The sequence below is a fragment of the Mesocricetus auratus genome, unplaced genomic scaffold, assembly GCF_017639785.1.
Source record: "Mesocricetus auratus isolate SY011 unplaced genomic scaffold, BCM_Maur_2.0 Super-Scaffold_100013, whole genome shotgun sequence".
NCBI classification, from domain to species: Eukaryota; Metazoa; Chordata; class Mammalia; order Rodentia; family Cricetidae; genus Mesocricetus; species Mesocricetus auratus.
This window is the reverse complement of record NW_024429196.1, coordinates 22571507-22633630: the sequence shown is the minus strand read 5'-3', so window position 1 is coordinate 22633630 and position 62124 is coordinate 22571507. Positions and strand designations below refer to the sequence as shown.

The following is a 62124-nucleotide window of genomic DNA, read 5'->3' as shown; positions in this document are numbered from 1 at the left end:
GATAAGCATGACAGACATCTTAAGGTGGCATCATGCAAGTGGCCTATGGGATGACCCATCTTCTAGTGTTACATTGAGTGGTTAAAAGCAGAAGAGACTGACAAGCATGTTAATCCATTAATTGAGATATATGATGCTTAAGGCCTAGCCTAGGTAGTGACCATAAGAAGAGATGAATCTAATACACTTTATGTAAATAGATACTATTTGCATAAAGATGTTTACTGCAGAATAATTTATAATAGCAAAAGTTTTCAGTTACCTAAATATTCAATAGTGAGGGGAGTAATTTAAATAAAGTCTACTTAATGAAATATATAACTAAATAAACCACTTCGGAGGCTATGAATCATAACAAGAAAGAGCATATTAATAATTATTATTCTTCAAAGTAAGATACAGAGTATATGTGCAGTTGTTAAAAAGTCTAAAAATGTATTAGAAAATTATGTATAAATTGTACCAAGTAGTAACAGTGCTTGCCTGATAGAGACTGAACTATGTGTGATTCATTTCTTTATTTTGTAATGTCCTATAGTACGGTTATAATAGTTTGCATTACAAAGTCATGACCAAAATTCACAGGGGAACAACTAAGAGGAGGAAGGATTTGTTTTGTCTCACAGTTTCATGGGGCTCATTCCATGTCCTGTTGACCCCATGTTCATGGACAGAACCTTATGAAGGACAGGAGTCACATATAGGAGTCAGGAACAATATATCCCCAAGGACCAAGGACCACCTTCATCCAGCTAGACCCCTATTCCTAAAGTTTCATTTTGGTAATATAGCTCCCTTTCCTGAAAAGAGTTGAGACTTAGACATTTTGAGAAACCATCACTTAATCTTCAAAAGGAGGTTTGGTCCTTAGGGGAAAAAATTTAAAGCAACAGCAAACTAATCTTATTTTTAGGTCATCTCACATTAGTTACTTTTCTATTGCTATGATAAAACAACATGACCAAAGTGACTTATGGAAGGGTTTATTTTAGCTTACAGAAGGTGAGAGTCCATCATGGCGGTGAGGTGTGGGAGTCCACATCTCAACCCCAAGTAGGAAACAAAGAGATCAAACTGAAAGTAAGGCAAGACTATTGATATATTATTTACAATTTAGTAAAGCTTGCCTGAAGGTATAGAAAGCAAAGCTAGCCACAAGCCATAGAGGTCAGGCAATGGTGCTACACATCTTTAATCCCAGCACTCATATTATCAAGCTATCACAGGCAGTGGTGGCACACACCTTTAATCCCAGGACTCAGGAGACAGGCAGATGAATCTCTCTAAATTTAAGGCCACCCTGGGCTACACAAGAGTAAAGAGTAACAGAGCTCGTGCCTTTGATCCCAGCACTTGGGATCACACACCTTTAATCCCAGCACTAGGGAGATGGAGACAAGAGTGATATGGCTGGGCAGAGAAATGAACATAAGGCAGGAGGAGACAGGAACCAGGGCGTTTACCTCTGAGGATTTGCGGAGACAGGATTGCCTTTCAAAACCATGACATACTTCCTCCAGCAAATTCACACTTCCTAAGCCTCTCCAACTAGCGCCATCCACTGAGGACCAAGTGTTCAAATGCTTGTGCCTATGGGAACCATTTCTCATTCAAACCACCACACACCCTAAAGGGGATCTGAATACTGAAAATGTACCATAGCCTTATATTGATTCTTATCAATATAAAATCCTTGCCCCTTTCAGACCACCATGTATTCTTAATTTGTACTCGTATTCTCCTTTTATGTTGGCTGTAATGGGAGTTAATGTTAAAATCAACAAGCTTCAACTATTATCTAGTGGACATGACAATTTTTGTCCCCTAACACTGTTCTTTGTCTGTGCTTTGAGGTAGTATTGACTTACTTAATAAAAATCATCGCTATGGAAAAAGATTGACCAGAGTTCAAATTCTGGGTCCTCTGTCCTTACCTGTGTGTCTAGGCAAGTTACTTAATTACCATGTTGTAAAGAGAAGCCTTTTCCTTGCCAGCAGCTTTGGTTTATCCCCCGCCAGTCGCCTGGGCTCTGCTGTGCTGTAGTCCCCAAATAACACACAAGACACGGTATTAATTATGAAGCTGTTGGCCTTGCTTGTTTCTTACTGGCTAGCTCTGACTTAAGTATTTACCCCATAATTGTTAATCTAAGTATTTCTCTTACCGGAGAAATTTCCAGGCTTCCTACCCCATGGCGGTTACATCTCGACTCCTGTGTTTCTCCTTCCCAGAGTCCTCCTGGATTCCTAGTCCCACCTATCTTGATTCCCTATTGGCCAACAGTACTTTATTGACATATACACAGGACTTCCCCCATCACCATGTCTCTGCTGGCTCAGGGGGTGAAGTTACTTACTTCGTGGTATTATCAGCTGGTTGTAACAAGACCAAGGAAGACGTGTTGATAGATTGTTTTTCTCCTGTAACTTCAAAGAGAAGTCAAGAAGGATAGAGAAAGGTGTTGGTCTCTGAGTGGATTCTGCACCCCTCCTTCAAGAAGGACAGAGCCAGGTTGTGCAAAAAAAAAAAAGTGTTTTTCCTAACCACTCAGCCTGATCTGAAATGCTGCCTTCATGACTGGCTTTTCTACAACAGTTTGGAAGTCATTGTTACCCAGAATGTAGATACTCTATAACAGGATTTTCTTAAAAGAAGGCAGATGACAAAGATGAGATGGTAAGTAATGCAGAAATGAGCACTGTATTTACGTGTATTAGCTCTCTGAATTCATCTCTCCAGACTATTTTGCAGTCTTGATGGCTTGTCTTTAAATTTTGTAGTCTTGGTAGCTTTTCTGTCACATCTTCTCAAGAACATCTAAAATTTCTATGATCACAGCTATTGTCCAAGAATATGTAGGAGCTCAGGTTTCCCAGGATCATCTTCAGGATTCCCTCTGGCAACATAAGAGACATTGTAAAGCAAGGTCATGGTCAGTACAAGCAAGGTGAGAAGCATCTCATTGGAGGCCCGCTAACTCTCTCTCTCTCTCTCTCTCTCTCTCTCTCTCTCTCTCTCTCTCTCTCTCTCTCTCTCTCGTTTTGCAGCTGTCTGTGCTAGAGTCTAAGCTAAAAAGTTCACAGTTCTTATGTCTTAGGGTTGGTTTTCTAGACATGCTATTCTACCGCCAAATTTTAGCAACTGTCTTCTATCACACAGTTAAGGGCTCACTCCAGCAATCTCAAGTGTGTCTTCAAGTAAATGAGTCAAGCTGATATTGTTCACAATCACCAGGCCAAGTCTAGTACGGTAGGAGAAACATAGACAGGATATGCTCTTAGGATAATTCACATACTCCTTGGAGAGTAACTCCACCTCCTGATAAGAAAATCCAGATGGGGAACTGGACTTATCCTGTCTGATGGAAAGAACATATTGAAGAACCTGACCCCATATCTCTATTTACTCCTAGTACATGTGTTCACACACATGGCCATTTACTCCTAGTGCATATGTTCAAAGCTCATTGTAAATGGACTCTTCCACTGATATTTTTGTCCACCTGCAATATAAAATGTTTATTTCGTGATATCACTTTGTCTTATGAAAGGATTTCTGGTGCTGTTGGCTTTGGATCCTTGACCTCGTTCCCATGGCTCTGGGCTTACTTCATCCTTCCAGTTGCCATCCTTTAGGCACAGACTCTGACTCTGTTCACAGCATCCTGTATTTGCCCTTCTGGTTACCTCTTGCTCTACTTTCTGAGTCATTAGCACCCCATCCCTTGCAAAATCTGGCATTACCTTCACTCTGTCCACATTAATAAACACCACATACAAAGCAATGATTTGTAAGTCTGCTGTGCCATAAGGACTGTAGCACCACAGCAAGTTTAGCTCTTTTCCCACACAGAGTCCTGATCCAGTGACATTCACGCAAAAGGTCTCTTACAAAGCAGATTAAGAAAATAGACATGAACATTTAAAGGTAAACAGGGATTGGCTTTTTAGTTCAGTGATACATGTTTGCCTAGCGTGTGTAAGTCTCTGGGTTTAATTCCCTAGTACCTGAAAAAATATGCAGCCCCCACCAAACAAAACAAAACAAACAGATCAAAAACAAACAAATGAACAAACCAAAAGTGGTGTGGCATGCTGATAAAACTAGGTAGATATAATAATTCATATGCCTGTGTCACTCGTAGACCTGATCGCTGTGTTTTGTTACCTGTGTTTCTCTTCATCTTTCCTTGACTCTAACCTATTTCTTCTTGGATAGATCCAGGAACTTATGGTTATCCTTTTTGACTTAACTTTTCTACTTGGTGTTTTGACAGTGGCTCTTAGTATCGTTAATATATTAACCTGCTACTCTGTTTGCTATTGTGGGACAATTAAGTCATCTTCCCACAAGTGATCCGGATCTCCTGACACTGGCCAGAAACTATGCTTCTTAGCACTCTGTCCTTCATGGGTGCAGTGTGTTGAATGAGAAATGTCCCCATAGGGTCAGGTATTGAACACTTGGTACCCAGCTGGTGGCAATGTTTGGGGAAAGCAGTGCATTCTTACTGGAGGTAGCACATCACTGGGCTCAGGCTTTATGAAGATAACAGCCTCACCCCAGTTCCAGTTTGTGCTTTCTGCTTCCTGTTTGCGGCAGAAGATATGACATTTCAGTTTCTGCTCCAGCAGCCTGCCCTCATACCCCATTTGCATTATACACCATCTTTCCGGAACTGTAAGCAGAAATAAGTTTTTTCTTTCCATAAGTCGGTTTTGGTAATGGTGGTATAACAGCCATAACAAACTTGAATGGTGAACAACAGAATCCTTTCTACTCCCAACTATGGGAATTTAGAAGAAAAATGATGAGATGACAGGATGAGGAGAGAAAGTGGGAGAGGGTGGACATTCAGGGATGAATCGAGAAGAAGAACTGGGAAGTTTCTCAAGCTTTATTTGGGGGAACAGAGCCCTAGAAACAATGAGGGTAAATGGGAAATGGAGTTCCACAAAGAGAAGGAAGTGTTTGGGTGAGCTATGAGAAAAAGGAGAAAGAATAGATACGATATTCACAAGGAGATGTATACCGCATGTGAAGGTAGGAAAGGTGAGGGACAGGGTCATCCCAAGATCAAATTGTAAGGGTGCAGTTAAAGCAGTAACAAATGATTGTCACTAGAGGCTGCCCAAGTAGGCTTTTTTTTGCATCTGAGAAAGAAATATTCTTTTAAAAAGTACTAATGCCTATGTCTAGATCTGTGTGCATGCATGGGCATGTGTGTGTCCCGCAGAGGCTAGAAAAGGATGTCTGATCCCTTAGAGCTAGATTTAGAAGCATTTGTGAGCAGTTTGACCGTGGATGCTAACTCTGGTCCTCATAATTGAACAACAGCAAGTGCTCTTAACTGCTGAACAATCTCTCTGGCCCCCAGAAAGGTACATTTTTAAAGACAGCTTAAATAGGCATGGTGTCCCAAACCTGGAATTCCTGGACTAAGGAGGATAAAGGAGAATCTCAAGGCTGAGACTAGCTACATAGCAAGACCAAATTTCAAAAATTAAACACCCAAACAAACAAAAATAGCTATAAAACAAGCTACTCTGTTTACCACAGAAAGAAAAGTACAAATAAGAAAGCTGCACTCAGAGGACAGCATGACATTTGACATTTAGTACCGTGTGTTACATGGAGCAGGCACTCAGCCACGGTGGGACAGAAGCTCAGTTTATGCAGTACACTGAGTACCTGTGTGATGTTCAACATGACCAACCTTGGATGACCCCTCCCCCTTCCCAGGAAGCTTTTGAAACTACTCATGGCTGGGTTTTCCCTTCAGAGGTTGGGAGTTAGGCCTGGGAATTTGTAGTTTTCAGATACTTCCAGTTAACTTAATGCTTAGAGTGTGTTTATGCATTTTTTGTCATATTTTTGTTTCGTATGGTTCTTACAGAATTGCTATCTTAAATGTACATTTTGCAAATTTTGAGACTTGCTCCTTCATAAGTGACAAACAAAGTCACCTTGTATTTTTCTTCTATTCAGTCTTTTGTATTTTTCTAGATCACTGTTGGCAGGCCAAAATTTGGTATATTATATAAGTCACTGTTATTTCTTCGATGTAAATGGTTAAGTCTCTGGCCCTACTTTGAACTCGTTGCTTAACTGGAATGCTTTGGACAAAAAATAAAACAGGGAAGAGGGTAAGTTAATAGTGAATGAAGGGTTGACACTGGCCATCTCTAAGGGAATTAAAGAGATACAGACAGAACTACTAAATAAATGCTTGTTGAAAGAATACAAGAATGGATAGTTGAACAGGAAAATAGTTGTCCCGATAAGCAAAATTGTAGGGTGGTTAGTGCATGCCCAGTCCTGTTTTGTCCTTTTAAATGCAGAATTATTTTCGTTGTGGTTTTGGTTTTTGTATTTCAAGACAGGGTCTCGCTATGTAGCTCTGGCTGTCCTGGAACTCTCTCTGTAGACCAGGCTGGCCTTGAACTCACAAACATCTGCTTGCCTCTGCCTCCCAAGTGTTGGGAATAAAGGCATGTGCCACGATGCCTGGCTTGCAGTATCTCTTAAATCAGCACACTCATTCTATCTCACGGGATTATGGTTTCCCATTGTATGGATGAAGGAACTGAAATACAGAAAAATGAAGTCATTTCAGGGTAAAGCCCTGCCTACTGGTGGCACTGTAGCCAGTTCTGCATTTCATAATAGCACTGCTGCAAATCACCTAATTTCAAGCCCTAGTCAATCAGCCATACTTCCTGCACCAGCCAAGGGCAAGGCCACATCCATGCCAGCTCTGGTTTTGGTGCCACCTGCTGGTCATAGGACCTGCTTTTTATCCTACCACTCTTGTGGATCTGCCTGTTTATAACTGTGCTTCCTCAGATTCAACTAAAGGTAACAGGCGGCTCCTGCCTGGATTGGAGGTCTCCAGACTCAGTCTGAACTCATTTCTGGGGACAAGTCAAAGCAGATCCTACACAATCCCCTACCCAATGTGCAGCTGACCGAGTTTATGTGTAAGTTCATGAGATGTTGATCTGCAGTTTTCTTTTCTGTACTGCCTTTGTTTGCTTTGTGTCAGGGGAATGTTCACCTCAAAAAATGAGTTGGGAAGTGTCCCTTCTTCAGCTTTCCTAGAAGGAGCTGTGCAAAACCAGTATCAATGGTCCTGTGAACGTTTGGTAGCTTTTCAGTGAGACTCACAGGGCCTGGAGATTTCTCTTTTCATTCTGCAGGGTTTATACATTATTTCCAGATTTGTCCAGTTTGAAGTGATCCCTCTCCTCTGCCTCCCTTTGCCCTCTCTCCTTCCCTCCCTCCCTTCTTTCCAGTTTTCCTACTTTTGAATGCAGAATCTGGCTGTGCAACTCAGATGTACCCTGAACGTGAGATCCTCCTGCCTCAACCTCACCTCCAAGAGCTGGGACTGTACTTGGATCTTTTTTTGACTCTCTGGGATTTTTAGAGGACTATTGCTTAAATTTCCAAATATTTGGGTGTTTTTACAGATATCTTTCTGTGACTTGTATATTAATGTCACTGTTGTTAGGGAACAGATGTGGAGTGATTTTAACTATTCAGATTTGGTAATATTTTTACTGTCCCTTAAAAAATTCCTTTGTGCATGTTCCTGAGATACAGAAGGGACATTCTGGTGATGAAAATGTATACAAACCAAAAGGATCGAGTTGTCCTCCTTGGCAGCGGTACTTCTCTTGCTGGTCTGGTACTTCCTGACTTCCAGGATACTCATGCCATCTTTTACCCTTCCAAAGAACACAGTCTTGGCAATGAGATGAAAAACTGGGGACAATTTCTGTTTTGTCTTGTATTTGCCACAGAAAAGACGCCAAGACCTGTGGATGCTTCGGATGAAGTTCTCATCAGATTTCTCCCATAGATGGACTTGCTGCTAGTGCTGTTATGGCATGTGAAGTCACCACCCTGACACATGAATCCTGGAATAATTCTATGAAAGCAGAAATCCTTGTAACCGAATCCTTTCTGTCTCTGGTACTCACAGCATAAAAATTTTCCATTGTGTTTGGATGTTTGTCTGCAAACAGCTCAGAGGAGATGCAGCTCAGGGGCTGATCAATAGTGTTGTTAGAGAAAATGGCAAGGTTGCCTGTGACTGACAGCACACTGTGACAGGGGACAGAGGCATTTGCCACTTTGTCTGATTTTAATATAGCCATTCTAAGTTTGCGTTCATGGCTTCATAAGGAGTATTTTGCCCTCAACTTGGACATTATTTACCTATCCTTTTACCTTTGATTTATGATAATTTTTTTGTATTCTAGATGGAGTTCTTATAGACTTGTATTGGATAGCTCTCCTTTTTAAATTCAGTCTGATGCTCTGTTTAGGCAATTTGCATTTTGAGCAGGCTTTATTTATTTATTTATTTATTTATTTATTTATTTATTTATTTATACCAGGCTGAACTCAAGATCCTCCTTGCTTCTGCATGCAGGGTTTGTAGGATTTCACCACAGTGCTTTTCTGGAAATGTCCATTCAACACAATTATTGGTGTGTGTAGCAAATTAACTGCTAAAGAAATAAAACAAATGTGAAGCCTTATTTCTATTTACTTGTATCTTTAGCATTTTTTGTGCTCTTACTTTTCATAATTTGTCTTCTGTTCAAAGCACAGTCCTTAACATTTCTTCCAGTGCAGGTTTGATGGTAATGAATTCCTTCAACTTTTGTCTGAAAAAAAAAAGAGAACTCTTTGGTTCACCTTCCTTTTGATAGAGACTTTGCTGAGAATAGAAATCCAGGATGACAAGGTTTTTTTCTTTAACACTTTAACAATGACACCCCTTTGTCTTGTGTCTGGCATACTGAGAGGAAGTCCACAGTCATTCTTTGTTCCTGTTTATATGATGACATTTAGAAGACATCATTTAATGTTCTCTTCATCACTGCTTCTCAGTAAGTTAATTATGATGTGCCTTAATGAAGTTTCCTATTGGGGTTCATAGGTTTCCTGTACCCATGTTTCTTCTAATTTTCATCACATTTAGGAAAAACTGGCCATATTTCTTAAAGTATCCCACTACCTATGCCCGTAATGGGGCTCCTATTACAGATAAGTTAGACACTTGATCCTGTCCAACTGGTCAATGAAGCTCTCATATTTAGTGTTTGAGGTCTTTTTTTTTTTCTATTTCTTGTTTGGGGATATTTGATTGCACTGTGAAACTCCAAGACTGTTTTAATAAAATTAACCTTGGATCAGGGGGCGGAGCCAACAGCTAGTTGACAAGAATTAGCCGTAGAGAGCACAGAGGAACTGGGAAGACAGGAGAGACTCAGAGGGAGGACTAGGGAGGGACTTAGAGATTCATGGGCCTTTTTGGTCTGGGATGAATGAAGAGATGCTCTCTTGCTGGGTCTCTGGTCAAAAAGGAAGGTCATCTGGTTGCTTCTCAGGTTCTCTGATCTAGAAGGTTTTCACCCCAAAATCTGACTCCCGAGTCTTTATTGGTAAATAGAACAACTTAGGTAAAAACAACAATTTCTTGTTTAAGATCATTTGTACCACTCTGTCTTCAAATTCAGTAGTATTTTCTTCTGTTATGTTTTATGTGCTGCTAATAGCATATCCAGGGTCATTTTCACCTCATATATGATATCTTAAAATCTGTGTTACATTTGGTTCTTTTTCATTTTTCTACTTGTCATGGTTTTGAAGATTCTTTTTAATATTTCAAAGAATTTTAATTGAAATATAATAACTGGACACTTTTTGGAGTCTTTCCCCATTATGCCTATGTTTATTCATATTAAGCATACATGACATTTATGTTTAGTACCCGTTACATAGAGAATGCATCCTTTACATTCTAGAGCAGAGATTAGCCTGTGGGTTTCAATCCCTTTGGGGAAATGCTGTGAAATAATCTTTTTGTACACTGTAAAGATGCATCACTCAGGTTTAATAAAAAGCTAAATGGCCAATAGATTGGCATGATTTTCAGGGCAGAGAAAGCAGGGATACCATGAGCCAAAGAACAAGCAAGACATGCGGGAGGAGAGGTAACAGCCACAAGCCACATGGCAGCGCGTAGAAGAATAGAAATGGATTAATTTAAGTTATAAGAACTAGTGAGGAACTAGCCTGAGCTATGGGCTAAGCTTTCATAATTCATAAGAAGTCTGTGTCATTATTGGGGAGCCAATGGTCCTGACAAAAAAATCCACCTACAAAGAGTGTCAAGCATGTATTTCCACTTGAGACCTGATAAAGCTTAAAAAAAAAAAAGGTTTCAAACATACAAAAATGGAGCCAAACATGGCTTCCTAGTCCCACAGTCTCTCATGTGGCTGCAGTGCAGAGATGCATCTCCCTGCTGTTGCCTGTGGGCTTGAGCCACCAGTATGCCATGAGCTAAACTGCATTATGGTTTTAAGATTTTGCTCATGCAAAGGTTACAGATATGCAGTAAAGCAGGTTCAGATGAAAAAAAATGCCAAACAGGTTACAGTATGTTTAACAATGTGTGAAGGCTTAAGAAAAAGAAAAGAAGAAGGAAGCTGGGCAGTGATGGTGCACACCTTTAATCTCAGCACTTAGAAGGCAGAGATAGTCAGATCTCAGTGAGTTTGAGGCCAGCCTGGTCTACAGAGTGAGTGCCAGGACAGTCAGGGATGTTACACAGAGAAATCCTGTCTTGAAAGACAATAAAAAGATACAGACAGCCATTAAAATATCTTGAAAGTAATTTATAAAAGAAAAAATGAAGTCACCTAGAGATCGGAATTACACAGGGAGTCTGGATCCTGTATGGTGTTCCATTGGCTTTAATTTTTTTGATTGCTGATGAGAAAGCAAGTACTGCTGAGAGACACTGGATTGTAAAAACTACTAAATTAAACCAACCTGTTCTAAAAATGTCTTAACTTCAAAATGGAAGTAAAAAAATATGTCGCACTGGGGAAGACTCGTGAAAATCCTGGCTACAGACATAAAGAAATAAATCTCGAAAAACTACAAGACAGAGCAAGGTACCAAACACCAATGAAAACGTATAACCCAGGTGATCCAGTCTCTCAGAGTGTCTCTGATGCAGTTTCCTTAGAGTTCTGCATCCAGAACATCTTCAAGACTGCTGGCTGTGATGGTACAGCCTCACAGGATACTCCAGTCAGGACTTCAGAGGCAACCTGTGCTTTCCTCTTACGCTGACACTGGACCACAAATGATATAGCTATCCCAATTTCTCAGGGTCCCTTAAAGATCTGTTACCCACCCAGACAACAGGAAGTACTTTTAGGAACACAACACCCACATTCCCAAGAGGTGGGGTGGGTGTTTTGTTTTGGTTTTGTTTGTTTGTTTGTTTGTTTTTTCGAGACAGGGTTTCTCTGTGGCTTTGGAGGCTGTACTGGAACTCGCTTGGTAGTCCAGGCTGGTCTCGAACTCACAGAGATCCGCCTGCCTCTGCCTCCCGAGTGCTGGGATTAAAGGCATGCACCACCAACGCCCGGCTTGGGGTGGGTGGTTTTTGGATGGATGTTTATCATCGCTTGGGGGGTTGCTCACAAGTTGTTACTGGTCATAATCAGGGAAGAAACTAAGCAAGGAAATTATATTCAGGGATCTCATTCTGAAAAGGAAAAGGGGAATATAGAAATGATAGGATAAAAGGGTAGATTATTGTATCTATTTTAAAATATAAAAAAGCAACTATTATTCCCAAATATTTTCATTGGTGTGGATTTTTGTATACTGATACAAATTTGACATTTTTGTTATATATAATAGAATATATTGTTTTGTTGTATTATATGTTTCTATCTCTTGTTTAAGTTATTGTACCTATGCAGCTCATTTAAAAACATAAAGTTCTAGTCCTTAAAAACTATTTACAATCATATATAAATACAGATTAGTAGTTAGTCATCAATAACAATCAAATTTATAGTCATGTTAGGCATATTTTCAAGGTCAATCAGAGGCATATTTTAAATAGATGGTCTTCAAACACTTCAAAGACCTACAGAGTATAGCATTTTAATGTGTGATAACATAGGGCTTTTCATGAGAGTGAGACACTTCTGTCCCTGGCAGTACTAATGTGCTTCATAAAAGGATGATAGGCATCAAAGAACCTCTTTATGGACTTTATTACTTTCTTTATTGCAAAAGCTAGCCATTTGAGCAAGAAACTGCCCTTGCCTCGACTGCTGACAGTATGTTGTCCAAACTGGACAAGCAGGACACAAAAGGAAGTGGCTGCCAAACTTTTCCAAGACAAGATAGGACAGTCCTTCAAAAATTCCTGCTTCAAGGTAAAGTCTGTCAGATATTCTAGGCCTGTAGGCTGAAGATGGATGCCCCAATGCTACAGAGGAACCTTGGGTGACTGCCTAGACAACCGGCAGTTTCTGTCATTTCTTAGTTTTGGAAGTTGTTTGTTCTCACTTCCTGTTTACTCAGGTAATATCGTGTCCTTCTCTGATCGTTGATGGAGTTGAAGACTACATAGTTATAGTTTTCCTTAGTTATGACAGAAGGTAGATTAGGCATAAAACTTTGGAATCACAAAGATTAGATAAATAGTAAAATATTTTCTCTAATTTTCTCAATCACAAATAGCCTGGATATTGTAACTATAATTCTTGCTTAATAACTGTTCTGTTATATGCAGTTTTACTGTGTTAAAAAAAACCCTTCCTCTTAAATTAGACAAAAAGGGGGAAATGCTGTGGAAGAGTCCTCTGTACACTGTGAAGATGCATTTTTCTCATTGTTAATAAAACCTGACAGGCCAGTAGCCAGACAGGAAATATAGGTGGAATTGCCAGACACAGAAAGAATCTTAGAATAACTTAAATGAAAGTATCTAGAAAGTATGGGTAAAGATTTATAAGAGGCTGATGGAAGACAGAGAATAAGACTCAGAAAAAGAATGTAATGATACTTTGATCTCATCTTTTCCAATACTGCTCCTAGGAATGGTGGAGGAGATAGTTTATTGTAGATAAAAGGGAGAGCATAGTTAGAGACAGGGACATTGGGTGAAAGACCCCTACCCAGGGCCTCCTAGGAAAAGAAAAACAAGGCCAGGCCGTTGCCTAATGAAAAAACCCAGACCAGGTGCCTCACCCAGCTGGCAGGATGTCAAACAGGATCTGTGGTCACCAGAGCAGTCATGGGACCCGGATAATAATTGCTGAAGCATGCCAGGGTCTTTTATGTGGCAATACCAGAACACCTAGTCCTTGGCAACTATCCCTGCCCCCAGTTGTGTCTATGATCACCATAGTAGTCATGGGACCAGGATAATAATTGCTGAAGCGTGCCGGGGTCTTTCATAAGGTAATACCAGGAAACTTAGTCCATGGGAACTACCCCTGCCCCCAAGAAGAGCCAATGAAATGCCTGTTGCTATGCTGATACTTATGTAACCATTAAAACTCTATAAATATTGTGCTCCCTGCAAGCCCGGTATGCTCTGCACCCGAGTTGCAGTAGCATCCGCAGGCGCCTGTGTACTCAATAAATCACCTCTTGCATTTGCATCCGGTGGTCTGGCCCCAGTTCTTGGGCAGAGGGTTCGGTTCAGTACCCGGTGCTTTGATGCCGAGGTCTTTCATGGGGAAGAGTCCAGAGTGGACATGTCCCTAAGCTCTGTGAGGAGGGGGGAGGGGAAGGAAGAGGGGAGAAAGAGGAATCCGGTGCAGCAGCCAGGAGGCCCAAAATACAAAGAGAGAGGGTAACCAAACTGGTGGGATTATATTGGGAAGAAGCAGCCCAGCCTCCTGGGCTGGAGAGTTCAGAGTAGGGAGTGGGGTATGCCAGTCAGGAGGGCCCTGTAACAGTAGGGATGGAGGGATGGAGGGAGAACCTGGGGGCCAGCATCTGTGTTGATATATTAAATAGGGACCTCAGCCACTTGTCCCAGGTTTGAGACCTAATGTCCTAACTTTTTGTTGATAATCAGTGACATGGATTCATGTGTAATCTTCTCTATGATTACCTCCTGTTGACACTGGGTTGTCATTGTTGGGGATGGGGGTTGTCAAGGCAGCTAGAATGCTGGCCATGTCAGAGAAGAGCAGGCTGTTTCTCTTGCTGCTCAGGCTCTGCAGGACCCTTTGAGACTAGGAAAGCACAGGCTGCATTTTTGGAGCAACTATAAGGCTCGGCCACCGTGACTACGTCAGGTGGCCTATTTGAACCCTCAGGGAGGCAGATCTTGAGGGAGCATCTGGAACTGATACTGGATCAGTCTGAATTGACTTGACGTCTGCTGGGACAGACAGACTAGGGAGAGGAGGTACAGTTAAGGAATTTAGGGGAAATTTTTTATCTTGGATCTACATTTGAAACTCTAGACACAAACTCCTGGCAGTTGGGTGAGGAGAGACCCAAGACCAGTGAAAGGGGGAGAGATCCCACCCTCAGGAATTGGCAGTAGGCAGGAAAGCTTAGACTGTTGGTTTACAGGAGTGCTTATCCAAAATCCGTTTGACCTGCCAACACTATTTTTTACATATATTATTTTTTGAGAATTTTATACATAAATACTGTATTTATATAATCTCCCCTCCATACTTCCTTCTCCAACTGCTCCCATACGCCCCTCCACTTCAACTTCATCACCTCTTTCTTTTAATTATTACTGTCACATACCTACCTGGAGATAATATATATATATGTATATATATTATGTATACATAATTTATATATATATCTCCTGCTGAGTCCATTTAGTCCATTAGTGTTGCTTATACATATATGTGTTTAGGTTTAAGGCTGGCCACTTGCAATTGGATAACTTTTCAGGGGTTCATCCCAAGAGAAGACCAACTCTTCATTCTTCGCAACAAATAATCGCCTATTCCTATTCATTTTGGGATAACAACTGTATCATTGTGCAGGTCTTGTTTAGGTGGCCATATTGTTAGTATTGCATGCACACAGCTCCCCGCCATATACAGAAGACTACCTTGTAGCAGATGTCCTGGTCTGCAGGTTCTTACAATAACTCTGCCCCATTTCCACAGTGTTCCTTGAGCATTGGGCGTCATTTGCTTTGTTTTTTACATACAACATCAAAAAAGTCGAATTATGACAATGATGATGTGTATCTTAGCATCTGAATATTTCACCACCTACAATTGTGCTGCTGTTAAATCTTTATCATGCTGACATGATTTATTTATATTACTCTATTTATTTTACTTTACCCTTCTATTTATTGTACTCTGAGATTTTATTAACAATGACCACTAAATTATATTAGATGTCTTCTCAGGGTTTTAAAAATAGGTAATGACTTGTTATTTCTCTTTTCATTTGTTGATGCAATTCATTTTTAGGTAGATATCCCATAATCCTATTTGTTGTGTTTTTATATACTGCTAAATTTTCTTTGCTAATATTTTAAAAAATGCTTTCTAATCTACATCCATAAATGCAATCATGGTGCATCGTTTTTTCTTGATCACATATCAAGTTTCAGTGTTAAGTTTATGATTGTTCCATAAAGTGCAGCAGAGAGCTTTCCAAAAATAAAAACTGTTTATATTCGGGAAGATTTCTCAGATCAGCGATTTTCAAAGTGTGGCCGATGTAGAGGTGGCTGAAGTCAAGGCTGGTTTTACAATAATGGACACCGTTTGCCCTTTTCACTCTGTTTGCCACTTTCACACTGGAGGCACCAGAGCAACTGCTGCACACAGCTCTCCCAAAACTCTCACTCTCCACTGCCATGCGCACAAAGGAAGTTAAAATTCTAGTTGCACTTAAAAAGCTTTAGTAAAGCAGTAAGATTTATTCATCTCATTAAATCTTGACACTTGAGTAGGCATCTTTTTTGATATTCTGAATGATCAAACACAGCATGATGAATTCCCGGAGGGGAAGCATCATGAGACTCAGTTGCATGCCAAATAGCCTCTTTTCTCACGGAAAGAAGAACCGTTAGAGAACTATAGCTCTCAAACTTGGATATTTGGCAAATGTTTTCTCGCAAAAGAACAAAATGGCCCTGTCACGTACGCATTCACCAATATTTGTGACAGGTCATAAAATGTGAGCCATGTGTGAGATGAGCATTTTGGAAAGGTTTATCAGCCTCTACGAGCTTGATGTCTTCCTACTCTTTAAAAAGTTTCTGGGTCTGGGGATGTGGCTCAGTTGCTAGAGTATTTCTCTAGCACGCACAAAGCCCTGGGTTCCATCTCCAGCAATGTGTAAACCTGGGCATGGTCGTGCACACCTGTGACCCCAGCATTTGGGAGGTGGAAGCCGGATGCTCAGAAGTTCCAGTTCATACTTATGTACATAGTGAGTTCACCTCCGGCCTGGGACACACGACACTATATGGGGGGGGGTGTTCTGATGAGAAATGGTGATATTAATGAATGTGGTTTTAAAGTATATAATAAAAGTGGCAATGTTTTCCAAATGACCAATGTATGATGTCACAATATCCTGAATGAGAAAAAAATTCCATTCAAAGCTAAGATAAACCAGTAGGTTTTTAATGTAGCAGAGTGAATAGTTCAATTCCCTGTGTAGATGTGTGTATGTGTGTGCATGTACCTGTGTGCATGTGTGTATTCCTCTGTGTGTGTGTGTGTGTGGTATGTGCATGTGGAGACCAGCAGATAACTTTGAGTGTCATTCTTTTTTTTTTTTTTTTTTTTTTTTTGGTTTTATGAGACAGGGTTTCTCTGTATTGTTTTGGAGGCTGTCGGTCCAGCCCAGCCTCGAACTCACAGAGATCCGCCTGCCTCTGCCTCCCGAGTGCTGGGATTAAAGGCATGTGCCACCACCGCCCGGCTTGAGTGTTATTCTTTAAGTGCCATTCATGTTTCTTTTTGAGTTCATCTCTTGCTTACCTGTGAACTACCAAGAAAACTAGGCTGGCTAGCCAATGAGACCCAGGGATCTACCTATCTGCTTTTCCAGCACTGGAATTACAGTATGCACTACCATGCCCAGCTTTAAAAAGAGTGTGTGTCGGGGAGGGGTACTCTGGGGTTTGAATTCAGGTCTTCTTGCTTGTATGCCAAGCACTTTATAGACTGAGCTATCTCTGCAGTCCTGCAATTGACATTTGAAAAACTATTGCTGCTTAATCAGGGGAGTGTTATCAGAAAGAGTAGCCACAAGGATCTACTTAAGATACTCTTCCTTTTCCAAATTCCTTCTTTCTTTGAGGTCAGATTTTTTTTAGATAGTTAGCCAAAATAAGATATTACACTTAATTGAATTCAGAAGTAGAAATGAAATGCTATTTTTTCTACTAGACATTAACCAGGTGTTAAACAACATGAAACAGGGCCACTCTGCTCACTGAGCTTTTGAAAATGTAATTATTTCTAAAAAAATGCTTACACATTGTACACTTTATATATTTATACTCTAATATATAATATGTTTGCTGTATTTCCAAATGAAGTAATATTTAATTTATCTTTTGACTGATACCTCTACTCACATAAACAAAGCCTTTGTCAATGTTTTTAAGACCAGAAAGAATGAAGGACACTAGAAAGTCAAAAAACAAAGGGTTTATATAATGTTAAAGTTACCTATTGAAGATCATGTCAATCTCAATAGTGAAAAATAGGGATGGGGCAACTTTTTAAAATGGGGTCCCAATCACCACTCTTTCTTTTGCTTTTGTAATTGTTTGGTCAGTTCCATAACTTACATTTTCGGCAGGAAATTACCTGCTCTGAGATTTTCAAGTTTGTGATCAGGGGGCTACAGGAGATTCCCTTCACTTTAGAAGCCCTGGTCATTGCCCTGTCTTCTTCCTGATCTTGACGTTTTCTCTCTGGAACCCCCTATTTAACTGATGGCCGACAAGCTGCTAGGACAACATTGTAAAAGCTTTTGATGAAGAGAACAGGAGACAGGAGTAGACAAGAACGGTCTAGAAACAAGCGTGGGCAGTGGTCTATAGATTGCCCCTCATCTGATAATTTTGAATATTCAAGAAAACACTGGGCCAATCAGCAGGTGTCTCAGTGTGGGCTTAGCAAGGAAGACTGGTATCTGTAGATTCTCCAGCCCTGTCCTGCCCAAGATCTGCTTCTTGCCTTCTAGCATTCTTAAAGATTCTTAAATTCAATCTTGTTACCAGCCTTGGCTCTAGGATAGGTCTGACTAACAATCTTCACAGACATGCCCGATCTAAAAACTGCAAGGACAGTTTTTTAATTTCCTGTGTCTCTTGGTCAAAGCATTTCTTCACTTTAAATGGCTGTCGTTTCTTAGGCAGCGCCCTTGGAGTACCTCACAGAGGAAATGAGGAAGGCAGGGTTTGGCAGAGGAGTGAGGTTGTGATCCTTTGAGAAAACTTTACACAGAACTAGAAAGATGTGTTAGATTTTCTCAAGTTGAAGCAGTGAGGTGAGGCCTTTACATTTCCACATTAGCTATTGATTGGGATGGGTTGCATGACCAGATGGGTGCCTGAGGGCTGGGGCAAACTTGTGAAGAATGCTGCTTGTGCCTTCAGCAAGCCCTATTCCCAGAAGGTGGAAGAGGGACGTTTTGATCTGAAGAGAGAATCAGGGCAAAATACCACAATACTCACAACAAACACATCGGTTGTAGGATGCTTCCTGGTTTCAGAAACACTACAGCATGAAGACTTAGTTGTGGTTTTGGAAAACCAATGCAAGCCATAGACTAGGAAGATCAGAGTGGAAAACCAACAACCCAGAGGCCCCAGGGTTTGTTTTTCACTGCCTGCTATTCAAGTTTCTTCTTGTAAACCCATCTTACTCTTCTTTTGCGACATTTCAACTTTGTTTTAACAAAACTGTTTCCAATTTTCTAGTAACTACACCATTAAGAAAGAAAGATAATGCCTAGTGTTGTGCTGGAAAATCTTTAATATTTGTTCTCTGTGCAGAAGTGTGCACATAAATACATACACTATTTTGCTGATGCAAAGTGTGTGGAGGACACAATTTATAAATAACAATAAAACACGCGGTACTCTTTACTGTAAATTCCACACATCTGTTTGTTTCCATTTGATTTTCACAGAAGTCTTGTGTCCCGAGCTACCATATGGTTGTAACTGATGAACAAGCCCAACTCTTACATGAATGCTGGCTGATATTTTTATTTAGACTAATGAATAAGACAAAAGTGAAACAATGAAGACGTCTGTCAGAACCACACTTGTCAATGTCGTGGGAGACTAAGGCATCAGACAGTGGTCTTCACATACTCAGAAGAATGTTTTCTGTTTGTGCCTTGTTTGTATGCAATGACCACAAACTGGCTTTTAACTTATTTTGTATCGATGGTCAGCCACTACAGAGAGATGAGATTAGCTCCTCAGGCAATGCTCAGCAGGGGCAGGACATGTCTGTTTGTCACAGCTAGAGAGTGGGATGCCACTTACTGATCGATTCTCTGAGCACGGACCAGAGACTTCCCTCCCACAATGAAGAGTTGCCAAGGTTGAGAAATCCTAACCTCTATTATTAATTCTATATCCATTTTTTGCATATGTGAGTGCGAAGGGGCATCCTGTGTGTGGAGACTAGAGGTCAATGTTGGGTATTTCTGTCTATCACTCTCCACCTTATTTTTTGAGACATATTCACAATTTTTTAAAATTTACACCAGCAACAAAATGTTAGATTAAGCATTGACTTGTACTATTTCCCAATTTCTCCCTCTGTGGTTAGTGTTCTGTGTCAACTTGCCTGGCCTATGAGATGCCCAAATAGCCTATAAACCATTATTTGTAGATATGTCACAAGCATCTCATGTCCTTGGTTCCTGGAGTTCCTGGCTCTTCAGTCCTTGGCCTTCAGGGCTTGACCAGCATAAATTCTCAAAGCTTCAGACCAAGTTACAGAGCTAGGTTTCCTAGTTCCCCAGCTTTCAGGTTGCCACAAGCATGTAAACCAATTCCTGCATGAATCTCTTTCAGGTTACCATAAGCATGTAAACCAATTCCTGTATGAATCTCTTTCAGGTTGCCACAAGCATGTAAACCAATTCCTGCATGAATCTCCTCTTCAGGTATCGATGGTTGGGCTTAACCATTTTGGACATTACACAAAAGCAGTAGAAATTATATTTGGGATTTTGATCTTCTCCCCAGGTTAATGATACCTGGTAAGACACTATCTTGAGATTCTGGTTCCCCCCTCCCCCTTTTTTAAATTTTAAATTAGAAACAAGCTTGTTTTACATGTCAATCCCAGTTCCCTTACCCTTCCTTCCTCCCCTGCACCCCACAGACCCCTATTCCATCCCCTTTCTGCTCCCCAGGGAGGGTGAGAAATTCCATGGGGGATCTTCCAAAGTCTGTCATATCATTTGGAGCAGGGCCTAGACCCTTCCTCTTGTGTCTAGACTGAGAGAGTATCCCTCTATGGGGAGTGGGCTCCCAAAACCCATTCGTGTACTAGGGATAAACACTGATCCACTACCAGAGGCCCCATAAATTAACCAGATCTTCAAACTGACATCCTCGTTCAGGGGTCTGGAACAGTCCTATGCTGGTTTCCCAGCTATCAGTCGAGGGTCCATCAGTTTTTTACAGCGTACTTACTGTGTGTGTATTGCTAAGCAGGTGTTTGTGAGGTAGGTGTAAAAGATTTTCAAATTATGCTATTCTTGATGATCATGATGCTTACTCTTCACCCTTAACTTTACCGGATTTACAATCACCATGGAAACACATCTCTGGGTGTATCCATCAGATTGTTTCTACAAAGGGTTAAGTGAAGAGGTATGGTGTAGCCTGGCTGTGGGGAGTACCATCCTGTGTAGTGGGGGACTGAAGCCCTGGCACTTGCCTCTCTTTACTTTCTAACTGCAGATGCCCTATGACCAGCTGTTTCATGCTTTTGCTGCCATGCTTTCTGCCCATGGTGAGCTGTATCCCTTCAAATTCTAAGCCTAAATAAAATCTTCCTTCCAGAAATTGTTCTTTGTCAGGTCACTGGTTGCAGGAACAAGGACAGCAACTAATACAGTGGGTTTATTGAGCTATGGCCTCCTTGTGATTAGAAGAAAATAGATACTATCTATCCATATATATCATGGTGGGTCTGTTCTTCTGGAAAACATAGAACTGGTTCAGTCTTTGGCTGATTTCAAACTACTAATATGACATCGTCAAGCAAGGAGCTGGTAAGAGATCTCCACCTCAAAGGTACAGATGTCATAAACCCAAGAGCACAATCAGAAAAATCGTGGGTAGGGAATAGGTTCTGTGTACTTGCACTTATAATATTTAATTGTAGATAAATTTCTTTATTTTTAACGAGAGCTATGCTTAACAACTGGTTCACACAATTATTTAACAATCTCTTGTGGATAAGTATCAACCAGTCTGGTTCTAGCATGCCACTGAAATGTCTATCATTCTCAAGCTCACATATTTATTTCCTGAGCCCTAGAGAGATTGATGAAATACTAGTTTCTGTTTCCTAAAGAAAGGAGAAGGGTCTCTGCCCTGGATTGGATTTTGTATCTGCCCATAGTTACATTTAACAAAACATCCATGTAAATGCGACTGGACCCAAAAGGAGCCTGACCATTTCCCATTGGATCATTGGACATCGCACTGGAGAGAGATAGGACCCTAACATGGTGACCATGACAGTGTTGCAAGTACATAGACACACAGACACGTGCTTCCTCCTGTCTTCTATCCATCAAGGTAGGACACGGACCTTGTTTCTGATTTCCCTTTTGCAAATGTGAGATTTTGAAACAACAGACCACCAGTAATCAATGTGTGGTCTGTGGGTTAGCAGCACCTGTCTCACTTGGAAATTCTAGAGTGTGGAAACCAGCAGTTTAGAATTACAAACACCCAACAGGTCATTACGCGGCATGCTAAAGATTGAGACCAACTATGCATAATTATTTATCCCTTCTTTTTAAATATTCATGTTTTATCCATTAGAATCACAACGAAACAAATTTAGGTCATCCTGATAACAATTTGGTATTTCCCTTTAGTCTCCAGAGCTGGCAGATAATTTCTTAGGATGCATTACACCTCCCAAAAATAATCTCATCAACCATGCATTGATTTATATTTCTTCAGCTTTCACAAGAGGGATGTTCTGAAACTCTGTGGCTACTATGGCCCACACACACCACACAATTATAAAGCCTGACTATCTAAGCTTCCAGGGCCTGCTCTGTGCTTTCTAGGCTCACTGGTCCTTCTTCATGGGTAGGAGCTATGCTTTGGGACTTGGTTTTGGGCTCTAGCACTTAGAGGAGTGGAGAGATCATATCAGTCACCGGAGGATTCAATGGAATGGCCATGAGTACTTTGAAATATTATTTCCCTAACCCCCTTGCTGACTTGTATAGGGATTACTTAAAACTTATTTTTAATTTCAAAAGTAGAAAGATAGAGGGAAGCTATTAAAAATGTCAGTAATCAAAGAGGATATGACTGATAACTGGATTTTTTCCAAATTAGGGAGTTTGTACCAAATTCTGGCATAAAGAAGGTGCTTATCCTTACCAGTGGGTTTACTATGTAACAACTTCATGTGGCACATTTCCTCCTAATAACTTTTTTGTTTCTGTGTTTTTATTATACATTGGAGATTATTTGTTATATTTACTTACATTTTAACATTTATTTATTTGTTTGTGAAGGGACAAGTGTGTGCCATGGTGGTGGTGGTGGTGGTGGTGTGTGTGTGTGCGTGCGTGTGTGTGTGTGTGTGTGTTGAGGTCAAAGCATGACTCTTGAGAGTTGATTCTCTATCACCCTGTGGGAAGTCAGTTTGGAAGGCCTGTACACAAGCACAGCAGCCTGGTAGGCTATCTTGCTGGTCTTATAGGCTATACTTACACATTCATTATTCTACTTTTAGAAGAAAACCTACTATGAGCATTGCTATCGTTCACTATTTTTTGAAATGTAGTTTCATATTATTCATTTGTGTCTATGCCCTATAATTAACCATTTAGGAATTTTGATTTTTAGCTAATGTCTCACTTTTAAAATCCCATTTCTGGTGGAATATTGCACATATTTCCCAGCAAGCTGGATTGATACATCCCTTTCTTGTAGTGCTTCTAAGTGCTGCCGGACATCTTTCCCTTCTTCTACACTGTAGTTTAAATTGTCCATTGGTTTCTCCTTCAAGAACTCACTGCTTTCATTCTATGATCTGACACCCTCATCATGATTTAATATACGTTTGCATAAACATAAAAACCAAAGTTAGAAATTGAAAAGGAACTAGTACCTTTTGTTACTAGTACTTTTGCTACTAGTATACCACTAGAGTCCCATTCGGCCAGCGAAGGTTTGTGTTATCTGTGAACTCTCACACTGTTAGTATCAGCTATGGCAACACTTCCGGCTTAGGGGTTATAGTCTCTAGTTCCTAAATGAAAGGGATGCTGTAAATGGTTTGACCCATGGCAACAAATATTCATACAAGAATGTTTAATCCAAGGACATTTATTTTGTGACATACCTTGAGTTTTTAAACCTCTAAAAATCAACAAAGTGGAAAGATTCAGGCATTATTCTGGCCTGCCCCTATCACCTGTTAGAATGTATTCAGGCAATACCCTGGTCATCCCAGGGTTCCGTGACTACAAGTCTGCACGCAGGTGCAAAGGACCCCTTTAAAAGACAGACCACTTACCATCTCTCTTTCCCCACTCTCTTTCCCTCTGTTCCCTGAGGCAGGCAGGACCTTTCCTGTCTCCCCCTTCTCATCTGTCCTCCCTCTGTCTGTGTCTCTTTTCTCTTTCTCGCTCCCTCTCCCTTTCTAATAAAACTTCTCACTAAGCTCTGTCTGCCTGGCGTGTTTGTCCCCTGCCTCGGTCACCCTCACCTACCATGGAAACCACTAAGGTTCCCCAAGTGTCTTGTCATAGCACAAGGCGTCTTAGATTGGAATATGAATTTACCTTCCCATGTTGGCTTGTTCCCGGCAGAAGTCAGGCATCTCTTACTTTTTAAAAAATTATCACAATTATTCATTTATTGAGCATTCGAATGCACCTGTGTATTTATACACAAATGTGTGCTGTGATATGAATGTTGACAGAGGACAACTTTGGGAGTCAGCTCTTTCCTTCTACTGTGTGGGTTTCAGGGACTGAAATCAGGTCATCAGGCTTGGCAGCAGGTACCTTTAGCTGCTCAGCCATATTGCTGGCCCTCTTTTAGATCAAATATAACCCTATCGCGCGCATACACACACACACACACACATTAAAACTTCCTAATTTGAAAATGAGCAATCCTTTCAGTTTTTTTTGATAAACCATCTTACCTATAGTCAAATTTGAATGGTATTTCTTTTTTTTAGAATAAGAAAAGTCAACATAAAATATTGTTGAATTATGATAACTAAAAATAAAAATGCTTTCATGCCATGGAACCAAAAATAAATACATTATACATGGCTCTAGGATTAAAAAAAACTCTACCAAGTATAGTGGTGCACTCTGAAGTTGGGGCAGGACGATTCCTTTGATATCAGGAGCTACATCATAATCAAAATAAAAACAAACCAGAATAAAATTTCAACATTTTTTTTCTTGGATTGGGTTTTAAGAAAGAATGATTATATTTCCAATATATCACAGAACATCTTGAATGTTGAATACGTAAGTAGAAGGTAGAATAAATTTACAGGACATTGCAACAGACAATTAATGAACACTGCCATTTTGAAACTAGTATTATTCATGTTTTTCTCATTCTGTATGTTCACCCTCTTGGCAAGCCAGTAATGTGAGAAAGTATGAAGCAAACTTCTAGTAAAGATCTTGCCTTACACAACTGAGATATCCTATAGGGAGGCTTGCGGGGCAAACTAGCAGGTTCAAATGAGCACGATAACCATTAACAAGGAGACAAACCGACATGGACTCCTGGCTTTTGTTCTTTTCTGCCCGTCTACCAAAATCACAAGTGAGTAACCGGAGGGTGCCGCTAGGGGGCAACAATACTCAGCTGCTTCGCCGGCGTTAGCTGGGAGGGTGAGGCCTCTCCCTTCCGTCCTCTCCTTCATCTGGACTTCCGCCGGAAGCGGCTCCGGCAGTTGTTGTCTTCTGATGTTTGGGGTCCGGTTGTGCAGAGGTTCGTCCCGCCTGGCGGGGTGAGGTTGCCGTGGAGGAGCAGGAACGCCGAAGTGCAGCCTAGACACTGGCAGCGAGATGGACATCCTGAAGTCAGAGATTCTGCGGAAGCGGCAGCTGGTGGAGGACAGGAACCTGCTGGTGGTGAGGTCCTTTGGCTGTGGCGTTTGGGGCTTGAGGCTTGTGTCGCTGTGCGGGGAAGGGTGTCGGGTGAGAGAAATGATACTGAGAGGACTTGGGGCGGGCGTGGGGTTCACAGATCTGCCACACTGTCCTGGGGCAAGTTTGCCAGCCCATAGCAACAGTGGATTTGAACCTTCGTCTGGGCCACTTCAGCGCTTGCTGTCCTACCCAATGCCTGCTTTCATAGAGTCATGAAAATAATTTACTGGTCTTTAGACCTTCCAAATCATGTTGCTGAGAGTCAGTACGCTTTACTCCTAAGTAGTCTGGCACATGTCATAGAGTTCAGTGCGTATTTGTTCCTCTTTTTGTACGTGCGAAGGGCTGCATGCATCTTTAAGTTTGCTATCCAGTGATTTTTGACAGATGAAAACACCTGTGTAACCCAGGCTCCACGAGGGGCTAAAATAGCACCTTCCACTCTTCTAGTCAGTCAGTTCCTGCCCTGATTAGCCACGAAAGCCGCTACTGCTCTGGTGTCTTCCCATCTCGATGTACGTTTTTATAGGGAGCCTCATTTGATCAGAACGTTTTGAATATTACTCATTTTGCTGCGCGTATTTTTTTTTAATTTCTGAAGTTGCATTCTGTCGTCTGAATAGACCCAGTTACCCATTCTCCTGGTGGTGAGTATTTGAGCTGTTTCTAAGATTTGGTTGAGCAAATTCTGAAGCTTTGGGAAGCTTTGTTTTCCTCTCTCTTTGGAACTGCTAGGCTATAGAGTGCATGTATGCCTAGTTGTAGAAAATGCCCCTGCTTTTTCTTTCTTTAACATCGCTCTGTCATGTTACACATCGTGAGCAGGGTCAGAGTTGGCCTGTCTGCACTCTGACCAGCAGGTCATGTTGCCAGCTTTCTCAGTGGAGAGCTATCTGTGTGGTTCTTACTTACATCTTCTTGATAAATCATATTAAGTACCTCTGATGTATCTTTTGTGAAGTATTAAAACTGCTTGCAAATTTAAATTAGGTTAGTTTTTTATCAATTATCTGGACTCCTTTGTATGTCTCACCACTTTCTTTTTTAAGTATATGTCTTGTGGATATTTTCTTCCAGATAGGGCTGTTATTTCACTAATAGTTTTCTTTGATGAATAGAAGCTGTGTGTGTTTGGGTCACAGACGACATTTATATTTATGGGTGGGGAGAGTATGGCAGGGGTCCTTGGGCTTGTCAACCACAAGGCAGTCAGTATAGATTGGAAAACAGCCAGGTAGGACGTGTATAGGGGGGATGGTCAGGGACCAGAGAGATGAACATAGATGCTAGCTAACGCCAGTCCTCCAGATGGACGACAACACCGGGAATCTGAGTAGCGGTGTGCCCACACACACTCAGCGTGTGCATGAGTGCGTGTGTATTTCAGCTATATCCGGAAACACTCTCCCAGGCCCAGTGTGTTGACCACAGCTCAACTTTTGACCACCCTGTGCTCTGGATCTCAGTCATCGCCCCACTCTGATGCCCTCAGAGCTGACAGCAGCTCCTTTGCTCTCCCGATATAGCCTATATAGATGACAGATGCTGCTGTACCTGGTCCTGTACCAGGATGGGATGGTGTCAGCCAGCGATTCCCTTGCTTTCTGTATGTAGCCTGTCAGGTGCTGGTGAGCCTAGACCTGCCTGCACCCAGCCAGGGTGATGTCAGCCAGCTGCTGGTGCCTGGTGTTCTATACAAGGCACAGTCGCGTGTCCAGAGCTGCAGGAAGTAGGGTGCCATGGACTTCCCCCTGGGTCTTCAAGGTGCTTACCTGTGGTCTTATCTAACAGTTTCCAGGTCCCCTTCCTCTTGAATTGCTGAGATTTCCTCCCAGCTGGAGGCCCTCAACTGGGTCACACACTTGCCATCAATACTCTGCAATGTCTCAGGCTGTAACTGGTAGAAGTATTTGAAACTGTCAGTGAATCTTGTATCTGCTGGTGGCAACTTCTGAAAAAAAAGTTGCCGGGCGGTGGTGGCGTATGCCTTTAATCCCAGCACTTGGGAGGCAGAGGCAGACTGATTTCTGTGAGTTTGAGGCCGGGTTGGACCGACAGCCTCCAAAACAATACAGAGAAACCTGTCTTGTAAAATAAAAAAAAAAGAAAAAAAAAAGAAAAGAAAAGAAAAAAGTCCATCATGGTGTCCAGGGTGAACCTTGAGGGGGCAGTGCCAGGCCACCAGTTAAGAATGTGATCCTGTAGACCTTTCTCCCAGAGCCATTGCCTGATTGGCATTGCTTGGTTCAGCCGGGCTGATATCGCCGCCGGCTTTTGACTTTGATAGAGCACAGTTTGTTTTCACCTTACCCTCTGCCTCCCTCTCCCTTTCTCTCAGTTCTTGCTTTGTAGTCTTGCTCTGTCTATCATCTGGGTTGACCTTGGATTGATCCCCAGCCTTCCAAGTGCTGGGCCTGCAGTTTGTCAATTTTTTAATGCTTATTGTTCCCTGAGTCTTGTTGGGAAGTTAAAACAGATGGGCAGTTTCTTAAAAGTTAAATCAACATTTGACACGTGAGCCCACTGCATTTGAGTGTATTGTACAGCTGCTGTCTGCTAAAAGTTCGTAGTCTTATGATTACTGGTCAATTTAAGAACATTTGGAGCCGGGCGTTGGTGGCACACGCCTTTAATCCCAGCACTTGGGAGGCAGAGGCAGGCGGATCTCTGTGAGTTCGAGGCCAGCCTGGTCTACAAAGTGAGTTCCAGGACAGCCACCAAAGCCACAGAGAAACCCTGTCTCGAAAAACCAAAAAAAAAAAAAAAAAAAAAAAAAGTTAACATTTGGAGTCAAATTTTCATTTGATGCAAAGGAGGAGTTATAACTAACAAAACCCAGAATTAGTAAGATTGATTTCAGGTGATAAGACCTTATTTTGGAGTGCTCATAGTGATGAGATTTTCTGAACTGGCTTCCTGTTCTGTAGTTTCTATTCTGGTTAGGAGAAAATAATGAAAGGTCATCTCTGGATCATAGTAAATCTGTCTGTAGAGATTATCGTGGAACTCAGATGTTAGGAAAGCGAATGGAGAAAATACTGTTGGTATATTCTCTTTGCTGTGAGAACGCCTATTGCAGGTCAAGTGAAATGGTTGAGTGTTTATCATACATCAGAACACAAGCCCTCTTTGGCGGAGGGGCCTCCACAGGGGCACTCAGTGTGATTATCTCCAGGACTGAAAACAGTACCAAATTCTTGAAAACTGAAGTGTTTTCAAAGGTTTCTAAGAGTGCTTGGTAACGATGGGGCATGCCAAAGATACCTCACTAACTTACTGGTTTTTCTTTTCTTTGATAGGAAAATAAAAAATATTTCAAGCGGAGTGAACTTGCAAAAAAAGAAGAGGAAGCATATTTTGAAAGATGTGGCTACAAGGTATAAGTTCAAGGTTTTATGCTGTCATATATTTCTGAGTTTAAATTTATACAGCTGTTGTTAAATAACAAAATTGTTGATCTTTGTTCAATTCATTGATGTTATACATTAGCCTATAAATGAGAAGCCGTCTGGAGAGGTATGAGTTTTTGATTTTGGTTTGGCTTTTTAAAAAAACAGGTCTTGAATTCAGGAAAATACATGCATGACTTTTGGCTTGGAATGGTTTGGCTTTCTGTGGACAGCATGAACTGCCTTGAGATCAAAGCTTGATTTATTTATTTTTTTTAAATTAGTCCCTGGTTCTGATACTGCCTTATCTCCACCACCACTCTCTCCCCTACTTCTCCCAATAAAGTAACGTGTTTTGAAAGAGCTCACAACACTTATTCATTCAGCCTTGACTGTTTTAGCAGCATTATTGTCTGTTTCCTCCTGAGCACTGTAAGTTGGTTTTATTCAAGTATTATTGATAATTCTTAGACCCAGTACCCCTGCCTGAGATAGAGTACTTACCCTCTGTATACTTTTGTTTGTTTTAAACATGGGGCAGCATTTGTGATGCTGTGTAGTCTATTGGGGAGAAGAATAATTTTGAAATAAATGAGCTTCATTTGTATACTTCAGGTGTATGACTGAAGCAGTCTTTCTCACTGCCTAGTTGATAATGTCTGGGGTTTTTATTGAGAGGGTTAAAGCTTACAAGGTGGAGAAGTTGTTTCAGTTGTTCTAAAGCAGACTAGGTTAATACTCTTAGCTTGCAGGTAACAGGACCTATTGCAATATGCTGAATCATACATTTGGTAATACGCCTATCTACAGAATGAAGAAAGTAATGGAAATTAATTTGGGTAGCAAAGCATTTCTAGAGGAAAGCATGAAGAATGTAGATGCTATCCATATGCATTTGGCTTTATTTTTTCCATTGGAAAAAGGCAAGTATCAAAGGAATATTTTTAAAGACAGATACTTACAAGTTTATGTTTGTATTTTGATAGTTTTCTGTAAAGATACAACTTCATTTGCTTCTAGTTCAGGAAAGTAAAAGACGTTTTATATAAGTTACCATTGAGTAGACTTGTAGAAGAGTTGTCATGTTTTGCTTGCCCAGCGTCACCTGGAGTAAAGATCCTTTATCATACACTCTCTGCTGACTAGATCTCTAAGTGTGAACCTTTGCGACCTTTAAAGAAGGTAGGAAAATAATCTAATAGAGCGTGGCTTTTGCTTTGTGTAGATCCTTTTGGTGATGTGAGCAGGGTTTTTCATCCTGGGGTTTTCTGATTTGCTTTTTCCGTTTGTTTTTCTGTTTTCTTTTTCTTGTATAAAGGAGAAGGGGCGAAGCACAAATAGTTTCTATGGTGATAGTGCTGTAGCCTTTAATCTGACTGACAAAATGTCTTAGATCTGTGTCCCAGAGCTGTCAGCTGCCATGCTATAATTAAAATGCACCAGCTCTTGGATGGAAGAAATACCTGTCATTAAAAAGAATGGTAACTTCATGTGCTCTTTAACAACCTCCCTCCTTAAGGGCAGTAGTGGCAGTGTAGTATGTACTGCTTTCACTCTTGTATAGGAGCTAGCCACCATTTCCAAGGCTGATGCTGGTTTGACCTGTATAAGTATTCAAAAAGTTAGTTTCTTATCTCTGTTTTACTTTACCTTTAACCATAAGCTGTAGAATCATGAATTGCATAATTTTTGTTGTACACATTTTCTTAATGGAACAGTAGTGTCTTACAGCAGATCTTTATGGTATTTTGAATCTTATTCCTACTTCTGAATTTTAAACTTACCTGTGGTTGAATGGAAACCACACTTGAATATGTTTCCAGGTACACAGTGAGGCATATACAGTGTGGGATCAGTTTTCTCAGTGTGTGACTGAGACTGCTGCCTGGATATGAAAAGGCAGATGAAGATGTTTCTCCTGAGGTTCATATGAACAAAAGCGTCCATACCCCTCGGGTGGCATTCCAGTCTTCATTCCTTTTCTTCAAGGTTGGCAGCTCAGTTTGTAGTGCGGTTGCTTACTCTAGGCATTTTTCAACATGCCTGGTAACGGTTTATTCAAGGTTGAGTAGTGTGGCTAAAGAAGCAACGTAGGAAGAGATCAGCTTGAGCAAGCCTCATAGACTCTGTTGGGAGGCGGTCCTTTAGCCTTCATTTTCAAGGTGAGCCACGGCTAACCTGTGAAGATAATTTCCTCACAGAGGAGAGGCGAATTGATTGTTTTCAAGAGAGAAGTGGGCTGCTTTAGCATCTGCGGAGAAATTGAGTTTGGATTTAAGCACTGTTGGGTTTCTCTTTCTGAAATGACTGTGGTTATGGCACTCCTTTAACGCAAGAATGCGCTCTCCCGTGTGCATGCTCTCCCGTGTCCTGTTCCTGAAATGGATGTCTGATCGGCTCTTGAAAGCATGCAGTTACTCTGCAGCCTGTGCTCAGAGGAGCAGGTAGTGAGACCTTCAGTCTCAACACTCTCATGTCATGTGGACGGCTAAGGTGATAGATGGTGGATAGAAATATGTTGGTGAGTTTAAATTTCATTTCTTTGGGCTATTAATATAGATACAGCCAAAAGAGGATGACCAGAAACCACTAACGTCATCAAATCCCGTGCTGGAACTTGAACTAGCGGAGGAAAAACTACCCATGACTCTTTCTAGGCAAGAGGTAAGGTTATATTTGAAAGAAAAAGTGCACCATACTTGCAGAAGTTGTTGTTTCCAAAATAAAGATGATTTGACTTAAAAATCTGGTATGGCCAGACAATTTTTTCATGAACTTCTAAATCTTTGCTTCCTTTGATAGTATTTTTACTTCAAAACAAAACTGGAGCCAGAGAGGCTCAGGGGTGGCTGCTTTTCCAGAGGACCAGAATTGGATTTCTAGCACTCACATGGTGGTGGCTCCCAACACTCTGTAACTCGTGTCAGGGGATCCTTTTTGGGCACCAGGGACACAGGTGGTACACAGACCTACATGCAGGGAAAACAGATATAATCTCCCTCCACACACACATACTTTATCATTATTGTGTGACTGTATGATGTGTGTGGGGGCATGTGTGTCAGGACACATGTGGAGAGGTCAGATGACAACCTGGTGCAATTAGTTTTCACCTTTTGCCTTTCCATGGGTTCCAGGCATCAAACCAGGTCAGTAGACTTGTGTAGCAAATACCTTTACACACCAAGCCAGATCCACCGGCCAGGAGTCTTTCTTTTTTATTTTAAATAAGTATGAATTCACACAGCCTAAGTAATACTTGTTATTTAAATTATACTGTTTTTCTATTTATATTTCTCCTTATTTTCAGATTAGCATAGATCTGAGTAATGCCCCCCTTTTTAGTGCTACATAGCTTTTAATGTCTGTTTAATTTCTTATCATTTATTTGTACTATGATCCCCCCCTCCTGTTTTTTTTTTTTTTGTTTTGTTTTGTTTTTGGAGACAGTTTTGTGTAGCCCAGGCTGGATTGAAATCGGATATATCACAGTCTGCCTCATGATCCTTATCTTCCTGCCTCCTCTTCTTCACCATGTGGTTCCAGAGGTGGAACTTGGGTATTAAGCTTGCTGGCAAATGCCTTCACCCCCTGAGCCACCTCACTAGTCCCTGAATTTCTTATTTAATAAATTAGAATGATAGACATTTTATACATTTTTGAGGGCAGATAGTTTATTGCCTGCCTTTAGGCATAACTACTGTCATGTGATCCCAGGTAGATAGGAATTCCCTATTTAAAGAGATGTAATAAGTATTACATAGTTTATAGTTACTTGGTTTGTTGCTAATAGTCTCCAGTTGGAAACAGTGTTTTTAAAGTAATAAACTCGGTTTTTTTTCTATTTTAGATTCTTTTAAGCTTTGACTGACTCAGTGATCTTTTATTTTTGTGATACCTTATAAATATCTGTGTGTCCCAACATGTCTAATTGTGGATAGGATTGAGTGGAAAGACGTTGAGGTCACAAGATTCTTTCTCCTCTTTCAAAGACAAGTGTGCATTGGCAGCTATAGTTCAGCAACACAGTTCACATGCTTCGGATGGACACCACATATCAGGAGACCTTCAAGGAAGTGTAGACTGACTCTTGAAGCTACCATGTGAAAGTTAGTAAGAAATTTGGAAGTTTATCCAGATACAGTTTCTTTGTGGTTTTTATTTTCTTTATTTTTTTAATTTGGATAAGCCTCTATTTTCTTGATTGCATATTTTGTTTCTTGTTTTTAAGTGAAATATGCATTCAAAGCATGAAAATATATATGTGCAGTGTATTGACTAATTACAAAACAAAAACCCATGTAGCTGTCACCCAAGTCAAGAATGGAAGTAGTTCCCATACTTTAAAAGCCCTGATGTGGCCATTGTAATCACAAGTCATCTTCTCATATGAGGGCAGGATTCAGGTTTGACTATGGTATCACAGTGCTTCCTCCTCTTTCTGCTCAGACTGTCCTTCCTCCATTGTAGTGTTTTTCCTATGTGACCTACTGCACGTACCCCCTACCTAAAACAGGCCTCCAGAGGATCTAAACTGCTAAAAGTGTAGTCATAACATATAGCATGTCTATCGTATGAAATCCTGGAATAGCAGACACAGAGTTTTGCTTTTTTTAAAATCTATATTTCAAAATAGTGTTTGGATACTAAAGTATGTATTAACATATGCTTTAAAAAAGGACTAAGCAGTCATGATTACATAAGATGAAGGCCAACAGTGTGTCCCTTATGTTATGTATGTTCTGACAAGTGTCCATGTGTCTATGTCTGTGTGTCTGTGTGTTAAAACTAGATGGCTTTTATTAAGGGCTTGCCTTAGATTTGCATTATAGATTCATATGTCAAGCAACTTGATAGGAATTACAAAGTAAAATAATGTATGAGACATTTGAGTCAAAGTAGTGTTTAAAGTATTTCCCCCTTTCATTCACAAATATCTGTTAAAGGTAGATGATTAAAATTTACTTGAAGCATCTTGGTGCTGTCATACTGTCAGTGAGTGTGCTTGCTTGTGGAGCCTTACGGCCTGAGTTGGATCCCTGGTATCCACATGGTGGATGGAGAGAACTGACTCCTGTAAGTTATTCTCTGATCTCTGCACACACTTCACAGTTCACTGCCCACACAAATACATTTATTTTAAATTGAAGGATTTTATATTTCACTTAGAAACATTTATTTGGGTAATTATTTTATACTTATTAAATTTAGGTTTCAGTTTAAGATAAATATGCAAGTTGTTTTGAGATGTTTAGTTTTCTTTCTTTTTTTCTCTCTTTGAAGTTTCCTTTGTATATCTTCGTAGGTCATCAGAAGACTGAGAGAAAGAGGAGAACCAATTAGACTATTTGGAGAAACGGATTATGATGCTTTCCAACGGTTAAGAAAAATAGAGATTCTTACACCAGAAGTTAACAAGGTGAGAAGTCAGAACAAAGCTAAAAACAGAATGGCACCATGTAAGCTAGAGTAGCGTGGATTTAACTGGTTGCGTTATTGTAGGGGAATATGAGAAACTGCCAGCATAGGATGGTACTACATGAGCTGGGGTAGAGTGAGATTTGACTGCATTACTGTAGGCAAATAGGAGAAAACAGTGTCAGCCTAGTGCTGCTGAAGCAGCTTTTTCTAAGGGACGTGTGCATCTTAAGCATAACATCAATCTATTTTGACAAATGCACATGAGCATGTAAGGATAGAGAATATATTCATCACCCAATGCCTGTGTCACTTCTCTGCTCCCAGGCAGCTTCCTTTCTGAATTAAGACACCATTAGTTAAGCTTTACTTCTGTTTTGGTTTTTAACATTTTTAGTGTTTCATATGGATAGACCCAAGAGTGAATATCTAGTTTCTTTTGCTCAGCATGACATTTTTAAAAGTGCTATCTATGCTGTTGTGGATATTGTTCAGTTATATTTATTTATATGAATATACTACAGTTTGTTTATAGTTTTGTGCTACTATGAATAAAACTATCATGAATACTCACATGCAAAGATTCATGGAGGAGGTATGTAGTCTCCCCACTCTGGAGTAAATAGATTTTTCCTAGGGTAATAGTTACAAGTAGCATTGCTCAATGATAAGAGTAAATGCATGCTTTATAAGAAGTGCCAGACATTCCTAAAGATCAGCATATGATTTTGCTAGACTTTTGAATTTAAACCATTTCCTCGTATGTGTTAGATGTCATGGTTTTATTCATGTCCCTGATGACTGAAGATGAATGTGCATCTTTTCATACTTACCTTCTTTTGTACAGTGTCTGTATTGTGTCATTGCTGTGACAAACCACCCAACACAAGCAGCTTAAGGTTAACTATTTTGTTGACACTTTCAAGGGATAGAGTTCCTTTGGCCAGGAAGGCAGGGGGTCATCGGTCACATTGCACAGTCAGGAACAGAGGGATGTGTGCTGGTGTTTGGTTCTTTTTCTTTGTTCCATCTGGGACCACAGGCTATGGGATGATACCACTTGCACTTAGTGTGGATGTCCAGCCTCACTTAACCCAGTCTAGATTTGTTTCCATAAATTTCATCAGCAAGATTAACCAACACAGTTTTATTAGAGCCCCTTGTTCATTTTTTAATTGGATTGTTTGCCTTTTATTAATTAGGAGCTGCTTATATATGCTGGATATAAGCCTTTTGTTAGGTACTCAGATAGGATTTTTGATTTATTTGTTCCTAGCCTGTGATTACTTACTGTTTTTAATGGAGTGTTGTTGAGAAGTTTTAAATTTTGATGAGGTCCTAATTAGCTGCTTTTTAATTTAATTTTTAAATTTTTCTTATGGTTGTTGCTTTTGTGTTCTGCTTGAGAATTTTTTTTGCATATGCCAAAGACTTGAAGAGATGTTTTGTGTTTTCTTGTAGAAGTAACAGTTGTAGATTTTACATGGGAGGCTCTGGTCATATTTGTGCTCAGTATCTGGTCCATTCTGTGGGCTCCGAAAGGAATGTGGTTGTGCTTTGGTTGTTTGGTTCTACACACGTCAGTTAGGGTCATGTTTGTTTAGCTCTTCTGGGGCTTCATTAATGTTTTATCAACTTACTCTGTTAATTACTGAAAGGTATGGTGGTTTTCTATGGCTGTATAACAGACCTTCCCAAAACTTGGTGCTGTGAAGCAATTTATTATTATCAAGTCTTCCTTGATTATTTGTGTCTTTAAGGGCACTAGACAAACTCAGTTCTGACATTTGATGGGGCTAAGCTAGGCAGTCCTTTGCCTAAGGTCTTCATGTAATTGCAGTCAGGTGGAAGCTGTTGCTGGTATGAGGACTGCCCCCTCCGGCCTCCCTTATGGGCTTGGTGGCTCAGGAGTGGAAGGCTAGCTGCAGGCTGGCTAGTGGTTTTGCTCCATGTGTTTGTTTGCTAGTTTGTGCTTCCTGCCTGCGTCTGCATTGCATCTTAGCAGTGCTAGTCCAGCCCTGTAGTACTAAGTTCCTGGGATATTTGTGCCCTCTGTGTCTGTAATGATGTGCTTGCCATCTCTTTCTCTAAAATGCCCCTGAAAATCTTGTCTCTGTTCTTCTAGACACAATGCAAAACTCCCTCCCCCCCCTTTTAAAAACCTGTCCATAGTCCCCATCAGCAACAGTTGCTTCCTTCTCTCTGTTCCATGATAAAGCTCTGCTGGGGCACTTAGTGTATTCACTGATGGCAGAGTTTTGTGCATATTTATCCCAGCCCGGAGGTGAGGGGCTGCTTTGCTTTTGTATTTGTGCTGAGGCCTTACTTCTCAAGGTTCCGAGGAAAGTGCATAGGGATAAAGGTCTGGATTCCATTCCTGGAGCGGAATGATTACTTATGTGACCAATGGCAAGTCTTTTAATGTACTCCAGTCCTGCTTGTAAAATACAGTGGGACCTCCTGCTCACTGGGGTGTTTTGAGAATTAAATGAGCTGGTCCTGGACATTACATAGAGCAAGTAGTCAGAGTTTGCTAAATTAGAAGCATTAGCATTGAATATTTCTCTGTGTTGATGAGAGGGTGGTAGGAAATTCTCTGACACTTCTAGTATAACAATAGTAAGAGTTTGACATCTGCCAGGTGCTTACTCTGCTACAGTAACTGTTGAAAGTGCACTGCGCATTAACTCATTGAAAGAACTTTATATTTTGCAAGGGTTTGGGAACAGTCCTAGCACCTAGTAAATGTTAAATAAAAAAGCAACAGCTGCTGCTTGTAATGAGTCTATGGAGTGGGTAGAATTATTCCTAGTTTATAAACGTTGCAGTTAAGGCATAAAAGTGTTGTTGAAGAACTCACACACAGCATAGGTCTGAACCAAATCACCTTTGCTCTCAACCACTATGGCACGGCGTCTTCCATTTTCACCTCACCATCAGTGCTTAGGGAGCCTGCTCCTTTCTCTTTTTAAATACTCAAGCCAGGAAATACATTGAATGTGGAACTTGCTATTTTGGTAGAAACAGAGTTTAGAGCCTGGCTTAAACAGGCACCAGGTTTATTCCATTGACACATAGTAATTCAAGAGTAGTTGAGATGAGGTTAGATTTGTATGTGACATGGGAAAACGGATTGGGGTCCTCTAATGAGACACAGTCACTTAGTTTTTTTTTTAATAATATTCATTTTGAATGAATTCTGTGGATACAGCAATATAATTTGTTTTTTTTAAACTGATATGAGAACACACCCTATGTTAACATCTCTAATTCTCAAAATAGTAAGCAGGTAACCATGTATATTTCTATATATACTTCACTATAAACATGCAGTAAACATCATTATAAAATGTCATCTATACCAGCAACCCAAACAAAATTTTAACAAATAAATGCAATGTGATAGTTGAAATTGTTAAATTTCCTGCATGCACTTACAAGATAATGAATCGTAGTACTACCATTTATAAAATTAAAAAACTAGCAAGGTGTGTCTTACTTGAAGTACTAATAGTATACTGTTCTCTATTCCTCTTTTTTAAGCTTCTCTTCCACCAAACTATAAAGCACATTTGTACTTGCTCTGAATTATAGTATTCTTCCCATAATGTCTAGGGGATCAAAAATTAATAATTAAATTAAAATCAAAATTACAATTTATTGTCCATTAACTCTAGCAAACTTTCCATCCTGCATTATGTGAAAAATGTTTGTTAAATTAATAGATTAAGATTAACATTCTTCAAAATTCTGGCTACATTGTAATAATTCAAAAAATCCAATTGCTGACTTACTCTTATACTTTATAACATAATATATTATAAAATTTTCTTGATTGACCCATCCAGCAATTTGAAAAGGTAGAGATTGAACAGGTATAAAAACATTGGTATTTGTTTGACTTTTGACACAGCACCCAGTTAATGCCATCTTTACACAAGACTGTCTGGGGATGAACCAAAGGAGGAAACTAAATGCCCAATGACATTTCATTTCAAATCATTTGTTTATGAATTTACTCTTCTGTTCACCTGTGAATTCTTACGCCAAAAGTTACCATTAACACAGAACATGTACACAGTGAAACAGATCTGTTTTTACCTTGTCTTAGACTGAAGATCATTGTTGTACAGTATAAAAATCAAATATTTAAAACATTTGTGGGACAAAATAGAAAATCTTTAATATTTTATAAAAAGAGAGTATAAAAACTCTTTTCCTTATACTAAGAAACACACCATGTGTGCATCATTTGAACAATAAAATCCCTAAAAATATGAGACTGAATCAATACATTTTCTTATAATATCCATTATAAGGTTGCAAAAAGCAAATTACAAACATTTTCAAATAAATACTGCACAGTAATAAAATATAACATTGTTTTAAAATTGTACTTCAAGTAAACCATCACCATTCTTTAAAACAAATCCTTTAGAGAATGAGAGTTGACGCAGAAGACCTTAGCTTGGTGTCCTTGTGGGATTCCCAACAATGGGAGCTGGTGGATCTCTGACTTCTTTGCCCACTCCCAGGAATCTTTTCCTTCCCTTGGGTCCCCCTGTCTAGCCTTGACATGAGGGTGTTTGCCCTATCTCATTGCATCCTGCCGTGTCCGTTTGTCTTCTGAGGGCCTGCTCTCCTCCATAGAGGAAATAGGGGGGTTGTAGTCAAGGAGGAGAGAGCCAGTGGGGGTAGACTGTGGTCAGAGACTTCTCACTTTCACTGAACTTTGTTATTAGAACATAATGGTATTGATGATACAAATTTTTAGGAGGGAAGGGGGAGGTTTGGGAGGGGAAGGTTGAGACAAGTTCTCATGTAGCCCAGACTGGCCTCAGACTGAACCATCTGGTCCTCTTTCCTCTACCTCCCAAGTACTGGGACTACAAATGTGTAGTCCGTGACCAGTCTCTAGGGTGCTGGGGAGCTTTGTACATGCTAGGCAAGCACTCTGCTAACTGAGCTGCATCGCAGCCTGAAAATGCACTTGATAGAAATGAAAGATCACACATCACACCCCAGCGAGGTTTCCTAACTGGTGTGCACTTCTTGTTGTCGCTTTCCTAGGGTTTAAGGAATGATCTGAAAGCAGCTTTGGACAAGATTGACCAGCAGTACTTGAATGAAATTGTGGGTGGTCAGGAGCCTGGAGAGGAGGACACACAGAATGACTTGAAAGTTCATGAAGAAAACACCACCATTGAAGAATTAGAGGTAATCTCTACCCCAGCCCTGCCCATTCCGCAGCCCTTCCTCCTCAGGAGCAGTGTTGCTACACAGCACACTCCTTTGCTGTTGAAGGCACTTTTTAGTTTTAGTGCTTGTTTTTTCTCACTCACTTGCATGTCTGTATTTCTTACTTTCAAAAGTACGCATTGCAATGTTTGATGTGCATCCTTTTATGTGGGGCTCTTGTAAAGATCGCAGTTTTCTTATTTTTATTTAAATTAGAAACAAGCTTGCTTCACATGTCAATCCCAGCTCCCTCCCCCTCCCCTCCTCCCCCATCCCCTACCCCAACACCCCTCTGCTCCCCAGGGATGGTGAGGCCCTCCATGGGGGATCTTCAAAGTCTGTCATATCATCCCGGGCAGGGCCTAGGCCCTCCCCCGTGTGTCCAGGCTGAGAGAGTATCCCTCCATGTGGTATGGGGAATGGGATGGGATCTCCTGAGGGGATTGGGAGCATGGGGAAGGAGAGGGGAGAGGAGGACATGGGGGAGCAGGAAGGTTGAGTCAGGGGAAGAATAGAGGAGAGCAGGAAAAGAGTCACCATAATAGAGGGAGCCATTAAAGATTGCAATTTTTATGTGCATGTAAAGTAATAGTGTGTTGTGGTCATCTTTATTTTACTCCCCCCCCCCATACTGTTAAGATCCACACTTGAAATTTTTTGCATAGTTTTGGCTATCTGTTATGGTATTCCTGTATTTTACTTTAGTTTCCTTGTTATAGTGAGTAGCTTGACTGCTCTCAGCTCCTCTTTAGCCACAGACATGGACTGATACAGAATTGTGGAGCTTATAATACATATTTAATTTGTCAGAGCACTGCCAAGCTGCTCTCTGGATATGGCTGTCCCACTGTATAACCCTACCAGCAGCACATGAGGGGCTTGCGTCCTTACATTCCTGCCAATTCTGGGCAGTATGTAGCCTACTGATTCTGTCACTGTGTTGCATGTGGAATGATATGTGTAATCTTCATGAAGAAGCAACATTGTATCATGTTAGTGTCTAGCATATAGCAAGTCATTTTTTATTTGTTTATTTATTTAATGTTAATAGCAACATAAGCTGTTATTTCTGTTCTCTTTAGTTTCTGGCTCCTGAAGGAACATGCAGTGATCTCATTAGAGTTGTCGTTTTCCTGTCCTCCCCTCCTATCATTTGTTTAAGGTGGTTTGTAACTTCCACCTGAATAACTGGAGTGAGCAGTCACTTGTCAGTCAGGCTTGTTCCCTTCTTCCTGCTGTTCCTTTTGCCTTCCTTCCCTATTTTGTTTTTAAAACAGTCCTAAGATATTTGCACCCTATACAATTTACCCAAATAAAGTATACAGTTGAGTGGTTTATAACATAAATTTATAGGGTGTTGTCACCACCAGCATAATCTGACTTTAGGCCATTTTTACCTACCTAGCAGAAATGTCCAGCTCTGTTAGCAGTCACAGGTATTTTATATAAAATTTACAATGTTGGGGCCAGCAGGCTGGCTCAGCTGTTAAGAACACCATGCACTGCTCTTGTAAGTTTGGCTCTCAGCACCCATGTTGAACTCTGTGCTCTGCTAAACCTGCACTCTCTTGCACATATCCAAACACAGGTACTTAGCTAAAAACAATAAAAGCCTTTACGATGTTTGAAAACTATTATTGTGGTATATATGGTGTGCGCATGTGTAGTGGGGGACAGCTGCCACGGCACATGTGTGGAGCTCAGAGGACAACTTTGTGGACTCATTCCCTCTACCCACCCTTACTTGGATTCTGAGAATTAACTCAGGTTGTCAGGCTTGCATCTTCAGACAGCAATTGCCTTTACCCATGGGCCTTCTTGCTCACTCTTTTCCCATCCAAGGACAAACCAGGCCCGACCCTGCTTAGCTTCCGAGATCAGACAAGATTGGGTGCTTTCAGGCTGTGTATGCCGTAGACTTGCTAACTCTTCTTACCTTTTGATTCTTATTGGATAGCCCAGTCTCCAAGTAGAAGTATGCAGTCAAGTTTGTGTGTGTGTGACTTGTCTAGAAGTTTCAACAAATTTTAAAATAAAAAATAGGCCAATATGTGTGGTAAACCTCTTTTAACCTATTGTTGGTCATACACACACTGTCATATACTTTTTAAAAATTGCTTTGTGTTAGTGAACAGAAGTATTGTTCTTTCTCTTCAGGCACTGGGAGAGTCCTTAGGGAAAGGTGACGATCATAAGGACATGGACATCATCACCAAGTTCCTGAAGGTGTGTACTTAGGGAAAGGAAAATCAGGAGCGCATGTGGACATGTAAAAAGCAGTCGTACGTTTGTGGATGTGTTTTTGGATAGGGCGTTGCAGTCGTATGCTTGTGGATGTGTTTCTGGATAGGGTGTTGCAGTCATACGTTTGTGGATGTGTTTTTGGATAGGGTGTTGGTCAAACAAACATTTGTACTTGTCCTGTAAGTACTTGGAGCTAATGAGCTGTACCACTGGAGCCCCTCTCACTGTCCATGCAGTGGTTAATGAGTGTTCATTTTCTTTATGGGACTTTCTTAAAAGCTAAAATGATCGCAGCAATAGAGTGAACAAAAAGTTCGAAGAAGTCTCCTGTTCTCTATACCGATCCAGAGGCTGTTATGGGAGGGTGGTGGAAGACCATTGACAGTGCAAAAGTAAACAAATTTAACTTTTCGGCAAGGTCCGTTTCTTGAGTTCTGTGTATATTTGCTTATTTTTGCTGATTTACTAGTTCTGTATTTGTTCTCAGGATTTCCTTTTGGTCGTCTAGGTAGAGTGTGGTCAGATCCTAAATTTATTTAAGTATTTGTCTGCATACCGGGAGATTTAATGAAGAGTGTGTTTATTTGCATTTATGTTTCATTTATTTAATTTGTTATTAAAGTATTCATAATTTTTTTTATGACAGGGTTTCTCTGTGCGGCCCTGGCTGTTCTGGAACTTGTTTTGTAGACCAGGCTATCCTGGAACTTAAGGCTATCCTCCTGCCTCTGCCTCCTAGGTGGGATGAAAGGTGTGCACCTGCACTAACGAGCTAAAGTATTTATGTTTTGAATACAACATTTCAGTTGTCAAGGTTCTAGACTATATTTAGGATACAGTGTAGTGCTAGACAGTGTAAGTAGCAGCATGGAGCTTTCCTCTTCAGTGGGTCTGTTCTCATGTCAGAGCGTGTCACCTTCACTGTCCCCTGCCTCTGGAAAGAGAATATAGCTAAACCCAGGGTGAAAAGTGTGGGTCGTAGGTTTATTTTTGTTCCTTTTTTTTCTTCCTTCATCATTAGTTGGGTGTGTTGGGATTTTTTAAATTGAATTTTCTGTATAGGTAGAAAGCCCAAATAATATACAATGTACTTCAAACATTGATCAAATATTGAATGAAGTGCGTATAGTATAGAACCATGATTCTCAACCTTCCCAATGCTGCCACCTTGTGTTGTGATGACCCCCACCTGTAAAATGATTTTTGTTGCTACTTTATAACTTTTATCTTGCTACTATTATGAATTGCAAGTATCTAATAAACAGGATATCTGATATATGACCCTTGTGGAAGGGTCATTCAATCCCCCCAAAGGGGTTGAGACCCACAGGTTGAGAAACACTGGTACAGATAAGTCAGATAAATCTGGATTAATTGAACTATGTGTAATGAATACAAGTAAAAATACAGTGAAAGTTTATATCAGTCCAGTCATGCAGGAATTTGATAGCTCTAATTTTTGAGGAAATGAGCCAACCTTACAATGTAGTAGTACATGAACTGGGCTGTTTTTTACTTTGAAACACATGACAAACAAACAGAACTTGTTAATTAAATCTTTCTTGGTGACAGCTTAATCAACAGGACAATGTTGTAAAGATGATTATAAACCATGGCTGTTAGGGAACTTTCCCACCCAAACCACTGGGTGGCATTGCAGCCTTAACTCTCTCTGTCAACAGTTTCTTCTCGGCGTTTGGGCTAAAGAATTGAATGCCAGAGAGGATTATGTGAAACGCAGCGTACAGGGCAAGCTGAACAGTGCTACCCAGAAGCAGACCGAGTCCTACCTCAGACCGCTTTTCAGAAAGCTCCGGAAAAGGGTGAGGTTTCTGGAAAATACTTTATTAACACACACTTTTTGTTGTTGTTGTTTTTAATTAGAATAAGTAGTTTTCACTACATTCAGTAGCTTCCAAAACTAGTTATGTTTTTCTTTTTCAGAATCTTCCTGCTGATATTAAAGAGTCCATTACAGATATTATTAAGTTCATGTTACAAAGAGAGTATGTGAAGGTAAATTATTATACTATGTGTTATTGTGACCATTATCTAGGCTATGTTTATAACATAATGGTTATTTGGAATGGGAAGGATTGTACTTAGTACATTTAAGAATGACTGTGAAGCAAGTGAGTAGGAAAAAAATCTTTCTGTTCTCTTGGCATTGAGTAACAAGCCTTAAACCATAACTCTATTTTCCTAGTCATTGTAGAATTAGGTTAAAAGGTTGTTCAGAGCATGTGCTATATATAGGCAGTGTTCATTTTATGGATGTGATTGAATTTCAGAGTGGATAAATAGTTGGTTATGGCATGGGATGACTCCTCCCATAGGATCAAGGTTCTTCAGACCACTACAAAAGTCCATTTAATCTGTAATATAGCTGAACTATTGTACTGCTGATTCAGTGGAATTTACCTATGCTTTGTGGTTGTTTCTGTGGGAAAATGGTGCATGGAAGGCTGCCAGGTCTCATCTCAACCTTTACAATACTATAGTGATGGCAGAGCACTTCTGGGGAGGACTGTTGGTATTCACTCCAGTGTCTTTACTCTGGGTTCTCTAGGACTATTGAGGAGAGTTTGGAAGGTGGTATTGGAGGGAGATCTGTTGGTAAGAGGGAGAGAAGGATACAGATGATACAACAGTGAGGAGGGGCTTCTACTGACTAGCCTCCCAAGAAGCCTAGAATGAAGATTTCTTTGAATCTCAGTGGAGTGCTAGAGCTCTAGAAAAGGGGAGAAGGGACTGTGGAGGTCTATACAGACCGACAGGAAGTGAGATGGCTGGGCAGAGAAGGAAGTGGTAAAGTGGGAGGAGACAGGTGCTCAGTCTCTTTCAGCTGGGAACTCAGCAAGGTAAGGTGTGGTTGTGGACAAACAAGATATCACTACACGCTGTAGAGTAATTCATGGCCAAGGCCCTTGTCGTGGCTGAAAGCATTTAATCACTACTTACCCTGGTGGGTACTTTTCCATTATTTTATTCTCATGATGTATATCACAACCAGGTGAGAGCTTGTTTTGTGTAAATGACAGAAAGAAACAGTAAATTTGAATAATGTGCTGGAAAATTCTCTTTGGAATTTTAGAGAAGCTGAAAATTGGAAATTTATTGGTTAAGTCCTGTGTTGAAGTTACACATGAGAGCCAGTGATTAAAAGCATGCAGAATTCCCATTAAAATTAAACTCTGTATAATGTGTTGTAGAGCAAGCTGACACTCTTTCTAGGATGGGCACCGATCTCCCAGTTAACTGTAGTGCTGTGTGTTTTTACCCACCCACACATCATGCAGTTAGAGTTTTGAAGTTAGAATCTCTGTTAAGTGCATGAAGTCCTTGGGGAATCTTTTAGAAGTTACTTGCTCTTTGTTCTATTTCTTCCTCCTTTCTCACAGCTAGCCAGACCTGACTGTAAAATCATGCCATTTGTATTTACTGGTTTCTGCCTTGACTTTTCAGAGGTTTTATTTTAAGACCGTTGGTGGGAGGGACGTTTGGGGAGGTTAGAAGTTTGTGAATCAAAGTGAAAAGCACTCTGTTGGTGCTTCACATGCTTCGCTGTGGCTTGTAAGTCAGTGTCCCGTCTGTTTGTCCATCTGTTATGGACTGTAGGCGGTTGTCCAAGCAGATAGAGCACAACCCTACCCCATCCAATACACACTGCTTCCAGAGCCCTATAGAGCTGTGTGATTTGCTATGTGCTTGCAGGCTGGATGGTGAAAGCTAGCTAGCTTCTGTCTACCTTCCAGCCACATGTGGTAAAGACTTACTCTAAAATAGAGCTTCTGTTAGCATGTCAAGTTATCTACATACTATTCTAGTCTGAGGTGCCTTGCTTTCCAGTGCACAAAGGCTAGAAAGGGTTGCTTGTCTTTTTTACATGCTTAGCGTTGGCTTGTTTTCACAGGCATTTGTATTTCTGGGTAGAGTAGTAAGTCACCCCATACTTCAGTGTCTTGATTGAGCAATGGAACACAATATTTTCATCAAGAGGTAGATAAAAAGTATGTCAGGAGGTGCTATGCAAACTTGAAACAAACATTTGAACCAATGTTTTTTGCCTTTCTGATTTCTTAAACTTTCCTTTCAGGCGAATGATGCGTACCTTCAGATGGCCATTGGAAATGCTCCCTGGCCTATTGGTGTCACTATGGTTGGAATTCATGCAAGAACTGGCAGGGAAAAGATTTTTTCCAAGCATGTTGCACATGTTTTAAATGATGAAACCCAGCGGAAATACATTCAAGTAAGCAGCTTTAAGGGACAACATTTGCTCTAACAATCTTTTTTTTTTTAAAGGTGTGTGTGTGTGTGTGTGTGTGTGTGTGTGTGTGTGTGTGTGTACATGGACATGCACATGCCTTGGCATGCATATAGAGGTCAGAGGATTTGGGGAGTTATTTCTCTCTTATGTTCATGTGGGTTCTGAGAATGGAACTCAGGTCATCAGCACACAATTGGTTTTTCCAAACCATCTTGACGGCCCTACTCTAACCTTAATTCTCCAAACTTAAAAATCTAAAATGTAAGAAAAGGATTATGCTAGTTTGCTTATCTGTGGGGATAACAACCTCCATTGGATACTTGAAACATTGGGTAATACTGAACCCTGTACATACTACTCCACAGCCCAGATACATATTTAACTATGATAAAATATTAATTAGGCTGAATAAGAAATTAACATCACAAGTCAGACTTGGTGACATGCATCTGTAATCCCAGGACTCAGAAGGTAGAGCTAAGAGAATCTTGTTCTGATTCTTGGAATAAAGGGAGGGAGATCATGTCTCAGATAATCATGAAACACAGGAGGGGTAGGGAGGATTGTTTATAGTTGAAGGAGAAGCAGAAGAAGGGGTTGTTAATAACTGATTATGAAAGAGAACAGTTGTAACGATATTCTGTAATGAAGGTTATGTGAATTTGGCCTCCCTGGAAACAGTGGTACTCTGACCACTGCGATGGCCTGAGGCACAATTTCTGCATGAGAAGATGAAGTGAGGTTGGTGATGTAGGTGATGTCATGGTGGTAGACGGTGGGAGCTACTGTTGTCCTTCTGCTGATCCTATGAAAGAAGCCATGAGGATAACCACTGACTAAAGGTAGCTGGAAGTGTGGCAGCTAAGGCCCCACAGAAGGGAAGTGCGCAGTGAATGGGCGTAGCACAGGGGGACGCAGCGAAGTCCAGAGCTGATGAGCACTGGCATTTATCAGTAAAGGACGCCAGTGACTTCGTACATGATGGGAAGGAGGGAAACCATTATGCTTTTAGTTTTCTTAACTAAAACAAAACTGTTGGCGTTTGCTTTGTTTTGAGATAGGGGCTGGCTTCCTGTGTAGTCCAGGCTAGCCGCAAACTCACTGCCTCCACCTCCTGAGTGCTGGAGCTGTTGATATGAACCATATCCAGCTCACTTTTTTTGTTTTTCAAAGTACATCAAGTGAGTTCGTAAGAGAAAGCTGGGTGTTTAGTGAAGACAGCCAATTTAGAGTTATTTTCTAATAATGTGACTTCCAAGGTGGATGTAATATATGCTAACCTCAGAAGGTATGCAAAGGGAAGTCTTGGCTTCAGTGTATATGATTGTTTTTAAGTAGCATATGAAAATATTTTTCTAATTACCTGACTAAGTCTGAAGTATTTATAGTTATTTTCTTGAAGTTGTATATGCCTCAGACAAACTTGTTTGCACTGAGCTAAACTTTTCTGAAAACTGTATGTGAATAAAAAACAAAATCAATTATAATCTAGCTTTGGCAAACAGTTACAAATCCCAGATTGTGCGTAACGACTTGCTGGTGTCAGTTCTTAAACATGAAGATGAGCTTCGGAAGTTGACTTAAAATTTGCTTAAAAGCATAAAGTGCGCTCAGATGCTGTGCCAGAGAATAGTCATTACCATATTCATGAATTGTCTTCGTTTGTGTTTTAGTTCCAAGTGCTGAATGTTAATTTGTGTGGCAAACTTTATACTTTATTCACATACATTAGCATTTTAAAACATTTCAACCTGACTCCCCAATGTGAATTGTGCAGTTTATAGTTTAAATACACTTGGGTTAAATTCAAAGACATTTCTATTTTTAAAGTTTTAAGATTACATTACGTTTTTATTGTGTGTGTATGTGGGGCAGGTGGCACATGCATGCCATGGTGTTCAGGTAAAGGTCAGAGTCTTAGTTCTCTCCTTCTGCCTTTATGGTGGGCTCCAGGGATCTAATTCAGGTCATTAGATTTACTCTTGCTTGCTGAACATCTCACTGGCCCCATTTTCATTTCTTAATAGCCACAGATTGCTGTAAAAAAGGCAAAAGCTTTGAGTTAGAAAAGAGTGGGTTTTTTCCTTTGACAATTTAATATAATTTTCAAGGATTAAATTTGCTAATCATGCTCATTTATACTGTGGCTACATTATAATGCTTAAAAGCTCATACAATTAGGTAATTTATTTTTTATTTTTTTGGTTTTTTGAGACAGGGTTTCTCTGACTTTGGAGGTTGTCCTGGAACTTGCTCTATAGATCAGGCTGGCTTCGAACTCACAGAGATCCACCTGCCTCTGCCTCCCGAGTGCTGGGATTAAAGGCGTGCACCACCAACGCCTGGCCAATTAGATAATTTTAAAGACAGCATTTCTTATAAAGAATGGTGTGGTTTCTACTTCCTCCTAGACTCATTTTCTTTAAATATATAGATATAAATAGATAGCCTGTCTATCTGTATATCTATCTATATACATCTGCCTATATCTGTATATATCATTTGTCTAAGAGGATTTCTAGTTTATTTTGAAGCTATGCAATGACCTGTCCTTCTTTCAACCTTCCTTTTTAACAATATTCTTTGATTCTTGTGTTGTTTAAGATACTTTGTCTGGGTAAACTTTTAGGTTTGTTGTTATGGCATTTAAATAAAACTACTATATAAATAAATTTGAAAGGGGCTAGGGGCTGGAGAGATTGCTCAGTGGTTAAAAACACTGGCTGCTCTTCCAAAGGTCCTGATTCCAATTCCCAGCAACCACATAGTGGCTCACTACCATCTATAATGGGATCTGATGTCCTCTACTGGCATGCAAGTATACATGCAGATAGAGTGTTCATAATTAAAAAGTGCATGAATAAAATACAATTTAAAAACCCTTATAGTTTGATATTTTAAAAGGTATTTAAAAAAATTTGTGTGTTCATGAATGCCTGTGTGGGTGGCTGATCATACATATATGTAGAGGATATATGTGGAAGGTACATGTGCCTAGATGTGTGGAGGCCAAAGCTAACCTCAGAATATTGTTTCTCAGGACAGATATCCACATCCTTTTTTAAAAAGGAAATATTTTTATGTTATATGTATGAATATTTTGCCCACATATGTCTACCACATGTGTTCCTTGTACCCATGGAGGCCAGACGAGGGTGTTTGATCCCCTGGAACTGAAGTTACAGACAATTGTGAGCCACTCTGCATTCTGAGAACCTAACCTGGGTCCTCTGCTAGAGTAGTGAGTGCTGTTAACCACTGAACCATCTCTCTAGTCCCATCCCTCCAGCTCCTGTTTGTTTGTTTATTGAGACAGGGTCTCTCGCATGGTTCCTGACTCCGCTGGGTTAGCTGGCCAGCAAGTCCCAGGGATCCTCCTGTGTCTACCTCCCAGTGATGGTATTATAAATGCACACCACCATGCCTAACTTTTCACATGAGTTGTAGGGATTGAACTCTTGTGTCTCATGCTTGGGCAGCAAGCACTTCAGAGTGAGCTATAAATGCTTCCTTGTTGAAGTCTCCTTTTCAGCACACGTGGGAGGCTAGAGGATTGAGAATTTTGAGATAGTTAGAACTGCATCCTGAGTTTAAGTCTAGCTTGGGCTAAACAGTGAGGCCCCGTTAGATGGTTAGGGAAAGTTGGTGAGTGTACCATGTGAGATATAGATCAACTAATACTGCTGTGAATAGGACACAGTATTTTGGATTCAGCCTGTTGGCTAGAGAAACCTTGGCTACTAAATAATGGATCCATGTCTCTCCTTGGGCAGAGGTTAGTTATAGTTACACAGGTCATCGAGTGACTTGTTAGTATCTTCCTGATGGACTGGATGATGTGTTATTCAAAGCTGTTGTCACTGTGCCTGACATGTAAGTGGCAATCTGAAGAAGGGAGGATTATTTGGCTTACAGTTTCAAAGACTTTACAGCAGTGTTTCAGCCTTCCTAATGCTGCTACCCTTTAATGCAGTTCCTCATGTGGTGACCCCAACTATAAAAGTGTTTCATTGCTACTTCATAATAGTAGTGTAAATATTTTTTTGGCAATAGAGATCTGCCAAAGGGGGTCAAAACCCACAGGTTGAGAACTACTGCTTTGGAAAGTGAGGTGGGAATGCCTATGCTAGCTAGCTGGCCTCTTCTTCTTATCTTTTGTCCCCCTGGATTAGAGCCTTTAGGACAGTCCTACCTATATTCCAAGAGGCTCTTCCTTATTTTCTTCTGGGAACTCCTGTGCATATGTTCATGTGTTATTAGCACCATCAAAGACAATCTGAGAGGCACCAAAATGTGTGGATGTCACATCAAGCGATGAAAACGAAGCTTCATATGAACTTTACCAGCAGCCAGTAGTAAGAATAAGGTGACAGTATTAAGAATAAGGTGGGGGGCTGGAGGAATGGCTCAGTGGGTCCTCTGCAAGAGTAGCCAGTTCTTTTAACTACTATGCCATCTCTCCAGCCCCTACTCAGTGCTATTCTTGACTTACAGTCCTTCCTAGTTTTGCCTGTTACTGAACGTTATATAAATGGAAACTCAGAATGTGTGAAATGATTCTTACTTTTATTTGAAATGCTAGTATAATGTGTTTTATGAAATGTGGTGGAAAGCAATTCAGGAGACTGTTTGCTGAAACATGATTTCATCTTCTGGCTTTTATGCAAACCTCTGTAGACTTCAACCGTGGAAGTTGTTTGAAGTGTTCTGTTCTTCACATGACTAAATATACCATGGGGAGTTTTCTCACCAGGCAGATCAGACAAAAGCTGTATAGCTTACTAGCTCACCTAAGTCTACTGGTTAGGTTTAAATTGATGGTAGTAACTTCAGGGATGACTTACTCTGCCAAATATAGAGGAAACCTTCGGCCCAGATGTTGGGAAAGCTTCTTTTACACAAATTATAAAAAGTTGATTATTTAGAGACTATAATTTGGTCATTTCTAGAGACCTTTTGGATAGTGTTGTCCAAAAAGACAATCAGAAGGAGACAGCACAGACCTTCCTCTGCCACTACTTCTCCCCAGATGGCTTCCTTTGTTCTTGGAGCATTAGCTGGCTCCTTCTCTCTGTGGTTTCCCACGGGGCAGGTATGAAGGAAATGGAAGGTTATTTTGTAGTGGAACAAGTTTCAGATGTTTATTTTCCCTACAGAGTTCCTGCTGCACCCCCTCTGCCTCAGGCATTGCTTCCCCCAAAAGGCTGTCTCCAAACATTTGCTCTCTGTGTCTCAGTAGTTTTTTGTCTCATGTCTTTTGAGACTGTGGCCAGGCCACAATCTCAGGATTGCCAGCTCTAGGGTCTTGTACTATGCTCCTTGTTGGCCCTAAGCTCTGGTAGCCCTTGTGAAGTCCTTGGACCTGCCCATTGGATTATCAGTTTGAGTTTTTGCAATTTCTCTTTGACATGTGTGGTATGAGACAGAAAGGCATGTTCTCAATCATATGCTTGGGATTGGTTTGATCCTGGACTGTCTTAGCTGTGTTTGTAGTACTTCTGTTTGAAGATAACCTCCACTAAAGTGAGGGAAGCAAACCACACAATCCAGAAACTGAAAACAAGTTTAGAGCAAGGTGAGAGGACTCCCAAGATTGAAGGTGAGGCAGTGTTCTGGCGGTTATACATGAAAAGGTCCAGAATGGAACAGATTGGCTAGACTATCCCAGAAAGAAAGTGAAAGAGATGATTTTTAAAAGGGCGCAGACTTACAAAAAGAGTGGTTATCCTAATACAGTGTAGTTTGCATAAAGGACTTGTGTGTAACCTTTATGAGATTAACTATGAATGTAGTTTTCACTTAGAACTGTGATTTGGGGAGGGGTGGGAAGAGATTATGTAGTGTGTATACATACATGGGACCAGTGGGCATAATATAAGACCATTAAATCCAACTAATTTCATAGTCAAAAGTAAGTAGGTTATATTCTAGGGGAAAAACCCAGGGCTGTTATATAGGACATTTACAACTATGACTGGAAACACCAGAAAAATTTCTTTAGTGGTGTGAAAGCAGTTGCCTCTGTGGGCTGGAATTGGGAGTGGAAAGGAGTAAGGCCAATGAATACTGTTATTTTATGTTCCATCTGTGTTATTTTACATAACATGAACCCAAACCCCAGGATTATCCTTTTCTCTTTCTGTCACAATTCACAAACTTCCTGCTTTCAAATCTTGATGACTCTATTGAAAGATTTATGGGGCTTGTCCTCTTCTAGCTGCCATTTTGGGACAGCCACCATCTCTGTTGTGTGAATTCTTGCACTGTCTCCTCTGAGTTTGTCCTAGCTGCCATTTGGGATATCCATCAACCTCTCTCATGTGAATTCTTGCAGTATCTCCTCTGAGTTTGTCCTTGTTTGTTGTCTTTGATTCTCTTTGGCACCTACACTGTTGCAGTTAAAATAGTTTATGTTGCTTACTATGATATTAGCTCTCTTAATTCAGAGTCAAAAATCCTTCCGGCGACATATATCCCTCCCCTGCTCGCTGTTTCCACAGCGTTTATCACCATCACATGATGTATCTTGTCTGTCTTGTCTTATTACTTAGGATGGGTTTTTCTTGTTGTTTTCCATCTGACTTTTTTTTTCCTTGTTTTTTCTTGTATTTCCAGCATTTAGCACAGTGCTTGGTTTACAGTAGACACTTCTTAAACAGATGTTCACATAAATATGTTTTCATAAAAGAATAAAGTCAGTTAGGTGGTGCATATGACTGTGTAGTCATCAGTACCCCGGAGGCCAAGGCAGGAGGGTTACCAGTCTGAGCCCAGGGCTGTCTAATGAGACCCTGTGTTTTAAAAAGTCAGTTAAAATATCACTGGCTCTCAGCTGTTTGCTGTGTTAGGATGAGCTGAGCTGTTGTCCGGCTTAACCACCCATAGCAGGGTGAAATAGAAAGCTAAGGGGTTCTAATTGAAAGGACTTGTTTCCATTTGGGAAAAAACAAAACAAAACATGTTCTGAGATTGACAACTATTAAAAATCCATATTAACCTATCAATCCTTTCACAGGGATTTATAGTAGTGTTCCTGGTTTGGGTGTGTGACTGTGGCTGTTCTTAGACTCTGAGTGTAAAGGTACCTCATAAATGTCTTCTCTGAGGAGCAGCTTGCCTAAGGTTCTAGTTATGGAATGCTCCCCACAGCCGATTCCTTGCTCAGAACAGTTCATGACATGCTTGGCTGCTGACTGAAGCCCCGTGTCTCATCTTTCCTAGCTGTACCCCTCTTCCATCTACTCCATCAAGACTCTTAGAGATGCCAAATCAGTGATGTCATATGTGTTTCCATAGCTACAGTTCAAATTTTGCACATGTGATAGAACTCAACAGCGGGGGATGTTGGGAGTATGGAGGGGGAGTTCTTTATCCTAAAGCAAGTGTCTGGCTAGTGGGAGAAATACCAAGTGCAACATAAATAAACTGCTCTTCTTCCCATTGCTGGGAAGCCCTTGTATCATAGAAATCAGTGGAAAGGCGGCCTCTCCACATCTCCATTCTTAAATAACGTCTCATGGACAATGTTTGGATCTGGAAAGGACTCTTAAAATATTTCAACATCATCTTCCAGTGATGCTGAGTCTATTACATAGTACAGTTCACAGTAGTTGATATCTGTGCTACCAGTTTTTACTAGGAAACAAACTGATTAGTTTGTTCTTGAGGGCTTTACTTGTGAGCTCCAGACCAGTCAGGGCTGCTTCTGTAACCCTGTCTAAAATTATAGACAAAAATCAAAGCAAAAATTAAAATTTTGTTTGAATATTGAGTTTAAGAGTTCTAAATAATGGAATTTTTAATGCTTTCTTCCTGGATTTCCAGCTGTGTTCAGAAGTTACTGGTTTGCATAACTGCTGCCCTGTAGTTCCTTCCTATTGGATCATGAATCCCTTGTTTAAAGTTGCCCTATCAAGTCATTTTGAGGGAAGAAAATGAGTTTGAGGAGAATACTACCTAGTGTTCTTTTTAGCCAATGTTATTATTCTAGGTCTAAATTTCATTTTTTTTTTTTTACTGTGATGGGAACTGGGTGATTTTAATTTTTTGTGAACTTAAAAAATGAAAAACCTTAAAATAATTTGTGCTAAAATTGGTATGGCTTAAGATCATTAAAATTAAGCACTGCTGTTCTCTACTCTTGTTTTAATAACTAACTAGTCAATAATGTTATAAAGACTTCAGTAAGGCATTAACAAACATTCCTTGTAAACAGGGAAATTTGGAAATTGATTAAACAATTAGTAGGGTTCTTTTCTGATTGTAAATTCCTCTCTAGTTTTTTTTCTCAAGAGAGATCTATGGTGGCTTGCTGCAAGCTTCTATCTATTGTCCTTGGCCTGTTTGTAAGGGATACAAAGAATTTGTATACAGGCTTAGAAGGCATTTTTTAACCTTCTAAGAGAAGGGTGAGAAAGCTAAGAAAAATAACTAAAATGTAACGGGCAGCTAAGAATTTTAAAAGATCAGAACCAAAGAATAAGTTGAAAGAGAAACGTTATCACCTTCAATAGTTGTCATGGGTATTTAGGGCTTAATTTTCTCTTGGAACCTGTTTGAGGTGGACTGGATTTGTACATTCTTACTGCTCTCAATGCTTCTTTTGTGAGCGGGTTCATGTATTCAAATATAGATGGAAAACTGTATTATTCCTAGTTTTTTTAACTCCTAGTTTTTTTTTAAGTTTCAGACAAAAATTGTAGTATATTCAGAGGTAAAATTTCCATGATTGAATGGACAAGGTCATTTTATTTCCAGAAGTTTCTGTGTAGCTGCTTTAACTTTGGAGATGTGGTTCTCTCAGGAAAGTTCCCGTATCTTTGAGCATGCTTTTCTCCACCCACACTCAGCATGACTGATATCATAGCCCTGTATAATACATATTTTTCATTAACACTGTTGTGATAAGCAATGCTCATGAATACACACTGATCTAGGCATCCTTCTGTGTGGAATCGCTGGTGATGCTTTATTTTAGTTGGGACATTGACAAAGTACTACAGAGAAAGGCAGTTAGAAATAGTTCAGTCATGTCATAATGAACCTTTATTTTACTTCTTAGGGACTGAAGAGGTTAATGACAATTTGCCAAAAGCACTTTCCTACGGATCCATCAAAATGTGTGGAGTATAATGCATTATGAGATCTATATACAGTGTGTACATAACAGGAAGCCTCAGCAAGCAACATGCGGACTTCTGGCCTTACCACACAACAAAGGAGGAGTTCTACAGTAGAGTTCCATCGGATGCAATTCTTGTTGGTCTTAAGAACTGTGTTGGCTTTCATATGGTATTGGGTTGCAAACAAATTTTTGTGTGTTGCTTTTATTTTAATCAACTGAAAAAATTAAATTCTAAAGCTGTTGTCCATAGTGTAAATGTGTAGACAACAACAAGAAGGGGGTTTGAACTGACCTTTCTCCCCAGGACCCAAAGTGTGTCATTAGATAATTAGAAACATTTGAAAGTGGGTTTAAGCTTTCTGTAAATTATCATGATTTGCACATTTCTCTCATATGGTATTTATAGAAAATACTTTTTGTATTTCAACAAAAGTGTATGACCATTGAATGTTTCTTTACAGTTCTTAAATGGTTTTTGGACTTCTACCATCATGCAATAGAATGTAAATGTTACTGTTAAGTGTTATTTTTCTTGTGTTTCAGACTTGCTTTTGTCATCTTCCTGGACAGATAGAATTAACAGAGATAGAAGGTTGAAAAGCAAAGATGGTATATTACACCAGCATAAGTTCAAAACACTAGAGCATCTAGGTTAGGATGAGGATATGGGCACTGTGCCAGCTGAAAGTGGCAGCCTCATGACAGGGATGCTGAAGAGGGTGGGGTTCCTGGCTTCACTGTGCCACACTCAGTCCTCACTGTGGCCTCACAAAATGAGAACTTGTTCTGGGTCTCACAGGGTGGTTTTGCTCATCTTGACCACTCAGAGAGGCGGGAGTGTGTGGGCCACATCAAGACTAGCAGCTTCTCGGCTCCATGCACTAACAGCAGTGGTGGACAAGTGACTTCATCTTACCGGGCTTTGGCTTCTTATCACAGTGGTGGTAAGAGTACACACCTCCTGTTGTTGTTGTATAAGTAAAATGCTAAGCCCACTGCCTGGCAGAGAACAAGAGATCATTATTTTTGCAGTGTAGACCAAGGGCCTTTCTGAGCCCTGCCCTGTGGCTACAGTAGGATAGTATGAGCTGTGTAGTAATAGCAATAATGATTGTGTTAGCAGCAGTAGCAGCAAACGATGGAATTAAGTTTTTCCTGTCTTGTCTTGCAGCCAGGTCCAAGTTTAGAAGTGCAGAGAGTGGGAGCCTGAGGCTGCTGGAGGTGACTTAGAGTCACAGTTGCTTATTCTGGTCTCTCTTGAGAAAGAGTGAAAGCCACTTTTGACTACTTAAGGTCCAAGGCTGTACACAGATAGGACAGTCTCTCTCAGTTACTTTCAGGGAAGTAGGAATTAGTGCCCCCCACCTCACTGTAGAAGTCTTTTCATATGATAATTAGGTAGAACTTTGGGGGATTTATTTGACTAATGAGAAACTTTCATGAGATGTATAACAAATCCCTACCTGTGACTTGTGGTTTGTTATAAAGGTCTTCTTTGTGAATATTGCTGGGTAATGCCCAAATCACTATTCGTCATCCACTGTCAGGTCACAGCATGGTAAGTGATTTTGTGTTGTTCCTTTCTGTTGTTGATATTCCACGTGAAGAAGACACTGTGTCATGTGACTTCAGTACTTTCTGAAAGTGATCAGTCTGGGTTGTTGTTGTTTTGTTTGTTTGCTTTTGAGGGGGTTATATATTTTATAGGACTGTGACTTTAGCCATTCTGAGTTTGGGTGGAAGCATGTTCAAATATGTGGCTCTCTCAGGAAGGTTTTTCATATCTTAAATTAAAAAGCTATATAGAAACTCCTGGGATATGTAGAGAGAGGATCTTTCATTCAAGTCATGGAAATTATACTTTTGCATATACTATATATTTTTGTTTCAATTTTTTTAAAACAATAAAGATATACTTTTCCTTTTAAACAGTCACAATTCTAATGAAGCCTTTCCTGCCTCCCCATCCTCCCATCCAGAAGAACTGGGATTTTCTGTATTCAGATTTAATAAAAACATCTTTTTTTTCCCTTCAGAAATAAATGCAGGTACTCCTTGACTTAATGTAGGATTAGTCCTGATCATATAGGTGAACACAAAGTACATTGAAAATGCATTTAATGCCCCTAACTTAATCAGCTTGTCCTAGACTTAAATGTGCTCGGGACACTTACATTAGCTTGTGGCTTGGTAAAGTCATCCAAGACAGAGTCTATTTTTGTACTAAAGTTCATGTACTGTCTTGAATGTTGTATGTTGCTATAGATTAGTGTCAGTCATTTTCTCTGAAGATCAAGTTTGAGGGCTTGTATGAAAGGACCACTATCCAGCATGAGAGAGGATTATATGTGTGTAGCTAGCCAGGGAAGAGATCCCCACCCCACCCCCAAGTTAATGTTCCAGAGTACAGTTTCTATTGAGTACTTTCTGCTCTCACATAGTGTAAGGCGAGAACTTGTAATTGGAGACTCTCTTTTCCTAGGAGTGTCACTGTCAACTGGAAGGATTTTCATCATTATAACAGCCTGGAGCAGGCAGCCTGCAGAAATGGTCTTTCAGGGCTTGGTGGTGGGGAATAAAGGAAATAAAGCAGGGGTCTTGTCTAGATATTGTCGGAGGGAGGGTGAGGTCCTGGGAGAGTAGAGCGAGGTGGGCAGTGGTCACTAACAGAACCGGGATCTGTTGTGGGCCCTCAGGACTGGCAAGTAGGGCCGATAGTGGTAGGACTTGGCAGTCTGAAGTCCTTCCTTCTGGTGCTTTTTAAACTAGCTCAGTTCTTGAACCATTCTGGGGTTTGACACCACTAAATCATTTCAGAATGTAAACCTTTGTTATTGCTGGGGAAAAGGAATTCTGGAAATAAACAGCCTTGGAAAGATGCTTATTTTCAGTCTTTGTGGGACTTGGATTTGAGCGTTTGTATCTAGTTCCTTTCCCACCCTGCAGCCCCACTAATGTTTCCCACCACAGAAGGGAGGCTTGAATGAAAGGGAATCTTGAGTTGAGCTTTAAGTTTCTTTTGTCTGGACCTCTTGAGTGGATAACTTAGTGGATTGTATCTCCTCCCTGCTGCAGTCTTCTCCCACGAAGTCCCTGAAAGCATAACTTTATCCTCTAGAAATTTATGGTATGGCATCATATTGGGAGTCCTGAGCCGAAAAGTACTTTCTCACGGTGCATTGATGGAAGAGTTTCCAGCTGTCCAGAGAGCTGAGGCCAGCACAAGTCTCCAGAGGGTCTCTTTGGAAACAGCTATGGTAACTGGTTTTCATCACAGACTCTGCAGTTGCACTGACTGAATTTTAACCACTGGAACTTTAATGGTTAACAATAACCCAAAGTCTTGAAATTTTAAAACCAAGTTCCGGTGGCATGGAATAACTAGGGACTGCTCTGTGGCTGGTTAACAGCAACAGCTGTGTGTGAGCTAACCCCAGCCAAGGTTTTGGAGTGTGCTCATTACAAAAACGGTTTATATATTGGCCAAAATAGTTTACTACTAAAACATTGACTATTTGTGTATTTTCCACTTTTTAAACTGGGATACTTTACACAGCGTGCTTGAACTAATCTGTGCCCTGCCAATTCTGACTATATTTTAACTAGGTCACTTCTCTTTGTTTAGCATCTTCCCTGTCCCTAATCCCTGCTTTGAAATAACTGGCATCCGCCTTTGTTCCCCCTTCAGTGGCCAGGCTTAGAGCATGCCTTCACACAAAGGAGAGCAGCGGCTCCGGACTTTCCATTTTCTTTTTGGGTGTTATTTAGTGAGCTCAGCTTCATTCACTAAGCTCCCTGCATGGCAGCTAAGTCACTCCCACAGGCCTGCAGCTGCAGTTTTACAATCTGCCAAAACCAAATTGCCTTTGCACATTGCGTGCTCTTCTTTGAACACTTAGAAGACGTTATGACCTACGGGTGTTGCAGCTTGGGCTTGGCTGAAACTTTTTGTCCTGTGAAGGAGTTGAAGTTGTAGACTGGAGTGTTTCTGACACTCAGAACAAACAATGAATGCTTCGAGATCCAGTATCACATGTACATCCATACATAGGACTGGAAAAGCACTGCCTGACCATGTCTGAGGCAGTATGTGTTCCTATTTTTTGTTTATCAATTTTTTGGTGTTTTGTTGTTGTTACTGTTTGGTGGTTGGTGGTGGCGGCAGGTGGGTGTGGTGGTTGGTGATATGTGTGTACTCTCGTACATGTCACAACATATGAAGATCTCAGGAGACAACCTCCGTCAGTCCTTACCTTCCACCTTGTTTGAGACAGTAGGATCTCTTGTTTTGTCTCTGCATGCTCCAGGCTAGTTGGCACACAAGGTTCAGGGGGGTTCTTCTCCACCTCTCATCCTCTTGAAGGAGCGCTGTAATTACTGACATTCCTGTGTATCCAGCTTCTATGTGGATTTTAGGAATTCAGACTCCTCATGGTTGGGCATCAAGTGCTTTTCCAACTGAGCCATCTCTAACATATGCTGGTTGTGGCCCTGTCAGGTGATAGCTTACTAATATATTGTGAAAACTACTGATAGAGGAATCATCAGCTGATTTAAGGAAGGACACAACTTGTTGGGTGAGTTTAGAGTGAATGGAATTTACTCCTCTTTAATACACAGGTAATACTTGGCTCTTATGGTTGGTATGAAATTTAGCAGAATTATGAGTGTTGAATACTTTGTTGAGTGAGTCTCAGGTAAGTTAGATATACTTGGTTTGTGTTTGTGTGTTTACCCAACTGGGAGATCATGTCCTTTGCTTGACATTCTATGTTTGACTTGTTCAGTATAAGTTTGGGTTTCTAGTAGTCACTTTTTTACATAGTTGTGATTTGTGGGAGTTGTTATACTTTGCATGAACTCTATACACTTCTTGGTGTATATAAATTTCTATAGAGACTATACCAATGTAAATGTAAGGTACTTATACATTCAGTTCTAGGAGACCTTTCAAGGAGTTCCATGGAGCTTATACCAGTGTACACTCCTGCTTTGGGGATTTGAGAATTTAGTTTCTCTACATCCAGACTGACTTCATGTCTGTTGTTTCCTTTTGAGCTTTGTACACTTTCTTGCTTCTGCATACATTCTCTTAGACATGGGTATTGTATGTCTTTGAGACTGACTGTCGTGCTAAATAATTGTTAATGGGAGACACCTAATCTTGTAATCAGCTTGGATATTAATACACTCTTTTCAGCTGTCTTTGTGTGATACACCCCATGAAAATCAAGTCATGTGTTATTTTTTTAAAAATATTTATAAAAGATTTATTTTTATGTTCGTATTTTGCTAGCATGTATATAAGCATGCCACATTTGGGCAGTTCCTCTGGAAGTCAGAATAGTGTGATCATCCCACAGATGGTGGGAGCTGCTGTGTGGGTGCTGGGAACTGAATCTGGGTCCTGTGTAAGGGCAGCAAATGCTCTTAGCCACTGGGCCATTTCCAGCCCAGTGTTTGAATTTTAATATCATCTTTTTCTCTTGTTTAATGGTGTCATCATAGTGACATTCCTAAAAGTATAGGATTTGAGAAGAGGAAACTGAACGTTTGTACTTTGTGTAAAATCCTAGTGTTTTGTTTTTATTTGTATGTGTCTGAGTGTAAGCTCATGTTTGTGGGAGCATGCACACCTTTGCATGTTTGTGGCGGCAGAAGAGGGTGTCCTATCCCTTTGAGCAGAATCTCTGTGATTCTGGGGCTCACGGGTGTATTTACTTGAATGCTTTGAGATCACTGTATTCTGACTCCCTCTTGCCTGTCTGACGGAGCAGCCTCACTTTTTTCTCACACCAGTTGAATTTGGAAGCAGTATTAAGAACCGCGTCTGCAAGCATTTCTTCTCGCCAGACTTGGAGGAAATGGTGTTGCTCTTTCTGTCATAGGCTGAATCCTCTGACCCTGTTTTCCTGTTACTCTCTGATAAATGATTTCGTTTTTATTTTCTCCTCCTTTGTCACAATGAAATGTAAATCTCCCATGACGAGTATTCATATCTGTTTTGCTTACTACGGATGTGGGAAGAGAAAGAACACTCAGGGATGATTGCAAGATCTTTGGCCTGAGCCCTAGGAGGATGGAGCTGCCTCTTAGTTGAGGAGGAAGCCATTGATGGATCATGTTGGGAGGGGAAAGTCAAGAGGTAAACACCTAGCTGCTGAGGAGGCAATAGGAAGTACAGATTAAGGGAAGAGGTCCAGGATGGGTAGAAAATACTAGTGTCATTGGCATAAAGGTCAGATGTGAGTGTTCAGGGTTTGAATCTGGAGTGTTCCCAGCAGTCTTATGTGTTCAAATGCTTGTGGAGCTTTCGGATGTGGGGCTTTGGTGATGTGAGTCATTCACTAGGGATGGTCTTTGAACTTTGTTTGCCTCTTGTTCCAGTGTTGCTTTATTGTGTTCTGGCCAGCCAAGAAGCAAGAGGCCTATGCTTGTAAGGATCTGCCACCACCCCTTCTCTGCCATAAAGAGCTGAAGTCTCTAAAACTGAGTCAAATAAAGCTGCCTTCCCTCTGGTTGTTTCTCTCAGGTACTTTGTAATAGTGATGAGAAAATACAGGAAGCCAAAAATAATTGTCAAGAGTAAGGAAGTCCAAGAACAGAGCTCTGGGATACTTCGAGGTCAGGGAGATGAAGATAAGGAGAGCTTCTGACTGATAGGAGACTATGGTCAACATGAGTGTTTCAGTCAAGCAAGGAGCATCGTCTGCATCCAGTGCCTGCTGGTAAGTCCCATAAAATGACAAAAGACAGTTAACTATTGCATTTGGCATCATGAGTCCATCTTGATGACTGGGTTAGATACAGCCTGATTGGAGAGAGTTTAGGAAAAATGGACACACGAAAGAGAAAAGAAATTACTAGCTTATAGGGATAAAATGTTTCTACTAAAAAAAAATTCCTCTCTCCCCACCCATCAATGTGGTGTTCGTTCGAACCCCTCCAGACCTTATCAATGACCTATCCACAGTATTGCAACGTAGACCGTCCTGATCTTGGCTGAATAGAAGTGACTTTGCTGGGAGATTGGTTTAGTGCATGTCAGGCAGGTTACACCTTACTGCCTCTTCCACCTTTTCCTGCCCTCAAAGAGGCCAGCTCCTTGGACAAGGACTGAGTGAGAGCTCCTGTCTATGTATCTATTCTAGTATCCCTGGGAATTGGCTGAATCTCTTCCCCATTTAATGCTTGTAGAGTTCCTTTAGGTATCAATCCTGTG

At 40.6% G+C, this 62124-nt stretch overlaps 1 protein-coding gene and 1 long non-coding RNA gene across 3 annotated transcripts; one reads left to right on the top strand and one right to left on the bottom strand.

The window, feature by feature from the left end:
- Positions 1–2691: 2691 nt before the first annotated feature.
- Positions 2692–13525, bottom strand: LOC121143449. The gene is made up of 3 exons (XR_005880631.1): positions 13487–13525; positions 8592–8679; positions 2692–2897 (listed from the first exon to the last, which is right to left on the bottom strand). It is a non-coding gene; the product is annotated as an uncharacterized LOC121143449 (long non-coding RNA).
- An 11467-nt stretch (positions 13526–24992) lies between these two features.
- Positions 24993–57780, top strand: Prpf18 (pre-mRNA processing factor 18). 2 transcript variants are annotated; one of them, XM_040755501.1, is made up of 11 exons: positions 24993–25201; positions 28519–28596; positions 28709–28735; positions 31168–31272; positions 33914–34027; positions 39097–39243; positions 41422–41490; positions 43191–43331; positions 43453–43524; positions 45605–45760; positions 54840–57780. In XM_040755501.1, exons 1-11 carry the CDS (start codon positions 25136–25138, stop codon positions 54918–54920), a joined length of 1056 nt encoding a protein of 351 aa, XP_040611435.1. In that variant the 5' UTR covers positions 24993–25135; the 3' UTR covers positions 54921–57780. The 2 variants fall into 2 exon arrangements, with proteins under 2 accessions (XP_040611435.1, XP_040611436.1); XM_040755502.1 differs by lacking the exon at positions 28709–28735 and having other exon boundaries at positions 24994–25201.
- Positions 57781–62124: the final 4344 nt, after the last annotated feature.

Bases quoted from the DNA above. Each gene is read 5' to 3' on its own strand.
- Prpf18 (XM_040755501.1), top strand. From the start codon at position 25,136: ATGGACATCCTGAAGTCAGAGATTCTGCGGAAGCGGCAGCTGGTGGAG. The intron at 31,273-33,913 runs GTAAGGTTATAT...ATATCTTCGTAG, and splicing joins TGACTCTTTCTAGGCAAGAG to GTCATCAGAAGACTGAGAGA. The intron at 41,491-43,190 runs GTGTGTACTTAG...CTCTGTCAACAG, and splicing joins TCATCACCAAGTTCCTGAAG to TTTCTTCTCGGCGTTTGGGC.